The following is a 72,089-nucleotide window of genomic DNA, read 5'->3' on the forward strand; positions in this document are numbered from 1 at the left end:
GGTATTTTTAATTAGATTTACATTTAAATTTATATAACTCATTAATTAACACTGAGAACTTATACACCACAGACAAATTCCTTGTTGTCCAATCACACTTGATCAATAAAGACTATCCTATTTTAGATTTTAATGATATTACTCGCCGGTGTCTTCATCCCCGGCGTGTTTTGCAGGAGGGCCAGGGGACACGGCCCACGGTGTAGCCGCCATCTTGGAAAGGCCGAGATTTCGCGAGATCTCGGCCAACTTCGGGTGGCTTTGGCCACCTGATGACGAGTCCAAAGCGGAGCCTGCCAGCCCTATAAAAGGGCTGGACAGGCTCTAAAACTTCCTTTTTGCCCGGACCCATCAAAGCAAACACCCAACCGCCCTCCCTATCTTTCAGTGTGCCACTGAGGGTTGCCCTTAGGGGGCCGAATAGGAATTTTTGGCGGTCTTGGCATTTGCTATGACCGTTTTTTCGCCTATTCCACACTGCGGAAACAGATAAGCGGTTAGGGGGTGCTTCGCCCCTGTTCAGGCTAATTGGCTTACCTTTGGTCATTTGGGTAGGCAGGTTAGGGGCGGAAAACTGGGTGGTGGTTTAGCAACTGCGTGTTCTCCGTTGGGCATCTTTGGGGATGATTGACAGGTTCTCTCCAAAGGCTTGTGGTTTGAGCGACCTGAGCAATTGGGGGGAACCTGTCTTTGGGTCCCGCCCATTTACTTCCCCTTGTAGGGGTTAGCAGGCGGGACCTCCCACATGCAAGTGCATGGCAGTGACTCAGGTGACGGCGTGGTCCCTCATCTGGATCAGCATGGAGCTACGCCCATAAGTTGCCTCGGAAGTTTTTCTGACGTCATTTTCCGCCCCGAAAGCAATTGTTTGACCCTGCAGGTCCTTGTTAGGGTTATAGTTAGTTATGCTAATTTATTTGAATAAATTATGCAAATTCACTTAATAAAAATGACCCAGTTTTAAATCCAGCTCTTGTGTCCGTGTCGTTACTCCGCCTCTTCTGCAATGCCTTTTTATGTACTTATTGTGGTTACCCATAGTATACTTAAAATGGTCTGGAGACTTCTTCAATAAACTATTTACTTATTCAATATAGGGTATCAGGTTGGGCAAGCTGAAACAGAACGTCAAACATTACAGGTAATTTAATTCCCAAGCAATTATAATTACCTAAGCAGTTGTGACCACAACTATTTCCAAGCCTAAATACTTAAATGCAGCATCCATAAAAACTAAACAGATATTCTCCTTGGCTTCCGGAAATGGCCTTGACCGCTGGCTACAATATACAATTCTAATTTTAAATGGTGCAATATTTATTCTTTCTTACAGAAGAGATAAGGTTATGTTTTTAACCACACACATTATACTGTACAATTACATTACAGATTTTGCTTCTCCTGCTTTAATAAATCAATAAAATAAATCAGTCTATGAAATTAGGGAAGATTTCTGGTCAGGATAACTTTCGAGTTAGCTTCTATAAAAATTATACAATTTTTCTTCTATTTTCATTAATAAAACTGTTCCAAATAAATCTCTCTCTGTTACTTTTAATGAGGCAAATGTCATGATACTTTCAGGCAAGGAATCTGCTGTGTCTAATTATGGACCAATTTCCTTGATAAATAAAGAGGTGGTGATATGGGCATTTAACCAGATCATAGCCAGTTCAGTCTGGTTTTAGATATGCTCTATAGGTTCCTGACAGCATTAGATTTATAACTGTTTCACTTGCTTCAACTCAAAATAGACAATACCCAGCAGCTATAATTTTTTTGGTTGCCTGTGTTGAACTTCCATGTATCTTTTGAAAGAAGATTTTGATTTCTTATGTGTTATATTCAGTTTCAAAAATCATCAGTGAATACAGGTAGTCCTTGACTTACAACCACAATTGAACACAAACTTTCTGTTGCTGAGCAAGGTATTTGTTGAGTGAATTTGCAACATTTTACAACAATATGGTTGTAAAGTGAATCTCTATGATTGTTAAGTGAATCACTAAGGTTGCTAAGCAAATTTGGCTTCCCCAATTGACATTTTGGGAAACCCAATGTGGAAAGGTTACAAATTGTGATAATGTGAAAGCAGGGTCCTGCAACCAATTGCGAAAACAAGCTCATTCCAAGTGCCCAAATTGCGATCATGAGTCCATAGAGGTGGTTGTAAGTGGAAGGACAGGTTATTAATCCCTTGAGTTTAGGCTGTTGTAATCTTGAGATGTCATTAAATGAATGGCTGTAAATTGAAGACAAACCTATAATGTATTCTAAGGAACTCTGTGTGACGCTAATGAAATGGAAGTAATGCTCCATATAATCTGGAAATATATGTGAGATTAGGTGGGCTGGAAAAGCTAGGTGGTCTTGAAAATTTTGTTCAGCTTTAGGATTTAAATATGAGAATTGAAACACTCTTGCAGAGAAAGCCCAAGCATAAGCTCTTCTGTTTTTGATTTTTCCACACTTCCATGTAGACTTCTAGTATAGTCCATCTGTGAGAATGAGCTGATTAAGAAGGGTATGTAGATTTAATAGATGTAAACTGATGAGACATTGTAAGCGAAGGCAACCAGAAGCTGATGCAATGGAAATGAGGCAGCAGGATTATTGCCACTTTAAGAAGCTGAGTAAAAAGCTGCCTATATAAGAGAAGCCATTAGAAGGGGGGAGGAGAGAAAGGGAGGAAAGGGCGTAATGCGGAGCAGAGGCAGCACGCAAGGGCCCCCTTGGCATAGCTGCCTGGTCATTGCGTGAGGCTCAGGCTGTTCCCAAGCTGTTCCTCTGGTGACTCTTCACCGGTCAAGCAGTGGCAGCGGTGGCATTTGGTGGGCTACTCGGCAATTTTACCCACCCTTGGCTCACTTCCTCTCCAGCCTTTGGCGATAGACCCAAGCACCCATGGCAGTCACCGTCTTTAGCCACATGCGGGGTGCCGTGGGCAGGCAGCAGCTCTGGAGGCATAGCTACCTAAGGACTCCATGGGCACTGTTATCTTTTGGCCGCCACAGCAGAAATGACCATGGGGGTGGGGGCGAGGTAAATCACACGCTCTCTCCCTGAAGGGAAACTACTGGCAGTTATGCGAGTGAGCAGCCCAGGATCCAGGCCTGTTCTGGGGGGGGGGGCACTGACATGGGAGACACTGTAATGGGATGCTCCGCACCACACCAACTGCAAGAGACTCCCCTCCCCCCCTAAGAAATTCTCCTGTGACTGTCCTGGGGGAACTTTCAGCCACTCTTGGGTTTTTTTTGACAGTAGCTGGGTATTTGAGGAGGGGGCTTTGGCACTAAATGGGAAGGCAAACCCTCATTCATTCTGTCTCATCCTCCTTCTTCTCCCTACCAGCTCATGCACGTCCTTATCCCTGGCAGCTGAGTTCCCTGATCAAGAATCCTTTTCATTTTTTTTGGCCTCTTGTTTATTGCATGTGGAATGGGATCAATAGGAGAAATTGGAGGAGGGCATGCATCTCTCGCTTCTGCTTCTCCTTCCACCGCTCCTTCCAATTAAGACAGTTCTTGAGCCTGCAGGGGGAGTGGGGTGTTAAAGCCTACTGCTTTGGATGCCTTAAAAGGTCTCCCCTGGAGGAAGTGGGTGCCAGGCACGGAGTGTGAGCCAGGGAGCCTTTTCTGAGGCCAAAGCTCTGGTCCTTGCCATGGCCAGGATTCCCCTCTGCCTACTGCCACCACCAAAAACACTTTCAAGGAGAGTGGAAGCCCCACCAGCTGACAAGGCGCCAGACAGCTTTCCATGCATGTTAATCCACCTATGAGGCTTGTTCTGGCAGCCTTCACTGTCTCTCCCCCTCCCTGCCTTCTCCACCCGCCCCCGAACAAGGATACGAATGCCGACAATAATAAGGCAAAAGGGGTGAGTTTTGGGATGCGTTTGCACACATTATTCGCTTTTACATTGATTCCTATGGGAAACATTGTTTCATCTTACGAACTTTTCTACTTATGAACCTCATCATGGAATGAATTAAGTTCGTAAGACGAGGTACCACTGTATATAGAAAACAAATCAACCTTCTCAAAGACAACAGAATCAGGACCTTCTTTATTTATTCAGATTGTCATTGTTTTCTATATTTTGCAGGTACCTTTCAAGTCTGGAGTAGTCGAAGCCCATCACCACTGCACCGTACTTCCATCAGCAAACCCTGCATGAAAATGATGAATTTGTTACTTTTCATCTGTGTGAGGTTTAAGATAAAAGCAACACAATCCTCCACAAATAGTTGATAGCACCATTTGAGAAAGGTGTGTCATGCAAAACCTCTCTTTCCATCTACTCCTTGACCTGTATTCCTCAAAACCTATCTTATCTGTCCCCATGCACAGAGTGAAGAACTGGGAAAGAGCTTTTGTTTATATTCTCACTGTGGTTTACACTCAGTAAAGAAAAGATGCCTGCAGCTAAGTACTCACCCTTCTTTTTGTTTTCATTGACTTCCTTCCTTCAACAACTTGGATCCTTTGCTTAATTTATTTGAACTTAATAAAGCCTTTTGTAAGGCTGTCAGAATCCTACAATTCCATATGAAAGGGAAATTGGCAACATGGGAACATGGCTCCTTCTTAATGCAATTAATGGCTTCTCTTCTCTTCTCTTCCTTCTGCCCTTACCTTGTCCATAACAAAGTAAACTGGGGGATGATGGATGAGGGTGGTGGCATTTGTGGTATAAGCCTCAAACAGCTATGGTTCCTGCAAATTATTGAAAATATGTTGGATTCAGGCCTTGAAGAATTACTGCATGTATATGTTTGGATATCCTATCAAAACAGAAAAGCAGCAACTCACAAAAGCTTGTATTTGCTATTATTCTCATGTTAATGAGTATGGTATTCTTGCATTAGATCTCATAAGCAATTTTGCAAGGTTTCAATGATTTAGGATGTTATTTTACCGGCAAAGAGACATCTCTTGGAGATGTGTCAAGCACTGCAGAAGGTTTTGCCAGCTCCTGGCCTTCACTGTTAGCTTCCTGAAAGCAGGCTGTGTTGAAGAATTAGTACAGTCAAGCAAATTATAACTTGCCAGATTATCGGACACAATGGATCTGGTTTAATCCATTGACCTTTCATTTTACAATGGTATCTTCAGATGGAATCCCTAATTATTCTGGAAAACAGGATGTGATTGCTGCAAGAGAAACAATATGATACGACATTTGCATATTATAGGAAATAAGTTGCTCTTACAAAGAATTTTACATATCTCTGACCCAATGCTAGAGGAGTGGGGGAGAAGAGAGAGAGAGAGAGAGAGTTAGAAAGAGGGAGGGAGATTAATGTAAATTCCTACTGCAATATTTATTTATTTTATTTATTTATTAGATTTGTATGCTGCCCTTTCCGTAGACTTATAGGTCTCATTGTCTTTGCTGTGTAAGGCTTAAAGAAATTTCGAGTGACTTTAAAAGTTCATTTTCAGAATGTTCCAAAAAAGTTTCTGGTTTACAAATAAGAATTGTTAAATCTATCTGTTTGTCTGTCTACCTGCCACAGAGTCAGGTAGTACATTCCAGACATTGATTACTCTGTTGATGAAGCTGTATTTTCTGCAGTCGAGTTTGGATTGGTTTACATTTAGTTTGAATGGATTGTGTGCTTGTGTATTGTTGCGATTGAAGCTGAAGAAATCATTGACAGATAGGGCATTGTGGTAAATGATTTCCTGAACTACATTTAGGTCAGACCGAAGGCGACGAAGTTCTAGGCTATCTAAGCCCAAAATTTCAAGTCTGGTAAATAAGGTAATCTGTTGTGAGCAGAGGAGTGGAAAACTCTTATTGTGAAATATTTTTGGACTATCTCGATTGTATTAATATCTGATATGCAATGATCCTGCTCTCCAAATGGGTAGAAGTTTACAAGATATCACAGAAGAATACTGAAATCCCTCTTAAGATCTGTAGTCAAAGGGATTTAGATCTTGAAAGAACTCAGCTGAGAAGGCTGACATTTTCTCAGATTTGAGGAAAAGGGGATAGGCAGCCAGAGTCTAAAAGAATTCAGGATTTATATCTAAGTAAAAATACTTAAACAAGGGTTGTTGACTCTTATATAAAAACATTTTCTCTTAGATGTAAATCCCCATGCATTCAATGATATTTAACTCAATAGAACAATCTGCGTGAGGATTGCCTTTTTCTTTAAATGATGAAAGGCACATTAAAACAGATTATTCCTATTTCAAATGCAAAGTAGAGTCCTTGCAGGCTTATCTTTCTGCTTCTCAAGTGAAAATCGAATATTCAGAAAATTGTTCCTCTTGATGTAAATGGAAACTTTTCCCATAAAGCTCCAAATGTGTTGGAAAAGTTGAAAAAAAACACATCCAATCATGATTATCTGCATGTTGAAGTCACAGTACCATTCCACTCCTATTTGTTGTACATTGGTACATAAGGTCAAACTTGCATTGTGACATCATAGCACATTTCATCATGTTGATTAAATCTTTTTTTGTTAGAGACATCACATCTGGGAATTAAAGAGAACAACCTTTCTTCACTGGTTGAATACTGCAACCAGATTGTTGCTTTCCCATAATTCTGTGACACATTGATAAAAAAAGAAAATAAAGACAAACCATGCAAATCAAGGTCCATACCAATGCTCTTTTCAATGATCCGTGTTCTTTAGATTCTTAGCTTTTAAAACAAAAACAAAAACATTAGTCCCAGTCCTTTCTACATGTGAAGTAATTCCTCCATGATCATAACCTCAATTTAAATTGTGCTATTCTAGTATATGAAACAGGATTATCAACTCTGAAATGAATATTTATAACCTACATTTACTTTTCCACATTATGATCATTTATTTATTTATTTTTATTTATTTATTTTGTCCAATACACAATGAGGGTTTTAGTGGGTATTTATCTATATACACATAGTAAAATACATGATGAAGGTTATAGAGGAGATACTCATAGTAAAATATATCTAAGAAATAATAGAAAAGAAGGTATAGTAATAGAACATATCAATGAAAGAATAGAAGAAGAGATATAGGAGATATAGGAGAGCAATAGGACAGGGGACGGAAGGCACTCTAGTGCACTTGTACTCGCCCCTTACTGACCTCTTAGGAATCTGGATAGGTCAACCGTAGATAATCTAAGGGTAAAGTGTTAGGGGTTTGGGGATGACACTATGGAGTCCGGTAATGAGTTCCACGCTTCGACAACTCGGTTACTGAAGACATATTTTTTACAGTCAAGTTTGGAGCGGTTAATATTAAGTTTAAATCTGTTGTGTGCTCTTGTGTTGTTGTGGTTGAAGCTGAAGTAGTTGCCAACAGGCAGGACGTTGCAGCATATGATCTTGTGGGCAATACTTAGATCTTGCTTAAGGCGTCTTAGTTCTAAACTTTCTAGGCCCAGGATTGAAAGTCTAGTCTCATAGGGTATTCTATTTCGAGTGGAGGAGTGAAGAGCTCTTCTGGTGAAGTATCTTTGGACATTTTCAAGGGTGTTAATGTCTGAGATGCGATATGGGTTCCAAACAGATGAGCTGTATTCGAGGATGGGTCTGGCAAAAGCTTTGTAAGCTCTGGTAAGTAGTGTGAGATTGCCATAACAGAAGCTATGTAGGATTAGGTTTACAACTCTTGAAGCCTTCTTGGCTATACAGTGATCCCCCGATTATCGCGAGGGTTCCGTTCCAAGACCCCTCGCGATAATCGATTTTTCACGATGTAGTGGTGCGGAAGTAAAAACACCATCTGCGCATGCGCGCCCCTTTTTCCATGGCCGTGCATGCGCAGATGGTGTTTTTACTTCCGCACCTGGGAAGACCCAGCAGCTGAGGAGCCACCTGCCTGCCCGCTTGTCCACCGCTTTTCAGCTTGTCCGCCGCTTGTCCGCTTGTCCGGCCGCCACTTTTCCGCCCGCCGCTTGTCCGCCGCTTTTCCGCTTGTCCGGCCGCTTGTCCGCTTGTCCGGCCGCCGCTTGTCCGGCCGCCGCTTCAACTCTGGGAGTTGAAGACCCAGGGAAGGTTCCTTCGGCCGCCCACCAGCTGATCTGCTCGGCAGCACAGTAGCAGCGAGGAACCGAAGATGGGGTTTCCCCGTTGCCCACGCAAAGGGGAAACCCCATCTTCGGCTCCTCGCTGCTACTGCGCTGCCGAGCAGATCAGCTGGTGGGCGACCGAAGGAACCTTCCCTGGGTGCCGCCCGCCGCTCGAGAGCAAGAGGGGGAGAGATAGAGAAAGAGAGAGAAGGAAAGAAAGAGATGAGAGAGGGAGGAAGAGAGTGTGAGAGAGGAAGAAGCAAGATAGAGAAAGAGAGAGAGAAAGAAAGATGAGAAAGGAAGGGAGTGACGTCATCGGGTGGAAAAATCGCGATATAGCGTTTCGCAAAGATCGAGATCACGAAACTCGGGGGATCACTGTATTGTTGCAGTGGGCTTTGGCCTCTTAAATCTTTTGTTATTAGTATACCAAGGTCTTTAACCGAGTGGGGATTATCTGTGATTATTTGATTATTCAGTTTGTATTTGGAGTTCAGATTCTTCTTCCCAATGTCATCACTACACACATTTCTGCCAATTATGCAGAAGCTTCTTAAGGCATCACAAAAAACCTCAATACTGTACTTTCTCTTTTGTCTCCTCTTTTGAATCAAAGACATTTTCATGAAAATATTCTTTCAATTTTGGGAAAATATGAAAATTATGGGGCCCCAAATCTTACCCCATGACAGATGGGTTAAGATAATATGGTCTAACTTTGCAAATAACAATAATGAAAATAATTTATTATATGTATAAGTTCCCAGTGACTTTGGCTGGTTTGTCTTTTTGATTGGTGGCGAAACTTAGCACTGCCGTTTTATAATACAATTTTCTCCTTGTGCTTCTGAATTCTGCTTTTTAATAGTTCTTTGAGAGTTCTGACTATTGCAATGGAGTTCACAGTGGTGCCAGGTTAAAGGAAATCCATGTGAATAATAATAATAACAACTGCATCCCCCCAAAAACAATGATTTTTTTTCCTGATTTTCTTTTTCCCTAGGTAAAGCTTAGTCATGCAATTTTATGAACTTATGGTTTGTTTCTGGGTCATAAAGGATCCGATGTTTCATCAGTTGTTATGGTGCTGTAAAGGAATTACCTTCATTCTTGAAGTGTGACACGGATTGTTGGCAAATTTGAACACTTAAGGCTTTGATCTTTGCCATCAGTATACATGAAACCCATCTTGCACAACCTTCTCATATTGAAGAAACATCAATAATGTGACCCACACATTCCTGTGAAATGCCAAGCATGAGAGCAATTTTTCTTTGAGAGATCTTCCAATTGTCTTTACAGTTCATCAAATCTTCTCATGTGAAACTCATTGGCTGCTATCACAGATTATCCATTTCATTCTTGGTCACACAAATCAATTCTTTACAGTTCACTGTGTGGCTATATATAACAACATGCAGTACTCACAGAAACATAGTCATCACCATAAACAACTTCTACTTGGTAGTGAATTTCAATTGGAAGGACTCCTTCAGCAGTAAAAGGAAAAAAATCATGATGCATTGCTTAAAGTGCACTGATTAAACCTTTTTTCACCGCATTTTACTACCGACTACAGGGAAAGAACAGCTCTTAAGAACACGTAAGAGTTTCTAGGACATCAGTGCTGCCATCTGCAGGCAATTTATAACATTGGTGGCATTAATTAAAATTTTAATTTAATCATAATTTAATTCTCATTTTTTTTAAAAAAATCCTTGGATTTTTGGAGTTATTTAGCTTGTTATTATTCCTTTATTTAGAGTATGATGATAACATAACACAAGAGATGGAAACATGTATACATAGGCCACACAATTATAAATAAAATTTCTATGGCGGTAGGGAAGTAGGTTCATAACTGGATGTCCAATTCAGCTATCCAAGTGATCGCCTCTGGCGTTACTTCATGCAAATTGTCTAGGGCAGTGTTTTTCAACCAGTGTGCTGCGGCACACTAGTGTGCCGTGAGACATGGTCAGGTGTGCCGTGGGGAAATTAAACATGGGTCCCCAAACTACGGCCTGGGATACGGCCCACAGAGGTCATTTATCCAGCCCACCACCAGCCGCCTCCATCCAAACATAAACATTCCCCTCACATTCCCCCCAGCTATCAACGACAGAAAGAGTGGAAGCACAGGGAACGCTCACTGACCAATCACCTTCTGGGATTTCCCAACCACTAGCAATGAACCAATAGCAGGCCGCCTCTCATCCACAACCAGGAAGGTTCCCGTTCGGGCTGCCACACACTTTTCATTGTGTGGCCGCAACAAGTAGTTGAAGCTGCTACTCCTCCCCATGGTCCCGATTTCTAATCCTGGTCAGGACTGGAAGCAAATGTTGCCACCACTAGTGTTAGAGTGTCATTTTGGTTGGTGGTGTGCCCCAGGATTTTGTAAATTTAAAAAATGTGCCGGAGCTCAAGAAAGGTTGAAAATCACTGGTCTAGGGAACCAGAGACCACATATCATTAAGCTTGTATGGAGCAAAGAGAAAAAGATAGAGGAACAGTAAATTTAAAAATAATCTAAAAAATAAAACAAAAACAAAAATTTAAAAACCATGCACGTGTAGTATTTATTGCTGAATGTCATTTTATCTATCTTTTCAAAGATTACTCCTTCTTGAAACAATTTTCCACTCTTTGAATTATTCCTGAATTCCTTTTGCCTCCCATTTCTTGAGCTGAGTCAGTTAATTCTGAGCCTGGTGGAGAGGAATGAGATTCTCTTCTATCTTCTGTCCTGTTTTTTTAAAAAAAATAAACAAGAATTTTTTTCTACCCAACAGAAAGATCAGCATTTGGGTATAACTTTGCAACCTTCATGATCCCAAAAGAGATTGGCAATTCTGGGTGCACTAGTCTTCCCATTGGGATAGTCTAATCCACCAATGCCAAACTCATAGCATCACGTTGCTGTCACATGACATTTCACGACTTTTTCCTCATTCGAGGAGCTGGAGTGGGCGTGGCCTGTGCACAACACATCCAATTCATGGGCCACCAGCTTGACACCCCTAATCGAGTAGTGGGTTCTGAATTAGTTTGCTACTGGTTTGCACGCATCACTTCTGTGCATGTGCAGAAGCATCCCAGGTGGGTCATTGGACCCTCCTGCTGCCACCACTACTGGTTCTAAGAACCGGTCCAAACTGGTAGCAACTCACTGCTTCCCTAGTCTGAGCAAATAGAATCAATAGAGTTTCCTTCACCTCTATGTGTGTGTCAATTCTCAAAAAAAAATCCTCTTAAAAGTTTGTTACACAGGGTTTACCTTAATAAAATTTGGCTTTAGCAAAGCCTTCATATGCTTAATATGTTTATTTACTGTCATTTCTACTAATTTGCCTGAAAAAGATAGCAAAGGCCACCTATCGTAGTCCTTAAGGAGCCTAGAGTTTACAACCACTATCTTCTCGTGATACTTCAGTTTGTCCCAGTTGTTCCATTTTTATCCCTGGGAAATCCAACTAAGTCATAAAGTGATAGATTTGGTTTGACATTGCTGTTGTTTTTTTAAACAAATACAGACAATTGTAGTGTATTGAATAAACCATAATGAAACAAACCATAATGTAGTATGCTTTATCCATTTAATCTGTCGGTCTGCTTAGGAGTTAAAAAAAATACTACTGTTGAGGATCCCTTGTTTTGTCAAATCCTAGAAATAATGGGGCCCTGATAGAGTTTCTCATAGGTACTTCAACTCTGCTAATTTGAATTCTGCTTCTGGCAATTTCAAAACATCTATTTTTAAAAGAAATATAAAAACATAGGGAAGTATTTATCCCATATTAAAAGAGCCAGCTGCCTGCAAAATGTTTGCATTATAAACACTCTTGGCTCATTCTCCTGGGTTTGGGAAGGGAGGTAGCAGGAGTCATTGGAATACTATGTTTTATTCTGAATTATTTTCAAGTTGCAAATGAGAAATGTCTGAGGAGTTTTATATATTTGTTTAAAACATGTATTACAAGACTCTTGTAATGATTTCCTCCCACAGAGCTGTCTTTCGATTTGGGCTTGTTTTTGAGTGGTAAAAATGGTGTGTGTGTGTGTTTGTGTGAAGGCTGAGGTTAATTTTAACTAAGGAAAGTATCTACTTCTAGAGACATGGGAGAATCCTGATAATATTGTAACTACTTTATGGAAATCAATGATTCAGCCAGAGTTAGAGTTAGGACTTGAGATATACATGGGTTCTAGGTTTGTCATCCCATTGCCTTGTGTTTGTCACCATAACCCTAATATATTTCACTCCAAGCATTGATGGGAAGTCGCAGTAGCTTTCTCCTGTCTTCCTCGTTCCCCCCCCCCCCATTCCTCTGCTGTTGGTGTGATGGACAGATGTGAAATCATCATGTGAAAATGGTATGCAGACTTGAAATAGAATTATCTGGTTTTTGCCTGCATGCAGGTGGTAGAAGACAGAATTGATAGCAAAGGCAGTGCTCTTTTCAAAGCCAGTGGATAAGTAGTGAATTTAACATTAAAGACAGAGATATTATTATTCCCCAATTGCATATTACTTTCTCTTTGTAATGCTGCATATTGATAGCAGGAACCTCTGACATTTTCAGACCCTGCTGGAGTCATTTGCATCTCTTTCTCCCTTTTTGGCTGTAAAAATATCAATTTCCTAAGTCAAGTCTAAATTTTCCTCTAAAATGGGACATTGTGGAACATTTGGGGTTATTTGAATCCTCCTCCTCCTCCTCTTCTTCTTCTTCCTCTTCCTCTTCCTCTTCTTCTGCTATACAATAACTCTGATTCTTCACCTTTTGCCTTCTTTTAATATCAGAGCTCCAGTGGTGGGTTCCATTTACCTTCGACACCTATTCGTATTGTGACGTTTCATGCATGCACACGCCCTCTGCTCACACATACATGTTCCCTTATGTGTTTCACTTCTGGGCATCTCAGTTGCAAGTTTCAGCCCGAAAGACAGCCGAGGAGCTCATCAGCTGTGCTTTGGGTGAAGAAATAATGGTCAGCATTAATCCGGGGTCAGGCAGGAGGGATTTTTTTAAAAAAGGAAAAGAGTAGCCATTAGAATAAGTAAAAATTAGTGAAACATTTCCCCCAAAAGATGTCAGTGCCCACAGACCAGCACCAACAATATCAGATCCCTGATACCATCATTGCATCACCAGCGGGTCATTAGCAGTTTGGGCGATCTGGTCAGAACCGAGAGGAATCTACCCCTGCAGATCTCCCATATTAGAGCGATAAAAGAGAAGAGATAATTCTACCATGCCCGAAATGAGAGATTTCCTTTTGGATTTGGCTTTCCAGAAGTCAGAGTTATCCTTCCAAATTTTTTGGAAGAAATGCAACCCATTTATGGGCCTCAGAGAATATACTCCAACTTAATTTTACTTCAAAATATTTGAGACCTCTGAAAATTTGTAGCACCTTGGAGAGAAAAATATGCAGTTTCTTGAATGCTCTCTAAAACAGGATCAACTGGAATTCCCCCTGGGTTTTAGACATGTGGTGATCAGTTTAGGTTGCTCCAAGTCTCACTATGTGGCATCACATGCAAAGTCATGGAATCACTCATAAACCAATCAATTACCTTCCACCTCGAAACTAACAACCTACTCTCTAACAAACAATTTGGTTTCAGAAAAAAATTATCTTGCAACCTGCAACTCCTTCACTGCAAAAACATATGGACTACACATCTCGATCAGGGCAAATCAATAGATGCAATTTACATTGACTTCTGTAAAGCCTTTGACTCAGTGGTTCATGACAAATTACTTCTAAAACTCAAATCCTATGGCATCTTAGGATCCCTCCATAATTGGATATCTAATCCTGTTGTGGTTAAGAGCGGCGTGCCCCAAGGCAGCGTACTTGGACCAACACTCTTCATACTCTACATAAATGACCTTTGCCATCACATTATAAGCAACTGCATACTCTTCTCCAACGGTAACACAGCTACTCTCCAGAAAGACCTTGACTTTGTGTCTGAATGGTCAAACATTTGGCAACTCCAAATGTCAACCAAAAAATGCTCTGTCCTACACATTGGCAAAAAGAATCAGAACACCAAATATAAGCTGAATAAACAAGACCTTGCAGACAACCCTCACTCTGTAAAAGACCTTGGAATACTCATATCAAATGACCTAAGTGCCAAAGCCCACTGCAACAACATCACCAAAAAGGCTTCAAGAGTTGTTAACCTAATCCTACATAGCTTTTGCTCCAGTAATCTCACACTACTAACCAGAACATACAAAACCTTCACCAGACCAATCCTTGAATACAGCTCATGTGTCTGGAACCCACATTGCATTTCAGACATAAACACTTTAGAAAATGTCAAGAGATTCTTTACTAGAAGAGTCCTCCACTCCTCCACTTGCAACAGAGTACCCTACACAAGTAGACTTACAATCCTAGGTTTAGAAAGCTTAGAAATACGTCACCTTAAATACAATCTAAGCATAGCCCATAAAATCATCTGCTACAACATCCTTCCTGTCAACAACTCCTTCAGCTTCAACCACAATGACACAAGAGCACACAATAGATACAAACTTAAAGTAAACCGCTCTAAATTTGACTGCAGGAAATATGACTTCAGTAACCCCCAAAACTTTACCCTTAGACTATCCACTGTTGACCACTCCCAATTCCTAAAAGGTCAGTAAGGGGCATGCATTAATGCACCAGTGTGCCTTCTGGCCTCTGTCCTAATGTTTCTCTTTTACTAGTATCATGTATATAAATATTATTATATCTTTGTATACTACCAATACGTACTTGACAAAACAAATAAATGCTAAATTAAAATTAAAAGTTGAGCTCCTACTTTCTTGTATGATGACTTGTTTGGAACACAATTCCAAAAGCTTAATTGTTAATTGTTTCTTTCTACCCTTTCAGCTGTTTTTCTGCAACAATCAGATCAGGCATTTTGAGTCTCTTTTGTTTTAATTTATCTTCCTACATCCTCCCTGTGCTTTCCTACCTATTTCTGCCTCACCCAAGCTCATGGAACAAAATGAATGAGGGTGGAGGAAGAATGGTAAAACAGGTAGCTTTTTACTGCCAATATATGTCATTTTTATTGACTTCAATATATTGCTCCTTTCTAAACGAGAGAAAGAAGAATGATGATGATAATCAGCTTCCTGCAACCAGGAGCCATGGACTTCAAATCTCTCAATCCCCAGCCATGATCATCAATAGATCTGAAGGGCTTCATATTTAGAAAGGCTGTTGACATGTTGCAATGCACTGTAGTGGGTTACAAGAATATAATGATATGAAAATAAGATTCTATTAAAAGAGAAACAGAGGTGGACAACATGGCAGTAAAGATGCTCAATCATCCAGATAGGGTTGTCTGAAGTTGTATGAAGGTTGAATCATGGCAACTGGACTAATTCTTTTGTTGTTAGTTTGAAAGATGTTTCTCTGTCCTTCCAGGCTGTTTCCTCAGTCAGCAAGACATAAAGTCATTGGAATGTACCAATTCCTGCCTAACCAACCTCAGGGATTTATCTCCAAAATGCATTGAAATATGCTGGTGATGATTCTCAATCATCTATGTAGAGTTGTCAGAAGGTTGTCTGAAGTCTTCTGACAATTTGTGTCAAAGTTTTGGGGGCAACAGAATTTATATCAATGACTTCCGCCTATCAGTGAGACATCCTCCCCAAACATAAATTCATGTTTTCAATTCAAAGACATTGAAACTCTGGAAAAAGTTCAGAAGAGGGCAACCAGAATGATAAAGGGACTTGAAACCAAAACATATGAAGAAAGGTTGCAGGAACTGGGCATGGATAGTCTAGCGAAGAGGAGGTCCAGGGGGGACATGATACCAGTAGCAATCTTCAAATACTTGAGGGGCTGCCACAGTGAGGAGGGGGTCACACTGTTTTCCAAAGCACCAAAGGGGCAATGGATGGAAGCTGACCAAGGAGAGATTCAACCTAGAAACAAGAAAGAACTTTCTGATGGTGAGAGCAATCAACTGGTGGAATGGCCTACCTATGGAGGCTGGGAATGCCCCAACACTGGAGACCTTAAAGAAGAGACTGGACTGTCATATGTCTGGGATGGTATAGGGTCCCCTGCACCAACAGGAGGGTAGACTAGAAGACCCACAGGGTCCCTTCCAAAATATAAATAAAATAAAATAAATAAAATGTATTACTCCTGCAAAATGAGATTTGTTCATAGTTTATACGGTGACTTTTTTCTTTAAGAACTTTTTAAACTTTGAATAAGAATGATAATTGAGAAAATGTTTTATTGAATGTATGCATTGCCTCTCAAGGAGGACACATCTTAGAGCACATTGGGCATTTAAATTATCCATATCTACTCCTCTTAGAATACAATGGATGAACATCATCATCCTAAAAGCATAGAGTTGAGAGATCTCGGAAGTCATCAAGTCCAACCTCTTGCAAATTACAAAACTGCACCATCCCTGCACCATGACTATCCAGCCTATGTTTGAAAACCTCCAGTAAAGTGGAAGAAAGCACTCCATGAAATAAACTACTCCACTGATTGAGAGCCCTTACTTTCAAAAAGTTCTTCCTTGTATGTAATCTGTATCTACAATCCTTGAAGTTTCATCCCATTAGTTCTAGTCTTTTTTCTCTAGAGCAGTCTTTATCTTTCTTGATTTTCAGTCTGCTTTCCATATTGGTAGCCCATCTCTGGACTTGCTTTCAGCCTTGCAAAGTTTCTGCAAGAATAAAATTAGAGGAAGGGTAAAATAATGATGGAAAAAATAATATATGCAGAAAAAAAGCATGTATTTGTTGTTTTTAAAAGTATACTTCAATGATTCGTTATATTGTGCTTAGGATTGAATCCATATTACAAATGCATTTGTTGAAAATTTTACCTTTAGAGCTGTCCAAAAATTGAGATATTAAGCAACAGAGGGGGGAAAAAACCTCTTTGAAAATGCACATTATTTTGAGATAGTCAGGATTCTAAATTATTAGTAACCGCATCAATGGATCTTTGCATCCATTAGAACTCTTTGTGTGATAAAAGGTAACACATTAACATTTAACCAGAAGAAGGAAAAAAAAGTTCTTCAGAATTTACATTAAATTATGGAGTAAACTCCAAACAGGTCGTCTTAGAAATATATTATTATGCTCAGCAGTCCTGTCAGCTTACATGGAAACAATTTTACTTCTAATCATCTTCTGCTTTTATTAACTCTAGAATATATCATTAAAATTTCCACAGAACAATGAAGCTTAATAGGTGCTAATGCAATTGTGAATTGTGGTAATTGTTACATAAACTAATCTCTCTTCTTTCCATTTCTGGGTGTTTATGCAAAATGAGTGTGAAAAAGACAATGTACAAATTGAAAATTGTTTAAATTGCTGAAATCTTTTACCACTCTCCTGCTCTTTGGTAGAATATGAGACAATATCTATTGATATATTGAGCTTTTAAAATAGATTCTACATGAGCTCAGTTTAAAATGTTTTTTTGTAATATGTATATTTAAGAAATTCATTTACCTATTGCTATAAATGTTTTTTTTTAAAGGATCAAAATTTGATTTTATAGTACTCAAACAAGTCTTGCAATCTACATGATTTAATACACCATCCCTTATAGGACTGTTGTCTATTAGGATTATAATATATGCACTGCAAAAATCATTTAAAAAAAAATATTATAAAAAATAAGCTTTATTTGTAACACACAAAACACAAATGACAAAACACAAAAAACATTAAAATAAAAGTTGGACAATTTGTGACGTGCCTGTAATACAATTCTAACAGTGCCTATTTTCTATTACACGGATTATATTTATATAATGTACACCAAATCTTAGCAACGATTTTATTCCGATACATCTTTTTCTTTTTTTCCTTTTATGACCGATCCTCTGACATTTACTTTCCAAATTTTCTAACATTAACTCTCTAACCCTGTCATATTAGAAGTTGCACAGTGCATAGATCTCTGTATAAGTTCATTTTTTTAATTTACTGATTCAGTAGTGTACAGAATTGAGCAAGAATTTATTTTAGTCATTAAGGATCATACTTGAGTTCTACTTTATTTTCCCTTGTCCTTGGTGAGACACCTGGGTTGCCTAGGAAGATTTTTTCTTCTTCTCATCTTCACTCCAATTAACCTTGAGAAACAAATATTCCTTAATTCTGAGATAGTTTCATCATCACCTGGTAAATGCAAAGACTCTTTAAAGACTCTCGTTCCTGGCAGAAATCCTTAGACCTGAACATTTATGGTCTCATTCTTGGAAGGAGAGCAAATCCGGTAGCCTTATCATTCCTGACTTTCATAAAAATCTAGTGATATGGGATCATTGAAAAATAGATGACCTTAATCCAGGGGAGACATTATAGCAGTGTTCCAATATTTGAGGGGCTGTCCCAGAGAGGAAGAGATCACTCCTCCACTCGAAATAGAATACCCTATGAGACTAAACTTTCAATCCTGGGCCTAGAAAGTTTAGAACTAAGACACCTTAAACAAGATCTAAGTATTGCCCACAAGATCATATGCTGCAACGTCCTGCCTGTCGGCGACTACTTCAGTTTCAACCACAACAACACAAGAGCACACAAAAGATTTAAACTTAATATTAACCGCTCCAAACTTGACTGTAAAAATATGACTTCAGTAACCGAGTTGTCGAAGCGTGGAACTCATTTATTTATTTATTTATTTATTTATTTATTTATTTATTACTTGGATTTGTATGCCGCCCCTCTCCGAAGACTCGGGGCGGCTCACAACATGTAAAAGACAAATCATAAGTAATCAACAATTTAAAATTTTAAAGATTTAAAAAACCCCACAAACTAACAGACTCACACACAAGCATACCATATATAAATTCAACGTGCCCAGGGGGGGGGGGATGTTTCAATTCCCCCATGCCTGACGGCAAAGGTGGGTTTTAAGAAGTTTGCGGAAGGCAGGAAGAGTAGGGGCAGTTCTAATCTCCGGGGGGAGTTGGTTCCAGAGGGCCGGTGCCGCCACAGAGAAGGCTCTTCCCCTGGGGCCCGCCAACCGACATTGCTTAGTTGACGGGACCCGGAGAAGGCCCACTCTGTGGGACCTAATTGGTCGCTGGGATTCGTGCAGCAGGAGTCCATAGTGTCATCCCCAAACCCCCAACACTTTATCCTTAGATTATCTACAGTTGACCTATCCAGATTCCTAAGAGGTCAGTAAGGGGCGAGTACAAGTGCACTAGAGTGCCTTCCGTCCCCTGTCCTATATCTCCTATACCTTTCTTCTATTCCTATATCTCTTCTTCTATTCTTTCATTGATATGTTCTTTTACTATAACTTCTTTTCTATTATTTCTTAGATATATTTTACTATGAGTATCTCCTCTATAACCTTCATCATGTATTTTACTATGTGTATATAGATATATACCCACTAAAACCCTCATTGTGTATTGGACTAAATAAATAAGTAAGTGAGTGAGTGAGTGAGTGAGTGAGTGAGTGAGTGAGTAAGTAAGTAAGTAAGTAAGTAAGTAAGTAAGTAAGTAAGTAAGTAAGTAAATAAATAAATAAATAAATAAATAAATAAGTTATTTTCCAAGGCACCTGAAGACCAGATAAGGAGTAATGAATGGAAACTGATCAAGGAGAGATACATTGGTTGCCAATTGGTTTCTGGACTCAATTCAAAGTGTTGGTGATGACCTATAAAGCCCTACATGGCATTGGGCCAGAATATATGCGGGACCGCCTTCTGCCACATGAATCCCAGTGACTGGTTAGGTCCCATCAATTACACAATGTCGTTTGGCAGGACCTAGGGGAAGAGCCTTCTCTATGGGGCTCCCAGCCCTCTGGAATCAGCTCCCCCCAGAGATTTGTACTGCCCCCACCCTCCTTGCCTTCTGTAAAAGTTTAAAGACTTATCTGTGCCACCAGGCTTGGGGCCATTAGACCCTAGCCCCCTGGCCAACAAATGTAGAATGCTTTGCGATGGGAATGAATGATTTTAAAATGTTAGTAGAGTTTTAAAGTTTTTCTAGTAAAATTAATTGGATTTTTAGATCTGTACATTGTATATTGTTTGCTATGTTGTGAACCACCCCGTGTCCTCGGGGAAGGGCGGCATACAAATCCAATAGATAGATAGATAGATAGATAGATAGATAGATAGATAGATAGATAGATAGATAGATAGATAGAAAGATAGATAGATAGATAGAAAGATAGATAGATAGATAGATAGAAAGAAAGAAAGATAGATAGATAGATAGATAGATAGATAGATAGATAGATAGATAGATAGAGAGAGAGAGAGAGGTAGGTAGGTAGGTAGATAGATAGAAAGAAAGATAGAGAGAGAGAGAGAGAGAGAGAGAGAGAGAGGTAGGTAGGTAGATAGATAGATAGATAGATAGATAGATAGATAGATAGATAGATAGATAGATAGATAGATAGATAAAACCTAGAAATAAAGAGAAATGTTCTAACACTGAGAACAATCAGCCAATGGAACAGCTCAGGGTTGGGCTTCAAAGATTTTATCAAGGAGCTATCTGCCCAGTTGCTGGGTGGACATGGCCATGGTGGGTCAGCCTCCTGTACCATGATGGGGGCGGGGCCCTCCAAAGGCTTTTCTTGAGCCTCCAAGAGGGTTTAAACAGTCTCCACAGGGCTGTTTTTCACCCTTCTGAGCCTCCGCACGTGCCCTGTACTTACCAAAATGGGCCACGTGTGGACTCCTGGGAGGGGAGAGGTGAGGTGGATGGGACCAGCCAAGAGTGGGATTTGGGGGTTCTCTGAAACACACAGAATCTTACCTAGAAGTTCTCCCAAAGCGTGTTCCCTATAATTTGTTTTGGGGGTGGGCGGAAAAGTTAGTGTCTGAGCGGCAGTCCCTTTGGGACTGGGCGGCACAGAAATAATAAATAAATAAATAAATAAATAAATAAATAAATAAATAAATAAATAAATAAATAAATAAATAAATAAATAAATAAATAAATAAATAAATAAATAAATAAATAAATAAATAAATAAATAAATAAATAAATAAATAAATAAATAAATAAATGGATGGATGGATGGATGGATGAATACATGAATAAATAAATAAATAAATTAACAAATAAACAAATAAACAAATAAACAAATAAACAAATACATAAAAAACCCACCCTGTTTTGCCTCAGAGAATTTTAAAATAAAATACTGTACTGTGTGTCTATAACAGTGAGCTCATAATAGGGCAACTCTATCAATATCAAAATGCCACTTAAATAGTTGAACTAGTTTTAAACTAGATTTTGATTTTCTTTCTCTCTTCCTTACTCCCATTCTTTTTCTTTCTCTTTTCCTTCCTCTCTTTTTTCTATCTGTTTCTCTCTCTTCCTCTCTTCCCATCTCTCCCCTTCCCTCTCACTCTTTCCCTCTCGGCTTCTGGGCAGGTTTGGAAAACTCTGAGTTGATGATGATTTTTAAGTGAGCGATTGCTCACTGCTCAGCTTAGAGGGAACTATGCTCCCAAATCCCTGTGAACCCTCAGCACCCCACCAGTGAAACAGCTTACCTTTGGAAGTTGTAGGAGCTTCATTGGAGGCTTTCAAGAAGAGATTGGTCTGCCATTTGTCAGTATTGGTGTAGGGTCTCCTGCTTGAGAGAGGAGTTGGACTAGATGATTTATTAGGTTCCTTCCAACTCTGTTAATCTAATGTAATCTCTTTATGGTTCCAACCCTATATTGCTTAATCAAAGTGTCCAGTTCCAGCGTGCATACTGGGATCCTTGTCAGGCACATCCCCTAAAGTGTGCGACTCTTGTGGAGGGGGTGGTGGGAATAGTTATTTTGCTGCTATCTAATGGTTATGTGGAGATCTTCAGATCCTGGTATCCTCTGACGATGAAAATGACACCAATTGACATCAGGTGATTGCATCATCAACCTGACATTTACATATTTATATTTATGCATTTCAAGTTTGTAATAATGCTCTATATTACAGCCAAAGGATTTGCACGATGTCATAATCTACTGTGGCTTGTGTCGTCGTAATTTATTACAGACTCTTAAACTAGAGTAAATATTTAAATGGATAGTTTTTCCTTGGCTTCATGTTCAGCCAAACAACCAATATTCTTAGATGAATAAAATTATACTTATTCAATAGATACCTTTCAGAGCTACTTGGTTGAGTAGTAGCTTAGAACTCAGCTTGATGTTTTCTTGGCCTGGTTCATGCTCCATGTTTATCTTGTACGCTTGTTTGTTTTTGGCTTAGAGTGCTATCTGATCTAGTGACTGTGATTTGTCAACTATCCAGGGGTAACTAAAAACCGTATGTAATACTGTCAGAAAGCAAAGAAGTACAAAATAGGTGAGGCAAGGATTTGGAGGACATTATGGGGAGGATATTTGTAAAAAATGGTTCCTCATATCAAAATGGAAAGAAACTATGCTACACATTTGCAGCTGCCTGGTCATAAGATAGTTTAAGCATGATCAAAGTGGGGTGAGAACTATATAGGAAGTCTAACTCTCTGTTGCGCTGCCACTATATGTTGTGCAAATCCACTCAAGTGTAGTTGATTTGAAAAAGTCATAGTTACACAAATGAGGATCTCCCAATATCTATGAATCAGATCCTTGCATTAGCAGAATTCTGGAAGAAATTAATTTTAATCTAAATAGTTAAAGGAGGTACATAGATCTTTTTAAATTAATTAATGGAGTGGAAACTTTAATAGATTAGCTGTTACTCCCCTACACTCATTGGAATAATTCTCCTATATAACAGCTTCCCAAGCCTGTGGCTTAACTGCTATTATTCCCTCCTAAAAAGGATTATTGAGTTGAAGGTATCAGTAGAATAGCCAATGAAGCGTACAAGGGGCAACTAAATGTGAATTAAGAAAGAAACTGTTGGGAAAAAGAATGGCTAAATTCCTCAGTTGCAGTATTCCACCATGTATTTTGGAGCAGATCTGACTTGCATATTCTAATCTCTAATTCATACCATTGCATTTGGGGCAGCGGTGAAATCTATTTACTTTCCTTGATGGTTTGGAAGCGCACACTTAGAATGCACGCTACCATTGTGCATGCTTTTTCACCCTCTGCGCATATGCAGAAGGCCTTGCACATGAGTAGAGGGTTAAAAACAAGGAAATGGCAACATCTGGGCAGGTGGGCGGAGCCTTTCGTTGCTGCCATTACTGGTTCTCTGAATCACCGAAAGCCGCCACTACCGGTACGCACAAACTGGGCTGAACTGGTATCATTTCACCCCTGATTTAGGGGTCTGAATGAAAAAAGTCAATATGGCGACTGCAACACTGTGATTGGTCAGGCGTAGTTTTGATTGCAATATCACCAACAACTTGATTTTTTAAACCAGACCCTCGAGGTGCCATTGATTGAACATTCCCCCTCACAATTAAAAAACCCCCACTAAAATGAAGGCAGCAAGCTCAGCTGAGTAATTCAATGAAAGCACTGACTATATCTTGGTAATTTTTCAAAAATGCGTTGGCGAATCTTAATTTCCATCTTTAGGCTAAATTTGAGACGCTTCTTGACCTTTCAGCAGCCGCACACTAACACAGCCCTTCTTTCTCCTCTTTCCTCATTTATTTGCTTTCAGATTGCAGTACGTTGCCTGAAGAACCAGTGTGAGATATTTAAATTCCGTCACTATGTTTGGATGACAGTGACTGTAATGAGAATCGGGCACAACATGAATATATTGTGATGACAAGCGCTGCGAATGCAAGGCTGTGAAACTTTGCTATTTTTTTTTAAAGTGTTAAATCTTAGAAGCCGATTCCTTGAGATTTTCCTGCTACCTCCCCTGGTGCCAGATTTACAAAAAAAAAAAAAAAAAAGTATTTATACATTCCATCTCAGATTTAAAAAAAAATCAGTGAAAGCTCTCTGGCAGCTTTAAAAAAAACCTTTAAAGGTTAGCCTTTATGCTACTTAGCATATCTATTCATGTCTCTATCATTTCATTGAATTACTCAGCTGAGCTTGCACACACCAAAGCCAAGGAAGGAGGCAAGGAAGGAAGGATGGATGGCTGGCAGCATTAATATTTCATTAATCCAACAATCAGCTTTTTTTATTAAAAAAAACTACTGTGTTAAAACTCTCTTGAAAAGTGAATTCTGATCTAAGTTCCACTGCTGTTCATTGGCCTCATCCAAAAGCAAGAGTGCCCCCACAAATGGTTAGCCAGAAAAAGGAACTGTAATGTTCATCTACTTTTACATTTGCTCCATGTTTCCGTGGGGGTTACCTTAAGGTAGGACTTGCCGTGGAAATGTTTCCCTTGACAATTTTTATATTTGAATTTCGCAAGCTCCTGCAGGCCATAAAGAACCTTCAATGTAAGTTTAATCCTCTGCTACAAAATAAATCGGATTTGGGGAGGGAAGGGGGGAGGGTTGGAACAGATTCTAGATGCCAATTATGGAATTAACAGGGATATACAATCTTCTTGCCTTCTTCAGCTGGATCAAAAGTGATGCTTTTGTCAGGCTAGCCTATCTTAAGTGGAGATGTACTCATGTGTGGAGACACACACACACACACACACACACACATGCGATTAAACCTCCCGGCTGAAAAACTGAGGCTATTAACATATTTTAGAATTAACTTTTTTTTTCTCCCCAGGAAACAAGTTGTGATGAATGCTGCAGCTGTTGCCTGACAACAAATTGATTTGAGGCAGTATTTATAAAGGATCAAAATGCAAGCCTGAGTAATTAAGAAGGTTTAGAGAAGTACTCCAACAGAGCACGCATTACTTGAGGAAATGATACTCTGGGTCTCACCCATTCATCCCCTAACTCCTTCACCAACCTTCTCCACTGGCATCATTGAAAGAGGGAAGTCCAATCCCATCTCTCTCCTTGACTTTCATGCTCCATTCCAGGCTAGGAATTCCAATTAATAAAGAGCAATTCAGATTATTTATGAAAGTGCTGATAAAAGAGAGCCGGGGTGGCTCAGCAGGTAGAGTGCTGTACTGCAGGCCACTGAAGCTGACTGTAGATATGAAGGTCAGCGGTTCAAATCTCATCACCGGCTCAAGGTTGACTCAGCCTTCCATCCTTCCGAGGTGGGTAAAATGAGGATCCGGATTGTGGGGGCAATATGCTGGCTCTGTTAAAAAGTGCTACTGCTAACATGTTGTAAGCCGCCCTGAGTCTAAGGAGAAGGGTGGCATAAAAATCGAATGAATGAATGAATGAATGAATGAATGAATGAATGAATGAATGAATGAATGAATAAATAAATAAATAAATAAATAAATAAATAAATAAATAAATAAATAAAAAAGGTTTTGGGGTTGTACCAAAGGATACAGTATTGGATAATGTTTTCCTTGGATGCATATGCATATTGTTATATGTGATAATAATACTTGGCAACTCCATGGATGGCTACATCTGATCAATTTTATCTACCCAAAGACAATTACTTTCCCTACTGGTTCACAAATGTGAGCATGCATGCATTCTGTACATGCGTATGTGCTTTTACACATGTATATTGCTTGCAAACACTGCTTGCATGCATGCGGCTTCAAAACGTGCCTAAATAGGATGGCATAGTGCCAGGGTGGGAAGCCCACTCAGGCCCACTTGCAGGTCGCTACTACTGGTTTTCCCAAACCAGTTTAAGCCAACTAAATACCACCTCTGAATGCAATTGAAATGAAGAGAGCATGTCCTGAGAAAATGTCTCAAGATTCAATCTGGGTTGGTCACTGGGACAAAGAGGTTTAATCTTAGAAGCTTTCAGTCTCATGCTGGAGCCCATCCTCAGGGAACCTTCCTATTGGGTCGGACACTTGGTCAGCGTAGAACACAACTTTATTGGAATCAATATGAGTTCAGTTTACACAGCCTTAGGCACGACAACATGACAGGATATATATATGCCCTCTCTCCCGACAACCAACCAATTAACTTGAAGTAAACCTCCCGCCAAAACAACCTAACTTCCCTAGTAACACATACTTCCAATAGAACAACAATCCCCAGTATCCGGGCAGGACATAACACTTGCTCTTCTAGAATATATATGTTGGGATATTCTATGAGTTGCATTTATGTCCTGCCTCTCTATTGGTTGATTGGTGTGCTGATGTCCTGTGATTGGCTATTGTTTCCTTATGCTTATCAGGTACTTACTACTTAAGGCTTGGCAGAACAAGGAAACAACAGCTAATCACTGACTATCAACACACCAATCAACCAATAGGAGGGCACCACATAAATATGACTCATAAAATAGCCCAACACACATATTCCAGTAGAGAGAAATTTCCTGAGGATGGGTTCCAGCATAAGACTGAAAGCTTGGAAGAGTAAAACTCTGATCTTGATAACCAACCCAGACTGGATCTTGCAACATTATCCTGGGACACACATATTTGCATTCATGAGAAAGTGACTCACTTATTAAGAAGTATGGCAGGCTCATAAACAGCTATCCCCTTTGGAACTCACCACCTAAACATCCAAGGATAGGATAGGTTCAAGAGAGGGTAGGTCCTATACTTATATTTCATTCGGAAGTCTTTTAGGATCTCCTTATCAAAGATTTATCAATGCCAGAGATGGGAAATGTGAACAATATATTGCATTTCTGTTCATTTACAGCTCTTGCGTTATTGCACTTTTCAAAGTGTCTATACTTTGCCTACCTCTGGCCTAGTATGACCAGGGTTACTTCTGGGGTAAGGGTCAAAAAGAAGGTCCCTATGGCAATGCAATAGAAACCCCACCCATTTCTTTATGTGAGTGTGTGAGAATTGTATATAAAATTAGGCAGTTGTAGCTGCCCTCTTGACTTTTTGACTTATCCATGCAAACACCTCTGAGTGTGACAAACAAGAGTAGGTTAAGGTGACCAGATGTCCTGCTTTCCACGGGACAGTCATGATTTTTCATAATCTGTCCTGCATCCGGCGCCGTTTCAAAAATGTCCTGATTTTCTTTCTTCCTTTTTATCTCTCTCTCTCTCTTTCCTCTATGGAGACAGTGGAAGGAAACGGCAAAGCATCTTGGGGTTATCCTGGGCGGGTTGTACTTCCTGTGTCTCCCAGCTCAGGCTAGGCCTCGCGCTCGCGATGAGCTTCCTGAAGAATTTTTCTTGGGAACTGAGTGAGGAGATCCGGCTGTGGCAACCCATTACTGAGGCCATGCTTGCAGGACATGGTCTGGGCACCGGCAGTCAGTACATCGCCGAGAGGTGAGGGTGTGAGAGAAATAAAAAAATAAAGAGATCCCCCCCCATCAATTGTGTCCTGCTTTAGCAATCCTAAAATCTGGTCACTTTAGGGTAGGTGGAAGTACATAATATGTGGAAAATATATTGTTTCATGCAGGAATGGGTTCTATTTCCCCACTGCTTTTCATCTCAATGGAAGTGCATGTTTGCATGCACAAGCTCTCTCCATTTGCGTGCATGTGCACAACCACCCCATGCAATTTTGTTTATGCACATGCTCAGTAGCTGAAACTCAGCCCAAAACACAGCTGAGGAGCTGATCATCTTGTCTTCAGAAGGAATAAAGGTCAATATAAACCTGGGGGCAGGAGAGAGGACCCTCTTTCAGTGGCAGAACAGTGACATCACCAGCAGGTCACTACCAGTTCGGGCGAACATCTCTGAACCGGAAGGAAACCCTCCCAGGTTTGATGAATTTGTAATTCTGACTCCATAGAAAGCAACTTCCTACATTTTAAAAAAGAAAAGCATATTTATAAATGCTAAAGATAAGACGCTGACAATTCTGTGTACTTATGGCCAATCTTTTAAAAAGTGATATAGTGTAAGAGATTGGGGGCTCTAAGTAAAGTGTCACTTGGCCAAACAGGAATTTATTTTACAGTTTTTCCTCACCATTTCATTTTTTTTTCTTTTTGCAAAAGCCTGTCTGTATCTCTATGGGAGTGAAAGCATCACCCAAGCCAATCATATCTTAACTGCCGCCACCCACTGATCTTTAATTATATCTGGAAGACGGGCAATCTTGGATACAGCATCTTCAGAACAGGCCATTCTAACAGCCTGGAACACCCAGTGATCAGGGCAATCTGGTTTCCTGCTCTAATTTTAGGCCCCATATTCTTTTTAAGAAACTAAGCCATCTATAGGGCGTCACTTGCAAAGACTGTGGAATTGATGCCTCTCAGGCAGAACTTCTAGCCAACCAAATTCGGAGAGCATAAACCCCTTTTTTAAAAATTAAAGGAAGCACCACAAAGGAGAAACAATTATTATATGCAGATGGCCAAATGTATTAATGAGAAAGAGCTGCACCCTTCTTGATGCCATTTGACTGGGGTGGCATAGGGTCTTCTGCTTGTGTAGGCGGTTGGACTAGATGACCTGCAAGGTCCCATTCAATTCTAAAAAGAAAGAAATAAATAAAAGAAGAATAAGTATAAAATCATAGTTGGAATAGTGGATTAGGATCAATTAGATAAGTATCAGATCTTTTTAAAGTCAAGTTTGACTTCTCTGACTCTAAAGACATAAGTCTCTTGGCAATAATTAAAATAGAAATGGTTTGGTATTGTTGCCTCTTGGCATATATTTCTGATTTCTCAATCCAGCCTATAACATTACCTATTGATATTCCACCTGTTCTGTCAGGCTCTCTGGTAGAATCCTCCCAAAAATTCACAGGTACAAATTTCAGACATACACACGTTTGAAAATTCAAAACAATGTTCTTTATAATGAAAATTTACTTAAACTAAGCCCTCTTTTGTTATAGCAAAGAGCACTCGTCTCCAAACAAACTGGTAATTTATACAAGTCCTTTATCAGTCCTGTAATACTTAGCTTGCAGCTGTGAGGCAATTCAAAGTCCTTCTTTCACAAAGTGAAACACACTTTGCTCTGGTTTAGTTTCAAAGCAGGGAAAAAGCAGCACACAAAAAGTCAAAGTCAGTAAAGCAGTCATGAAACACATCGATCAGATAATCCTCCACAATGGCCAAACCCACAGGCTGCTATTTATAGCAGCCTCACTAATTACCACAGCCCCACCGAACCACAGGTGGCCTCATTTTCTTTGATAATAATCTCTCAGTTGTTGTTGCCTATGCATCGCTCTCCACATGCATGGCTGTATCATTAACTCTTGTTCTGAATCCAAGGAGGAGCTAGATAATTGATCTCCTTCTGAGCTGTCTGCCACACTCTCCTCCTCCCTGTCACTCATGTCTTCTTGGTCAGAGGAGCCTTCATCCTCAGATTCCACCGGGGGGAAAACACGCCTGCAGCATGTGGATGTCTCCCCCACACCCACAGTCCTTGGGGCAGGAGCTGGGCCAGAGCTAACCACAACACCACCCAAGTAATAACCAGATTTAACCCTTTTAACTTTTTAAAATTAGCCAAGTTGACCAGGTTGTTCCCATTTAGTTAGGTGGGACCAAGGAGACCTAAATTTAGATCCCACCTCAGGGCAAAAAGCCCATTAAATGAAATTCTGCCAGGATCACCTTTTGACCATAACAATGCTTTTGTGAATTTTAAAGGGAGAAATAGGACATGCATTTTATAAAATGATTATCGCCTTCCTATAAGTAGGAATAAGAAAGAATATTACTATGGGGGTCATTATATAAAGACTTAATAGAGCTGTAGTGGCACTGTGGTTAGAGTGCAGTATTGCAGGCTAATTCTGCCAATTGCCAGCAGTTCAATTCTGACTGGCTCAAGCTTGACTCATCCTTCCATCCTTCCGAGGTCAGTAAAATGAGGACCCAGATTGTTGGGGGCAGTATGCCAACTTTGTAAATCTCTTAGAGGGGGATGTAAATCACTGCAAAATGGTACTAAGTCTAAATGTTATTGCTACTTCTAATAGTACATATTCAGATTGGGGCGGATTCCTCTTACCTGCTGCTACCAGTGCTCTTAACACACAGCATGAGGATTCTTGCATGCGTGCATGCGTCCCCAGTGTGATCTTGCTTCTGCTCATGCACAGGAAGCAAAAATGCATCAAAATCTCAGGAGGGGATGAATGTGTGCGTGGGCATCCCCTTGTGAGATTTTGCTTCTGCACATGTGCAGGAAGCAAAAAGGACCAAAAATTCAAGAAAAAAGATGGTGGCACCTGAAGGACCAGCACCAGAGCAGCCACACACAAATTGCGCAATCTGGCAGGTGCTACCAGTGCCAAATCGCCTACCGCACCAGTAGCAACCCACCACTGATGCAGACCCCTTTCGATTTATGGCAGACTTCGCCAACTTGTCAAAATGTAAAAAAGAACTAGATTCCATATTTGTTTCTCTTTGTACCTTGGAGAAACTCTATACTCAACTTCATTGCCACAAGCTCATGTTTTCATAGTAGATACTTACTGTTCTGCCGACGTGTTTCAACCGCCCATAATTACAGGGTAATTAGTCCAGGAAGACACACACCACACAATAAAAGGAAAACCCAAAAGTTTTTATAAACAGAAAAACAGAAACAGCTCCCTTTTTAAATGTCAAAGGGATTTTCTGGTACACACAAGGCACAGGTGAAATGCAATCCAATTGCTCACCCAATAACTGAGAAATTGAGTCCAATTCTAAAGTCCAGAGAGTCCACACACACAATCCTGAACAGCAAAAAACCACGATCTTGACAAAGCAATGAATCAGATAAACTGCCATGAGGCTAACACACCAGGCTGCACTTTTATCTGTAGCACTAATTACAGCAGCCCCACCCAACCACAGGTGGCCTCATTTTCTCTTGTAATAATTCTTCAGTTGTTGTCTCCTATGCATCACTCTATGCATGCGTGGATGTGCCATTAATTCTTGTTCAGAATCCAGGGATGATTCAGATGATTGATCTCCTCCTGGGCTGTCTGCCAAACTCCCCTCTTCCCTGTCACTCACGCTTCCTTGGTCAGAGGAGACAGATTCTACTGGAAGCAAAACAGGCCTGCGGCATGTGGATGTCTCCCCCTCATCCACCTCCACATTGCTTGGGGCAGGAGTTGGGCCAGAGCTAACCACAAAACTTGCACTAACTTGTTTCTTGCAATTGTCACAAGCCAATGAGGACAAGCAACTACAAAAGCCTATCTTGTGAATTTTGGAGACCCAGCTTTGATACTCTGTCTGATATTAGTAGGCTTGCTGCGCCACACCAGATGTATATGTGTGAGCTCCTTTAGCCAGATGAGTTAGAAGAAATTACAAGAATGGGGACGTCTGATCCTTTTTTGGGGGGGGGGAGGGGGGAATATGTATGTTGAAATGAAATCGAGACCACACAAGGGTGCTTGGGGTTTGAGATTCAGTCCTTTTAATGCAGTTTCAGTCTTCCTGAAAAAGAAGTCCATAATCTGAAAGTTCTCCTTTATCTTTAGTAGTCATTGGATTGAGAATAGCAGTTATCGAAAGAAACAAACTTGCAATTATTATGGTCAGATTTGATAACAATTATCCATGCCTTGTTTCCATTCTCACCTTCATTGTTTTGATATCAACTTCAATGCCTGTGCACTAGTCAGTGTCCTTATGCATGCAGTGTGGAGCATGCATGCACTCTTATGATGTTTGTTAAAAAGGGATGGGATTTGTGCTGCAATTCTACAACTCCCTTAGATCACTCACCTCCCTTTGTACCCACTCACATGGATGCCATGCTATAACAAGCTCATTGTGGACTACCACTGAGAAATCTCTGGAGGCTGTTCCAGTATAAAATGTGGCACTTAGTCTGCTAACTCATGTAAGTTATAGATATCACACGATGTATTTACAAAATCTATAGAGATAATGCCACCTTTCATTAAATGCTCAAGTACACAAGTGAGTATTCTCGAGTGGATTTTATGTCTGTAAAAATACAGGTTAATACATCAATGAGTGAAATTCAATTATCTAAAATTATGTAAAAATTGCATGAATTGTATATATACCAATTACATTTTTCTATGACAGCTTTGTTCTAGTCTCACTGCTAACTGAATTATGAAACATTCTCTCTCTTAACTGAATGATTTCACCCAATGACTGATCTGTGAAATTCATAGATCCAAACTTTGTATATACTGTAGGTCAGAGATGACAACTGTGGCAACTTTATGACCTTGGATTTCAACTCCCAGAATTCCTGAACCACCTATGCTCACTCCTGCTGTAGGTATTGTGTGTATGCACAGTTCTCCAGATATTTCTGAACCCTATGTACATATGTAGCTACATAGCACAGTGCACAGTGTTATATTCAAAACAATAGTGTTGGAAGCAGTGATGGGCTCCTATGGGTACAGTCAGGTACACAGAACCGCTAGAAAAAAATTTGGTCAGGTATGTAAAACCAGTAGAAAATCCCCCCCCCCTTTTTTTTTTCCCTTCTGGGCTCTGGGTATGTTTTTCCTGTTGTAGAAAATGAGGTTGAATGTGTATAATTTTAGAAGAGCTGTGTGGCCGTGTGTGTACATACACATAGAGTTTATATAGTAGATAATGTATATTTTTGTGTGCCTGTGTATAATATGTATGTACACATATGGCATATATACATAGCATTAAATAGTATATTTTGGATGTTCAGTAATAGTAAATAGAAAGGAAAATTGTATCTCTTTGAGGAGAGGCCAGGCATCCTAACCCTAACATTTGATGTGAGTGATGTCAAGTTGTCCACCTTTAAGCCAGTCACATGACCTTTAAGCCACCCCCTGGTCACACGATCACCAAGCCACTCCTACCATGGCTGGTGAGCTACACCCATAAAATAAAATAATGCCCACAGTGTGGTAGTAAAATTTTTGCAGCCCTTCACTGGTTGGAAGGTACGTTGGACATCTTCTAATCCAACGCCTGGCCTAAGCAGGAAATTCTATCCCTTTCTGGACAAATAGCATTACTTCCTTTTCTTCATTCCAGTGACATAGATTGTATACACATATCCATCTTCTTGACTTTTTTGACCCCTCTTCTAGACAGACTTGAAAGTTACAGCTTGATTGTAAAACCCTTAACACATATTCTTGGAAATATACCATTGTGTTGCATAAGACAGGGTCCCTAGTAAGCAAGCATAGACTCTCTATCCTCAATAAATTCATTATAATTTGTTTCTGTGTAAACATGAATAGGATGGTGCTGTTAACTTTAGAAACAGTAGCAAATCAAACAATTCCAAGATATGGAAAAACAGAAGCAAAATAAATAATAATAAAGTTGAATTTGTTCACACTATGACAACAACTAATCCTGTGATTCTTGTTTTGTTTTATAGCCACACCCTTTTTCCCCCCTCTGTGGCATCCAGATCAGTGTTTATGTTGGAGTTGAATAGATTTATTTTTATTTTATTTTACTTTTTATTTATTCATTTTGTCCAATACACAAATGCATAGGAAGAAAAATAGACAAGTAGTAATATATATAAGGGTAAATCCCAGCGACCGATTAGGTCCCACAGAGTCGGCCTTCTCCGGGTCCCGTCAACTAAACAATGCCATTTGGTGGACCCCAGGGGAAGAACCTTCTCTGTGGCAGCCCCGACTCTCTGGAACCAGCTCCCCCCAGAGATTAGAACTGCCCCTACCCTCCTTGCCTTTTGTAGACTCCTTAAAACCCACCTTTGTTGTCAGGCATGGGGGAACTGAGACATCTCCCCCGGACCTATTCAATTCAATTTATGTATGGTATGCTTGTATGTATCTTTGCTTAAATAATGGGTTTTTTAATATTTTTAAATTGTAAATTATTAGATTTGTTATGAACTGTTTTATTGTGTTGTGAGCCACCCTGAGTCTACGGAAAGGGGCAGCATACAAATCTAATAAATAATAATAATAATAATAATAATAATAATATTAATAATAATAATAATAATAAAAATAATAATAATAAAAATAAAAATAAAATAAAACTGAACTTACATTTCTGTGTATAAAACCCTGGCCTGTACTAGGAAATAAGCAGGGATGGCTTTCATTTACTTTTCCTACCAGTTTGCAAATGGGAATGTGCATCACCTTTGCTCATGTGCCTGGCCTCCCGTGCATGTCCTATACTCATATGCCAGCCTTCTGTGCATGCGCCTGGCCTCAGAAGCGTGTACAAATAGGATAGCATAGAGGTGGGGAGGAGGTGGGCAGGAGGTGGGTGCACTACCACCCCACCCATGATTTCCACTACTGGTTCGGATGAACCAGTGTGAACCGATTGAATAACACTTCTGGAAATAAGCCCTATTTCCTCTGTCTTCCTGACAATCCATTCTACCCACGATTTTGAGATTTTTGCCTGATTTACAACAGGAAATACTGCCAATCAATTGATTATACATTTGATTCCACTTTCTCGCTTCCCTTCTCTAAATTAGCAGAATGGCTTTAAAGGGAAAGTGATTTTTACAGCCCTGCTGTGAATAAGAGAGCTTTTCTGAGGGGGTGTTTGTGTTTCAAGAGCATAGCTTTAGCCATCATGCATTTGCTCTAAGCTTATACGCTTTATGTAACACAAACAGCTCAATTGCTGGATACTTGATTAATCCAAAGAGCAAGCTATTAGCAGAGTGGGAAGAAATAAACATGAGCTGAGAAGAAAAAGCCCAAAATATGACTTTCCTTTCGACAATAGGACAGCCATAGCTGATATGCAAAAATACAGACCACCAGTAGATGATAGCCAAGAGTTAGAGTATTCTGTGCTGTGTCCTTCTACTACCACCTGGTGGTTGCCTAGAGGTTTGTGGCTCAGATAACAATCATCAATCTTCATGGATAAACTGAAGAACTCATTACTATAAATGAACAATTAAAGATATTATTATAAAATATCATAGAATCTCAGCATAGTAACAAATATTGTTGCATCCTTTGATTAGGTGTAAAACCTAGCATTTGACCACAAACATTCAGTCACAGATATAAACACCCCTAATGTCAAGCTCAGGAATGGTGATAGAGTTCTAGAGCACTATGTGTTAATTCCATGAAAACTATACATAAGAATCATAGTTCCCTCTAAGCTGAGCAGTGAGCAATCGCTCACTTAAAAATCATCATCAACTCAGAGTTTTTCAAACCTGCCCAGAAGCCGAGAGGGAAAAAGTGAGAGGGAAAGAGTGCCGCCCAGTCCCGAAGGGACTGCCGCTCAGACACTATACTTTTCCGCCCACACCAGAAAAAAATTAGAGGGGACATTGATAAGAATATGATCTACTAAAAGTCAAGGCAAATTAGTACCAGATAAGGCATCAGACTTCAAAGGGAGCTGTATTTAGGTCTCTTATGAGGGTCTTTTGACTCCAAACAGTGAATGCTTTTGACTCCACCCCTGGGCCCAGGAGTCTAAAACTGTAACACATAATTGGGAGATGTTGTCTATTGAGTTTCCCTCAATATAGATAATCTCCTTGTCCGTTAATAAAAATTGAACCCATGCACCATTTTTGCAAGAAACTACCTTATTGGTTAGTCAAATTTTTAAATTCTTATTCATACATTCAGTCCAGTTGTACACATAAAGGTAGTTGTACTTCATATGGGAAATTAAAATAAAAAAGCATACAAAATCTGCTATTTGTTCTCACCCCATCGGGAGAAACAGCAACATAAAACAAAGTTTTGGGAAAGGTGATATTTCACTGTATCAATTATCTATGAAAGAAGAACAGGAGCTGTATAATTTGAATTCAGTTCAAGTCCATCTGTTGACGTTCCTCAATTTAAGATGGTCTAACATTACATCAAAATTGAAATTATATTCTGATAATGCTCCTTGTGATTTTGTAATTGATGGTCCCACACAGAAATAATTGTTTAATTTAAAGCACAAAGATGTGTCTCACAAAATGTTACTGGACAAGGTGGACTGTTGCAATAAACTCAGAAGGCTTATATATGTAAATTAAATTAATACAATATTAACTTCTAACTGTTTGCGGGGATATAGCAAAGTTTCAAAGTTTCTCAACTTCCATTATGTTCATTTAAGGCATCAAAATGCATTTTAATACACTCATAAGTTTTATTCCATCTATGAATTCTAAGCTATAAGAGGATCTTCTTCAGAATCCTTTCCAACAAAAAGATGAAAATATACAGCATAAGCATGCATGTACATATGTACTTAATATCCTACTTTTCCATCAGAGGATTATAGAGGCACTTCACAATACAAAAATTAAAGAATATAAAATGCATTAAAAACAAAGCTTTAAAGTTCTGTTAACTACCCTAACATTTAAGGCTTTGCTGAAAAGATATATCTAAACCACACCACCTAAGCTAACTTTAATTATAACCAAGCAGAACCCTTGATGAGTGTCCCTAATGGAGGAGGCCTCTTTTCGTATTCCAGAAAACATATCTTTAAATTCAATAGCAGAACTTTTAAAAGATGCACTCTTGAAGGTTTTATTATTGGGGCATATTGAAAAAGCAGGAAGATTATTTGGGATTGGACAGGTGACACAAATGATCTACAGAAGAGGTGTACAGATGTCCAAAGGGAATTTTGCTTTGAAGGAAGTTGACTTAGGCACTCAGCTAAAACTGCTTCATAAAAAAAAGTGCTGTCTTCATGTTGGGGAATAAAACAAAATAGCTATATTGCTTCTCTTTATCACTCTTCTGGGGCCTTTTCCAGCATTTCCAATAGCTGGAACAACTTTGCATCTGTCAAGGTGGCATGTAGGCAGATAGGTAGCTGGGTAGCTGGGTAGCTAGCTGGCTGGCTGGCTGGCTGGCTGGCTGGCTGGCTGGCTGGCTGGCGGCTGGCTGGCTGGCTGGCTGGCTGGCTGGCTGGCTGGCTGGCTGGCTGGCTGGCTGGCTGGCTGGCTGGCTGGCTGGCTGGCTGGCTGGATGGATGGATGGATGGATGGATGGATGGATGGATGGATGTATTAGATGGTGGGTGGATGAGGGGGTCTTTGCTGCTCTCTGACTTGGCTGCTTTCTTGCAGGTGTTCCATTACTCAAACTAGGTAACATCATCAATGCTAGTAAGGAGCAAGATTAACTCCTTATTTATATTCTAGTACATTATTTGCTCCTTATTTATATTCAGTTTGCCCTATCAGTGTTGGTATGAGTGGTCTTGGAGGTTCTTTGATTGGGTTATCTACTGTCAGCTTGTCTGGCTTGATTGGGGTATTGTTTATTTCTTGATCATTGGTCTGGAGTATTTTGGCCTTTTTGTTAGCTTTTAAGATTGTGGGTTGTTGTTGTGGTTGGCTCTGGCCCAGCTCCTGCCCCAGGGAATGTGGAGGTGGATGCAGGGGAAACTTGTGCATGTCATAGGCCTGTGTTATTGCCGACAGAGTCAGTTCAGAGTTTAGTTTCCTCGGACGAAGAAGAAGGTGGGAGTGACTTGGAAGAGGGGGGCTTGGCACACAGCCCAGGCAGTCAATCTCCATTATCTTCCATTGATTTGGATGAAGACGTCTTGGACCCATGCAAGCGCAGATTTATGCGTAGAAGAGACCAAGTAAGGACATATTACAGGAGATACGAGAGGCCACCTGTGTTTGGGGCTCCAGTAATTAGGGCTGCTGCTATAAACAGCAGCGTGTGGGTTTGGCCGTTGTGGAAGAGTATCTGATTGCAGTTCTTCAGGAATCCTGTGTTGCTGTTTTCTGGACTTTGTTGATTTTTCACGCCTTTGAAACCAAAGCAGAGCAATGTGTGCATGTGTGTCTCACTTCGTTGGAAGAAAAAGGGGTGTGCAGTTTCTTCACAGCTGCTAGCTAAGTACTTAATGACTTCTTAAGGGAAATTGTACAGACTACCCAGTTGTTTTGGGATGAGTGCTCTTTGCAATACAAAAAGAGTGCTTAGTTTATTTTGAATTTTGTGATAAAGAACATTGTTTTGAATTTTCAAACGTGTGTGTGTCTGAAATTTGTACCCTTGAATTTTCGGGAGGCTCCTACCAGAGAGCCTGGCAGAACAGTTGTCTAATGGTAGAATATAAAGTGAGAGCAAATCCCATTCTTTTCTAGCACTGATGAGGTTACCTAGTTTTGGTAATGAAATGTCTGCAAGAAAACAACCAAGCTCAGAGAACACAAATGGCCCCTTATTTCATTTCTGAGCTACAAATATTCTCCTTTATTGATCGCTTTGATAGATTAGACAGACATTTCTTAGCTTTTGGAACTGGTGATCTACACTATTGTGACTCGGTTTTCCTCATTGTGACTGTCAGCTGCCTGCAATTTGGCATTTTGAATCTCACCAGGCTCAAAGTTGACTCAGCCTTCCATCCTTCTGAGGTTGATAAAATGCGACCCAGATTGTTGGGGACAATATGCTGATTCTGTAAACCACTTAGAGAGGGCTGTAAAGCACTGTGAAGCAGTATAGGTCTAAGTGCTATTCCAATTGCTATCTCCATGTTGTGAAGTGCCACCTCATGTAGAATGAACAATGCATTTAGGCTTTCCCAAATATACGGGATTCAGATTTAATTCTGTTTGAAATTCCCACATCATATTTTCAAGTACAGCTTAATAAATAGCAACAGAATTATTACGTAATGAAACACACCAGTATTTTTTTTAATTGATTGAATTAAGTGCCAGTCCAAGGTTGCTCTAAATAAAATGTGTAAATAAGGCCATGCTCAGAGTCCTTCGGGATTGGGCGGCATTGAAGTCGAATAAATAGATAGAAAGATAGATAGATAGATAGATAGATAGATAGATAAGTAAATGAATGAATGAATGAATGAATGAATGAAAGCAGTGTTATTTCTTTGTATACTACCAATATGTAGTTGCCAAATAAATAAATAAAATGAAATAAAATAAAGTACTGAAAGAAGCTAGAAAGTGAGTTGGCCTTGTGCCTTTCAACTTGCTGTGGAATTTTGTGTTTCACAATGTTTCCCCTTTGTCAAAATGCCCTGTAGACCCTACCCTACCTCTTTGGACTTTTATTGGAGGTTCCACATCACATGACACATAGCAAAAGCATACAGTGGGGATTAGCCCCACTGTAGGAGAAAAAGAGAGTTCTAAGAAATGCCAGAATGTACAATGTGCAGTAATTTTAGTGACTCTTCATAAGCAAGAGAGCTTTGGGTGGGCAGTGAAGTCGGGCGCTTCCTTCAAAAATCTATCATCCTTTTATTTTATTAAATGATAAAAGACTTTTCTTTATAAAATCATTTCATTTTCAAAAGCAGCTTAGAGGAGTGAAGTAAACAGCTTCATTTATCCAAAGTAGATTTATTTCAGCAAGGAAATGAAATTTTCTTTCTTATGCAAAGCAACTTTGTATTGTCTAAAACAGCTTTGATGGTAAAGTTATTGCTCATGCAAACCAGTGCGGTCTTTCCAAACATTTCTGAAGAATCCAAATTCCACACTGGCGAAACAGAAAGTCAGGCAAAGACTTTGTGGAACTATTTTTACTTCTTCCGAATCTGCAGAGGGCATGAAATTCAGAAAGATACATTGAAAAGGAATGAATGAATAATCAGAGTGAATATTTAATATTATGACTTATTATTTTTATTTATTTATTTTGTCAAGTACATATTTGACATTATACATGCATATTTTATTATACATAACATTATTTGAATACATAAAATGGTTACAAGAAAAAGGGAACATTTGGACAGGGATGGTAGGCATGCTGGTGCGCTTATACGCACCCCTTACAAACATCTTAGGAATGGGGTGAGGTCAGGGGCATGTTCCTGTTGAATTTTGCTGCTAGTGCGCATCTGCATATGCGAACATGCCCCACCGCACAATTTCCCTTCCCCACATGCTCAGGATCACATTACAAGCCGAAACACAGCTGAGGGGCTTGTAATGGCATAATCAGTGGATTCCTACCAGTTTGGCGCTCTGGACCACATTGGTAGGGACCCACCACTGGGTGAGGTCAACCGTGGACAGTTTAAGATCAATTTTTTGGGGATTTGGGGGTGTAATCACAGTCAAGTAGTGAGTTCCAGCCATTAACCATTCTGTTGATGAAGTTGTATTTTCTGCAATTGAGTTTGGAACAGTCCACTTTCAGTTTGCAACTGTTGTGTGCTTGTGTATTGTTGCGGTTGAAACTGAATTAGTTGTTGACAGGTATGACATTGTAGCACATATTTTTATGAGCGACACTTAGGTCATGACAAAGTGGATGTAGTTCTAAGTTTTCTAAGGTCAGAATTTCCAGTCTGGTGGCATAAGGTATTTTGCTGTGAGCAAATGAGTAGCTGACTCTTCTCGTAAAATATCTCTGGACATTCTCAATTGTATTAATGTTCAACATGCAGTGTGGTTACAGACAGATGAGCTGTATTCAAGGATTGGTCTAGCAAATGTTTTGTATGGTCTGGATATTAGTGTAATATTACCAAAGAAGAAGCTATACAAGATTGGGTTTAGAACTATTAATGCCTTTTTGACAATGTTGTTGCAGTAGGCTTTGGCACATAGAGTAGAGTAGAGTAGAGTAGAGCAGAGCAGAGCAGAACAGAACAGAACAGAACAGAACAGAACAGAACAGAAAATAGCAGAAGAGAACAGAATAAAATTCTTTATGGCCAAATGTGATTGGACGCACAAGGGATTTGTCTTTGGTGTATATGCTTTCAGTGTACATACAAGAAAAGATACATTTCTCAAAAATCGTGAGGTACAATACAATGATTGTCATAGGGTACAAAGAAGCAATCAGGAAACAATCAATGTTAATATAAATCATTAGGTCATTTAACAATCAATTAGATCATTAGATATGAGTACTCTAAGGTCTTTGACAGAATAAGAGTTGTCTGCAAGGTCGTGTCTATTCAGCTTCTATTCAGTGTTCTGATTCTTATTGCCAATGTGTAAAACAGAGCATTTGTTGGTTGAGATTTGGAGTTGCCAATTGCTCAACCATTCTGACACAAATATTTCTCAATATATCATAAAATTCATAATGTCAAGGGGCACATACTGTAGGTGTTGTCCAGCATAGTGTAGATCTGCATAACACAGTATCCTTGAGAAATAATAAATGCAGAATTATTATTTTTTTCCAGATACTTTTTGTTCAGTACAATTTGTGATTCACTGTAAATGACAGTTTCAGTAAACTGGAAAGAAAATGTTTCCAAAGAGTGAAACAACAAAGAACTATCTGCGTGAATCTGCCAAAGCCAGTCACCTTATCCAGTGTGTTAGAAAAGAGAATATTAGATGTTATCTAAAAGCAATTATCACAAGGTTCTAGTGATTAAACACATACATACCTATACACACACATGCACACATTTCACTGAATATAAATGGCAGTTCTGATAAAGCGCACAACTTCTCCCTGGTATTATCTTTGTGGAGTTTCTCTTTCTGGGTATGCTCGTTGCAAACAACATTAAAAATATAGCATTCATGAAAGGCTTAATATAGGAAATTGTGTGGCAACGTTACTGCCATAACTGGAATTCGGGTACATTTACAGAGAACTTTGAATAGTGGTTAAATTAGTGTATTTAATTTTGAATCGGTATGCACACACATGCAATGCTTAATAGTGAAGTATGTCTCATACTTTAACTCCAAGCTCATATTGTTGCATGATGGGGATGACAATGAGACTCTTCAACCAAGCAGGAGAAACATATAGAGCGGCAAAGATAGTGAAGTGTTCCATGAATAGTTTTACTAGTAGCTGGAAACCCATGCTTCATTATGAAACTATGTGATTGGGCTTGATAAATTGACAATTAAAGTTTGAAAATTAATTAGTAATTATTACTATATTAGATACATTGATACTTAAAGCTTGAAAATTTATGTAGAATGTGTAACTCCTTAGCATCAGAGTATGTTAATATAAGGCAACTGGTAGTTGGAATAGAGTTCTTTTCAGGTGGGGAGGGTGAGTATAATACTGTATAAGAAATACTAATGATCTGATGATCATTTCAAAAAAATCCTTTCTTAATTAGCGCCTAGACGCCAAGGGAACATACATGCCAAGTTTCACATTTGCATGCTTTACAGTTCTGGAAATTTTGTGATGAGTGAATGGTATTTGACTTATATATATATAGATTTCAGCAGGCAGTAGTATCTCAGTTTGAGGTCTTTAATGTACAGTATTGTTGTAGTGAAAGGAATCTATATGTACCAAACGTGTCCTGTTAGGAGAAAAGTAGATGTGGACTTATGAAGATGCTTTGTTAAATCATCAGTTATACTGGGAAAAGGATGATATAATCTCCAGGAAGATTTCTATGGTGAGTCCGTGGTTAGTTCACATATTTCTTTTTCTAAATCCAAAGCTGGATCTCAGTGCAAGTTAGAATTTGATAAAAGTTGGATTGTGATAAATCAAGTGAAATAAAGTTTTATCCTGGTCTATTAGAGGAAAAAAAATTATCATCCAGAAATCCCTTACCAAAAGCTGCAGTTGTGCTTGAAACCGTTGGAAGATTATATTTAATCTACACATTGGTAACAAGTTTTCTGGAATAAATTCTTGATGTATTACAACAGAGCAGATTAAATAAAGGTACTATGGCATTTTTATGATATTCAGGTCTCAAGATCTCTTCACTTGAGGAGTAAAAATTTATTAGCTTTGTATTAGCCAGCTAAGTTGCAAGTAACCATAATGGTCAGCTATTTCTTATTTTGAAAAAATGTCTCAAAGGTGCTTTTTCAAAAGGCCACTGGACTATGACCTGGATGGCTGAGAATTTCCTAGATGTTTGAGAAATGTGTTTTACCTGTCCCATACATTAATGTTTTAATGATACCTTATAGTATGGTTAAAAATGCAGTCAAAGATAGAGTTCCCTTAGGAAGTGAAAATCATAATATATACATATTTGTGTGGTATACTAGAACTATTTTCTGAGGTGGGGATGGGATTCATTATCAATATTTCAAAAATACAGCTATACTTAATAACCATTAAGTATAGCTGTATTTTTGAAATATTGAATATTGAAACTAACCCACTATGAAACTAACCCACAATAACCCACAAGGAAATAAGTATACACAGAGTTATAAATGTGACAAAATCAGAGTGACAAAATTAGTGGAGCAGAGGAATCCTGTCAATATAATTTATTTGGGTTTCAGTAAGGCATTTGATAAAGTAGACCATAACCTACTACTAGATAGAGTAGAAAAATGTGGGTTAGACAGTAACACCACCAGATGAATTTGAAATTCACTGACCAACCACACTCAACATGTAGTACTCAATGGAACTGGATTTATATGGGGGAAAGTATGCAGTGGAGTACCTCTGGGGTCTGTTTGAGGCTCGACACTTTTCAATATCTTCATCAATGATGAATGATGAATAATCAAATTTCCAGATGACACCAAACTGGCAGAAATAGCTAACACTCCAGAAGATAGGCACAAGATACAGAAGGATCTTGACAGACTTGAACATTGGGCGCTATCTAACAAAATGATATTCAATAATGAAAAAGGCAAGGTTTTACATTTAATCAAGAAAAACAAAATGCACAGATATAGTATATATGGTACCTTGCTTAACAGTAGTAACTGTGAGAGGGACTTTGGAGTCCTACTGGACAACCATTTAAAAATGAGTCAGCAGTGTGCAGCAGCTGCCAAAAAAGCCAACAGAGTTTTAGGCTACATTAACAGAGGGATAGAATCAAGATCACGTGAAATGCTAATACCATTTTACAATGCCTTGGTAAGGCCACATTTGAAATATTGCATTCAGCTTTGGTCACCACAATGCAAAAGGGATGTTGAGACTCTAGAAAAAGTGCAGAAAAGAGCAATAAAAATGATTAGGCTGACTGGAGGCTGAAACATATGAAGAATGATTGCAGGGCCTGGATGTGTCTAGTTTAATGAAAAGAAGGACAAGGGGAGACATGAGAGCAGTGTTCCAATATCTCAGGGGTTGCCACCAGAAGAGGAGTCAAACTATTCTCCAAAGCACCTGTGGGTAGAACAAGAAGAAATGTGTGGAAGCTGAACAAGGAGAGAAGCAACTTAGAACTAAGGAGAAATTTCCTGACAGTTAGAACAATTAATCAGTGGAACAGCTTGCCTCCAGAAGTTGTGAATGTTCCAACTCTGGAATAAGATGTTGGATAACCATTTGTCTGAAGTGGTATAGGGTTTTCTATCTACCTCTAAGGTCTCTTCCAACTATTCTATTCTATTCTATTCTATTTTATTCTATTCAGTTGATTCACAGGGTTGATAAGCTTTGGAAGGATGGACACACTGAAGTTGAAGCTCAAACTAAATGAAAAGAGATGTTGGGAATGATTGAAAGGAAAAGGATGGCAGAGGATGAAATAGTTGCATAGTGTCATCTACACCGCAGGCATGAGTTTGAGCAAGCTCTAGTAGACTGTGGAGGACAGAGGAGCTTGGCATGCTGTGGTCTATGGAGTCACAAAGACTAGGCACAATTGAACTACAAAAGTGTTGAAAACAGCCTCATTGCCAGCCTCACAGCTTTTGTCCATAATTGACCAAAATATGATAGTGTATAATTCCTGTCACCTGTCATAAAAAAACCTCTATGGGTGATCTTAGTGATCAAGCAGATGTGTAACTTGAAACAGGAAAAGCAAAGCTAGTAATAGGTTTATTTAATGAGAGAAGTTACTTGGCTTCTAGGAATAATAATGCTTCTAGATTCACCTCCAAATTACATCATTTTTTTTTTCTGACAGGATGCAATTTTATTTCTAACTAAAAAAAAAGTCTCCAGCTTCTATGCCTCAAAATTAGCAATTCACAAATTCTTTTTTTTAATTGCCTTGGCTTTCTTCCAGCCAAATATTGCATTCTGATGGCATTTGAATTAATGCTGGGTACCATCAGAATACCGATCGTATCACTCCCCCAAATTCCTGAAAACTTCAACAGTCAACAAATATAGACATATTTTTGGTTTAGCCTTAGGACAGATTGTTCCTACAATGCCAAGCACTACTTCAAGCTTGATCAGCTGCCTGTCATGATTTAGATAAAATTCTTAGGCTTAATGAAGATTATTTCCATTGTGTTACAATAATAATGCTGGACTCCCAGATGCCAATGTTTTGGGTGGTTATTGTTATGATCTTTCCCTTTAAAGCACAAAAATGCGTGCAGGGAATGAAACACATTGCCTTTTCTGTTCCTTGTTAATCCTAAAAGCCATGGTCCTACTTCTCTTCTGATTCTCAAATGTTGGCCCTCGTAGCAAAAAAACAAACCCCCCAAAAAGCCCCATATATAGTAATATTGTCATTTTCTTCATTGTGATACTCCATTTGTGGGATCATGCAAGCGTATAGTTCCCTGTGAGATGAGGTTTTTATCTAAAAATAGTTGAATGGTAGTGGAGTATCCTTGAAAGCAATTCCTGATTTTAAAAGCCTCACAAGAATCTGATATTAAACAGTCACTTTTTAAGAAGATCATTTAACCATCTATGTCGCTCGGTATCTGGATTGTGTAATACAGATAGTCCTTGCTTAACAATTGGTAGCTTAACAATCATTTGAAGTTACAACAGCCTCAAAAAGGGAGCTGTGTGGCCAGTAATGAGCTGCTGCCCCAATGGGGGTGGATGCAGAAGGGGTAGTAAATTTATGCACTACTTATTGAATACTTAATAATTTTTATTGCCCTTCCTTCTTTAGTACCTTAGTATCATCCTTAATTACTTTTAAAATAGGAAACAATTAAATAGTGTGTTTTTACCTATAAATGTGTTAATCATTTTAATCATTATCGAGAACTGAACTTTTATAGCAATCAAAGAAAATTGAGCTACTTGCCTAACCTGTTGTCATACCTTAAAACCTTACTGTGCTCCTCAACAAATAATGCTGTCTATCATTAGTCCTTTTTGTGGCTATTCAAATAATGTGACTTAATCAACTGAAAAAGAGCACCTACAGTGGCACCTCGTGATATGAACCCCTTGTCATACGAACTTTCCGAGATACGAACCCGGGATTAGGAAATTTTTTGCCTATTCTTCCGAACTTTTTCTGTCTTATGAACCCGCCGCCTGAACACCGAACCTGGAAGTTCGGCAAAAGTTTGGGTTCGGGTAGTCGTCGAGAAGCCCCGCCGCCCAGCTGTCACCTTTTGAAACAGCTGGGGGATTCTCGGCGTCCTCCTGAACCCGAAAGCCAAACCCGAACTTTTGCCAAACTTCTGGGTTCGGCGTTCGGGAGGCCACCGAGAAGCCCCACTGCCCAGCTGTCATCTTTTGAAATAGCCGAGGGGCTTCTCGGTGTTCTCCTGAACGCTGAACCCGGAAGTTCGGCAAAAGTTCGGTTTCAGGTTCAAGAGGATGCTAAGAAGCCCTGCCGCCCGGCTGTCAGCTTTGCAAAAGAGCCGCGGAGCTATCGGGCCAGTCGGGAGGCTCAAACCGAGGTGGGGAATCCCAATAGGGAATTCCATGGGTGGAGCTTTGACGTCACGAAGACCTCCTTCCTGGCCGGCCGAAACATGGACTCCAGGAAGAACGTCTTCATGACGTCAAAGCTCCATCCATGGAATTCCCTATTGGGATTCCCCACCTCCGTTTGAGCCTCCCGACTGGCCCGACAGCTCCGCGGCTCTTTTGCAAAGCTGACAGCCGGGCAGCGGGGCTTCTCAGCGTTCTCTTGAACCCGAACGCCGAACCCGAACTTTTGCCGAACTTCTGGGTTCGGCGTTCAGGAGAATGCCGAGAAGCCCCCCGGCTGTTTCAAAAGGCGACCCAGAAGTTCGGCAAAAGTTCGGGTTTGGCATTCGGGTTCGGTAGGATGGCGAGAAGCCCAGTGACAGGTGCGCCATTTTTGCGGGGGGGGTGTTTCTTGCACGCATTAATTGATTTTACATTGTTTCCTACAAACAACCTCCGGGAACCAATTAAGTTCGTAAGACGAGGTATTACTGTATTTGAAAACTTACCTTGGTCGGTAAGCCACTCCACCCAGTCACATGACCTTTAAGCCACTCCTGGTCACATGATTGTCAAGCCACTCCCAACTTGTCACATGGATGGCAAGCCACTCCTACCTGGTCACATGACCATCAAACCACACCCACACAATAAGCTACGCCCACAGTGTAACATTAAAATTTTGGCAGCTTATCACTGTGTGTGGCCTATAAATCCTTTCAGCCATTGTAAAATGTTATGCCATCTCCATCATGGTCACATGGCCATGTTTAGGGCACTGATATATCAATATTATATATCATATTTAGAAATCAAGATCACATTTATGACTGATTGCAGCATCCCGTAATCATATGACTTTGCAGAAAAAAAATGCCATTTTCTGTCAGAAATCGGCAAAAAACACTAAACAGTTATGCTTTATTCATTTAATAATGACATAGTGTACTTAACAAACACATGATTTGCTTAATGACCACATGGTTTGCTTAATAACTACAGTTGAAGAATAGTAATAAATGGAGTCAGGTCATGTGGTGACCACCCAATTCACAACCAAAATGTCATAAATCAAAGCCTTTTTATATATTCTGTTCAGGCTATCCTTCCCTCCAAAATTAATCTAAAATATTAACAATATTTAACAATAATAATAATTTAACTTTCTCCTTCCTACTTAAACAATATGCAGACCTGTATAAATCCTGCTTTTGCAGAATTTTGAAAGGGGAAGATTTTGAAAAGAAGGGAATGTTTGTAACTTAGTATTAAAATGTGGACCCGTTGGTACTCTCTGAGTTGGCGGTTTGCTTGTAGATGGTTCATAGTCTAAGTAATAACCTAAGTAACAGTGTTAGTTTGCATGCTATTGGTAAAACTGCATTTTTTGAATGCTATTGGTTTCTGTTTAATACTGTCATGTCTGCTATGGATGAAATTTTCTCCTAAACAAAGCTTGGATAATTTGTAAGCATCCATAGCATCCATATACAGTATATGTATATTTATGTGTATGTGTATGTGTATGCGTATGCGTATGTGTATGTTTATGTGTATGTGTATGTGTATATGCATATGCATACCTATATCTGTCCCTTTACCTGTACTTACTGCCTATGCCTATCTTTCTATCTTTCTATCTTTCTATCTTTCTATCTTTCTATCTTTCTATCTTTCTATCTTTCTATCTTTCTATCTTTCTATCTTTCTATCTTTCTATCTTTCTATCTTTCTATCTTTCTATCTTTCTATCTATCTATCTATCTATCTATCTATCTATCTATCTATCTATCTATCTATCTATCTATCTCTGTCTCTCTCTCTATCCATCCATCCATCCATCCATCCATCACCTCTCTCTCTCTCTCTCTCTCTCTCTCTCTATCCATCTATCTCCTTTTTCTTCTTTTTTTGGAAGACAATTTAATTTGGTTGACCCTACCAAACAAAGGAAATATGTCATACTTTCCTCCTGTTTAAAAGTAAAATTGATTGAGGGATTAAGATTGTGGTGTAATTAATTGAAAGATAATTTGATTTAGAATAGGGTCTGGGAAGGAAATTAATGAGGGTAAATTAATTGAAGAGGAGCTACTAATTTGGGGTGAGCTGAGGAAGAGGTTCAAATTAATTGAACCTATTTGGGAAGATTTGGGGTGGGAATTGATTAGCTTCTCTTCTGTGAAATATATTCCCAATTTACCATACCCACCCAGATGACTTTCATTTTGGCCTCTTTCATTGCATATTGATGAAATTGGCAGGCTGGGTTGCAAATTAGCTCCTGATGTGATTTTAAGATCATGCAATTTGCTGCAAAGGGATAATTCTTGTTACTGTTTGGAAATCAAATAAATCAGGCATTTCTGATAGTATCACATAAAGTATTATGGTTTCTTGAAAGTACATCTTTACATTGACATTATTAAATCCATGTACACATCGTTCCAGTGAGGCCATAGTGAATTTGTTAAAACTAATGTAATAATAATATCTGTTAATTTTCACGAATCTTTAAGACACTGAAAATTTTACTATAAGGAACAAAACTTACTCTGGATGTTTCCCCCCCCCCATGTAATAATTTCTCCCCCCGAAGTTTCTATCCCAATGACCAGACTTGCACAATGTGCTACATCATCTCTACCTTAGTGGTAGACCAAAACACCTGCTAGATTGCACAACAGGAAACATATGATTTAACTTTTTATATAAAACATGAAATTAACATACAACAGATCCACATTTGATAATATGATTAGAATCCAGTTAAAGGATCATGTTGTGTATTTGTTTTGCATGCCAGGGAGCATAGAAACATAGAAACATAGAAGATTGACTGCAGAAAAAGACCACATGGTCCATCTAGTCTGCCCTTATACTATTTCCTGTATTTTATCTTAGGATGGATAGATGTTCAGTTTAGGCACATTTGTGCTCGTATATGTTTTTTCCTCCTTTGAGCTGCCTTTCCCCTAAAACCCGTCATTCTCTAATATGATCACTTTTAGTGCAACTTTCATGCTGTGAGCTGCATCCTCAGATATATTATTTTAGAAATGTAGATTTTATTACCGAAAAGCTTTCAAGTTTGCAGACAGGGCTGTAAAAGTGTGATTCCACTAAATTTGCATAGCACATGAGCCAAATGAGTGTTCATAGTTTTCTGCAAACTTTTGGCTGGCACAAGTCGAGAATTATTCCTAAGTGTAATAATCCTGCTATCCAGACAATATCACTTTCAATTCAAATAGCTATGAATATGCTTTTAGTAAATCATTGCTATGTTAGGTTTTACTAATTACAGTGAGAATTTAAGTGCAACTTTGTGTAAGCACAGAACCATCACTTACTACTAAAGTGCCATGTTGTTTCCTTTAAGGAATTTGGTTTTGTTAGATTCACTGACAACAGTTCATTTCTCCCACTACTAGATAAACCAATCAATGACAGCCATGCAACTCCGTACTTCCTATGGCAGTATGTAACAGGTTTTTATAGTTCCTAGTTTAGCCTATAGCTCTGAAAATTGCTCAAAGTCTAAGTTCAGATCTAACCAAGCCCAAACCTGCTTAGGTTTTGAGATTTTCCAAATCCGTCTGCCTTATCATCTAATTCCATAGGTCTTCAGAGTTTGCTAAGCCATAATGAGCTTTGCTGGTTTTGATTTAACTGTTGTGTGATCCTATCCTTTCTGATTTGCATGCTATGATTTATGGTTTAGTCGCATCCTGGGCATATTATTTCAACTCCTACGATGCCATAGAGCACTGCACACCAATACAACTAGACCCAAGAACATTTTCCCCTGAACGCCATCACTCTGCTAACCAAACAATTTCCTCAGCATTGTCAAACTATTCACCAAGGCTTCACTACTACTATTATTAGTCTATTCATCATTCCTATCACCCATCTCCTCCCATTTATGACTATATGATTGTAACTTGTTTATTTGTTTGTTTGTTTGTTTATTTATTTATTTATCCAATACACAAATACATAGGAAGAAAAAAAACATGTGGTAATATATATAAGGGTAAAAGTGAACTTAGAGGAGAGGATATATGAAAGAAAGAAAATATACATGATAAGTGAGAGAAAGGAAAGACAATTGGACAGGGGACGAAAGGCACTCCAGTGCACTTATGTACGCCCCTTACTGGCCTCTTAGGAACCTGCAGAGGTCAATCGTGGAGAGTCTAAGGGAGAAATGTTGGGGGTTAGGGTTGACACAATTGAGTCCGTTAATGAGTTCCACGCTTCGATAACTTGATTATTGAAATTATATTTTTTACAATCAAGTTTGGAGCGGTTCGTATTAAGTTTGAATCTGTTGCGTGCTCTTGTGTTGTTGCGGTTGAAGCTGAAGTAGTCATTGACCAGTAGGACGTTGCAGCATATGATCTTTTGGGCAATACTCAAATTGTGTTTTAGGCGCCGTAGTTCTAGGTTTTCTAGGCCCAGGATTGTTAGTCTATTTTTGTAGGATACAGTGGTACCTCAAGATACGAACCCCTCGTCTTACGAACAACTCGTGATACGAAACCGGGGTTCAGCAAAATTTTGCCTCTTCTTACGAACTTTTTTCGAGTTATGAACCTGCGTTCGGAGACAGCTGGGAAGCCGTGCGGCTGTTTTAAAAGGTAACAGCCGGGCGGCGGGGCTTCCCAGAAGCCTCCCGAATGCCGGTTCGTAACTCGAACAAAGTTCGTAAGAAGAGGCAAAATTTTGCTGAACCCCGGGTTCGGTTCGGGAGGTTCCTGGGAAGCCCCCCAGGCCGGCTGCGACCTTTTAAAACACCCGCGCCGCTTCGCAGCTGTCTCCCGAAGCCGAACGCGGAAGTTCGGCTTTAGCGTTCGGCTTCGGGAGACAGCTACGAAGTGGCGCGGGTGTTTTAAAAGGTCGCAGCCGGCCTGGGGGGCTTGCCAGCACCCCCCGAACCCCGAACCCGGAAGTTCGGCAAAAGTTCGGGGTTCGGGGGGTGCTGGCAAGCCCCCCAGGCCGGCTGCGACCTTTTAAAACACCCGCACCACTTCGCAGCGGTCTCCCGAAGCCGAACGCGGAAGTTCGGTTTTAGCGTTCTGCTTCAGGAGACAGCTACGAAGTGGCGCGGGTGTTTTAAAAGGTCGCAGCCGGCCTGGGGGGCTTGCCAGCACCCCCCCGAACCCAGGTTTGGGGTTCGGGGGGGTGCTGGCAAGCCCCCCAGGCCGGCTGTCACCTTTTAAAACAGCCGGAAAGCTGTTTTTTTGCGGGGGTTGTTTTGGTTGCACGGATTAATTGACTTTACATTGTTTCCTATGGGAAACAATGTTTCATCTTACGAACTTTTCATCTTACGAACCTCCTCCTTGCACCAATTAAGTTCGTATCACGAGGTATTACTGTATTCTGGTTGCTTGTATCCTTTTGGGTTATATTAATACTGATTGTTTCTTGATTGCTTATTTGTACCCAATGACAATCTTTAAGTGTTGTACCTCATCACTCTTGTCAAACATATCTTTTCTTTTATGTACACTGAGAGTATATGAACCAAAGACAAATTCCTTATACGTCCAATCACACTCGGCCAATAAAGCTATTCTATTCTATTCTGTTCTGTTCTGTTTCAGTCCAGTGCATTCTAGTGTGATGCTATGTGAACCATTGGTGCTTATTCGACAAGCCCTCATTAAGCAAAGTTTGGCGTAGTACAAGTTAAGAACCTTGAATATGGATTGCTTCTTTAGCATAGTATCTCCTTAAAATGGACTTTATGTGTAATGAATAACTGAATCCCTTCCTCCCCGCCCCACCCCGACAAAAGATCCGAGGCAGCTTTTCCATGAATGCCTCTGTGTGGTGCCTTCCTAGAGTGAGCTTTGCACTGATGCTGCAAGGATCATTCTCATTTTTTAAAATGGTGCATTATTTTGTCAGAGGGAAATGACAAAATTAACACAGCATGTCCAAATGAAATGAACGCTTTCCTCTTAAGCCATCAGGCTAACGGTTAGTATCACACTCACAGGAACGAACTATAGGCTGCAAAATATCTGTCAAGAAAAAAGAAACACAAAAAGAACTGTTTGCCTGTTGTGGAGCCTGTTTGTCCCCCTCCTCTCCCCCCCATCTGAGCCTGACTCTCTCTCTCTGTCTGTCTCTCTCCCCTTCATGTGGTGTGTGTAGGTGTGTGTGCATGCACACGAGGGGGTGGGATGCAAAGAGGAGGGTGGAGATTCTCTCTTCCCCTGTGTCTCTCTCTCTCTGTGTATGTGTGTCTGTTTTTATTAATTAATTTATTTATTTATTCATTTGTCCAATACACAAATACATAAGAAGACAAATAGACATGTCATAATATAAAAGAGGGTGAAAGTGAACTTAGAGGAGAGGATATATGAAAGGAAGAGAATATATAAGATAGGTGAAAGAAAGGAAAGACAATTGGACAGGGGACAAAAGGCACACCAGTGTACTTATGTACGCCCCTTACTGGCCTCTTAGGAACCTGGAGAGGTCAATCGTGGAGAGTCTAAGGGAGAAGTGTTGGGGGTTAGGGGTTGATACAATTGAGTCCGGTAATGAGTTCCACACTTCGATGACTCGATTGTTGAAATCATATTTTTTACAGTCAAGTTTGGAGCGGTTCGTATTAAGTTTGAATCTGTTGCGAGCTCTTGTGTTATTGCGGTTGAAGCTGAAGTAGTCATTGACCGGTAGGACATTGCAGCATATGATCTTGTGGGCAATACTCAAATCGTGTTTTAGGCGCCATAGTTCTAGGCTTTCTAGGCCCAGGATTGTTAGTCTGTTTTCGTAGGATATTCTGTTTCAAGTGGAGGAGTGAAGGGCTCTTCTGGTGAAATATCTTTGGACATTTTCAAGGGTGTTGATGTCTGAGATGTGGTATGGGTTCCAGACAGATGAGCAGTAGTCTAGGATGGGTCTGGCAAAAGTTTTGTAGGCTCTTGTGAGTAGTGTGAGATTGCCTGAGCAGAAGCTGCGTAGGATCAGGTTAACAACTCTAGAGGCTTTTTTGGCGATATTGTTGCAGTGGGCTTTAGCACTTAGGTCATTTGATATTAGTATTCCAAGGTCTTTTACAGAATGTGGGTTAGCAGTGAGAGATTGTTTATTCAGTTCGTATGTGCAGTTTGGATTCTTTTTTTGCCGATGTGGAGGGTAGAACATTTGTTGGTTGATATTTGAAGTTGCCAGATGTTAGACCAGTCTGAGACAAAGTCCAGGTCTTTTTGGAGAGTGAGTGTGTTGTCAGTGGTGTTGAAAAGTTTCACATCGTCGGCAAAAAGAACACAGTTGCTTTCGATGTGGTCACAGAGTTCATTGATGTAGAGAATGAAGAGAGTAGGACCTAGTACGCTTCCCTGGGGAACGCCGCTTATGACAGGGGTGGGGGTGGAGATAGCACTACCAATTTTGACAATTTGTTGCCTGTTTGACAGGAATGCAGTGATCCAGTTGTGGAGGAGTCCTGAGATGCCATAGGATTTGAGTTTTAGGAGTAGTTTGTCATGGACCACTGAGTCGAAGGCTTTGCAAAAGTCTATATAAATTGCATCAATGGATTTTCCTTGGTCGAGGAGGGTATTCCAAATGTTTTTGCAGTGAAGTAGTTGTAGGTTGCAGGATAGTTTCTTTCTCTCTCTCTGTGTGTGTATGTGTATATTAGGAGAATAATAAGAAAGAGGTAGCCTCCCTCCCTCCCTCCCTTGCTCTCTCTCTCTTTCCCTCCGGTGTGTGTGTGTGTGAACAGAATGGGAAGAGGAGGGTGGAGTAGCGTCCTTCCCTTTCTCTCCCTCTCTCTCTTCCTTGTGTGTGCAGTGTATGTGTGTGTGTGTGGGTGGTGGTGTTTTGTGTGTTTGTGTTTGTGGTAGCTGGCTGGGGCAGGACGCAGACATCATCTGCAGGTGCCAAGTGGGCACTCTCAAGGGCCGAAGGTAGGTGCGTGTGTGTGAGAGCGAGAGAGAGAGAAAGAGAGGGAGGGAGATAGGGACAGAAGGAGGGAGAGAGAGACCTTGAGTCTTATGGAGTTGAAGCCCGCACAAGACAAAAGCGGCAGTGGCGGGATCCAGAGGCACCTTTGCAGCCTTTCCCACCTTAAATTGCGAGAGAGGCTGCCCAAACGCTGGGTCAATTCATTGCTCTCCTCCATCTCTGCACGCCTTTCGGGCTCACTTATTTGTTTGTTTGTTTGTTTTGTCATTCTTTTAAAAGATATAACAATATTTATCTACGAGACCGCCTTCTGCCACAGGGATCCCAGCGACCGGTGAGTTCCCACAGAGTTGGCCTCCTTAGTGTCCCGTCAACCAAACAATATTGGCTGGCGGGACCTAGGGGAAGAGCCTTCTCTGTGGGAGCCCCAACCCTCTGGAATCAGCTGCCCCCAGAAATTCACACTGCCCCCACCCTCCTTGCCTTCCGAAAGAGCTTAAAAACTCATCTTTGCCGCCAGGCTTGGGACTCTTAGATCTTCCCCCTGATCAATGAATGTTTCAAGTATGAGTGTTGAATGATTGGTTTGATAGGTTTTTACCTTATTTTAATAGAATTTAATGGTTGTTTTTAATGTAGTATTAATTGGATTTATATTATTGTTCTGTTTTTTGTTTATGCTGTGAGCTGCCCCGAGTCCTCGGAGAGGGGCGACATACAAATCCAATTAAATAAATAAATTTATATACATGATACTAATAAAAGAGAAACATTAGGACAGGGGACAGAAGGCATTCTGGTGCACTTATGCATGCCCGACTTGTCACTCCAGCTATGTTTAGCCCATTGTGCTGGGTCACCACAATCTTCTGCTACCCGGAGAGGTTTCTGTGAAGAAAATGCTGCGTGCAAGTTCTCTCTCTCTCACACACATATGCATACAGTAACACTGTTTTATGATGGAACCGGGATCAAAGCAACCTCTTCCTCTTTCAGCTTCTCCCTCAGCGAGCCCATTTACAGCCATTTCCCTTCTGGGGAGGGTAGGGGGAATGGCTTTATTGCCTGCAAGAGTCTAGGAAGAAGAAGGAGTAAGAGGAACAATGATGACAGCTGAGGCCTTTACTCGCCCATTACCAGGGATCTGCCCTTGTCTTGCTTCCATCCTAAACTCGCCAATATGCAAAGAATGAATATTTGGGTTCGCTTCTTGTTGTGCGTCAAATGCATAGAGAGCAGCAGGTTTCATTCTCATCTGAACAGGCAACCAGGGATCCGATGTGTCCTTTTTTTTCAGCTGTGAAAATATATCAGGATCCCACACCTCCCTATTTGTGATCTTTCTGATGTTATTCTGATATCAGTTGGGCACATTGAAGTGCTGTGGAAGAGATATCAGAGCAGACAGTGCAATCCATCAGGATTAATCTTAAAAGAGTTGTCTGTAGTTGGATATTTTGCAGGAATTGAATGAGATCATCCAAAGAAATTACAATTTGCATTAAAATTTACTTCTAGACTAAACTCTAGGCTAATATTCAAAGCTAAATCCATCCCTGCCCAAGAAATTTATAAATTTATTTTCACTGGGTTCTCCAGTCTTCAAAAATGATAAATATGAGAGGTGAATTATAAATATCTGAAAACCTATGGCAAGTGCTGTGAATGTTACGTGTCTAAGCTGTCATATGTTTATTTAAAACAGGCTGAAACTAGGAAAAGGTTGTTCCGTCATAAGCATTGCCATGAAATAGCCATGAAATAGTAGTTTCATGGTTTTGTTGTGTGTGTGCTTGCACTTGTGCTTGTGTATGCCTTTGAGTCAGAGTTGATATCTAGTGATGCTTGGACTAGTAGTCCCTGTAGTTTTCTTGGCAAGGTTTCCATCCCAACACACACACACCGCACACATGGGGAGAGGAAGAGAGAGACTCCACCCTCCTCTTCCCATCCCAACACAAACACACACACCACGTGGGGGAGGAGAGGGACCCCCTCCGTTCATTCTTCTAAAAAGTCTGGTTGCAAACATACGCGCAGGCAGAGGGGAGGGAATGGAAAGGAAGCAATGAAAAAAGGGGTAGGATTATTGCTCCTCTGATTGGCTGGCAGCAAAGTGTCCCCTGCATCCAAAAGGCCAGGATAAAAGAGCTTTCGAGCCTGTTTAGCAAACAGGCCAAGGAGAAAATGCAGCACCCAAATGGTTGGGGGGCGGAAGACTGGGCACAAAACAGGCGTGTCCAAGTCGAGGAGGCGAACAGTCATCAACCCTGGTCTCTGGGCTTAATTCAAGGTGTTGGTTATTAACTTTAAAACCCTACATGGTTCAGGGCCAGGTTATCTCTGAGACCGCCTTCTTCCTCATAGTTCCCAGTGACCGGTAAGATCCCACAGAGCTGATCTCCTCCAGGTCCCGTCAGCTAAACAGTATCAGCTGGTGGGCCCGCAGGGAAGGGCCTTCTTTGTAGCTGCCCCGGCTCTCTGGAACCAATTATCCTGAGAGATCCGGACTGCCACCACTCTATTGACCTTCCAGAAAGCATTGAAGACCTTTTCTGGCAGGCTTGCAATTTTACGAGATCCGCTTTGAAAGATATGAATGTATGTAATTTTTAAACTGTTTTTTTCTTAATCTTTTATGATGTTTTAAAATTTATTTTATATCCTGTTGTAAGCCACCCAGAGTCTTTCAGGAGTTGGGCGGCATAGAAATACAATCAATAAATCAATCCATGCATCAGTTATCAGTTTGTATTTGGGTTGCAAAAATAATATTTTGCGATGAACATCCCTCCACCTTCATTTGGAGTTTCCCTCCCCTCCACTTTTGCAAAGTGTTTATTCCTCCCCCCTCCACAGCTTTATAAAGCAGCCAACAGATTTGAAGAACAGCACAGTTGTTGAGCTAGGCAGCTCTTCCTCCACCCCTAGTTTGCCTAACTACAGCAAAGGTAGTTTGATGGCAAAATAGCCTCTTTTAGGTAATTGCGTTTCCCTCCCCGCTTCCCCTTCTTCGTTCCTGTAAAAGAAGTGCAACATAATTATTTTACTGTGGAGGAATTAGCTCATTTGCAAATGCCACCTTGGAACACAAAACGAATGGCATTTATTGAAGCAGTAATAAAGGCACCATGTTAGAATAATTTTATGCTGACGGGCCCACAATCACTCAATATTTTAAGAGCTGTCATCACACCAGCATGAGCTGCATGCACAAGTACAAATTTATGCCGTGACATCATGGCACTAAGAGTATAATTGGAATAAAATTATAGTGCTCCACTCTGGCATTCAGCGGTGAAGCAGAGCACTTTCGGTGCCCACCCTAGGCGGATTCTTGGCTGGGCTTCTATGTGCCCACAAGCTTCTTTTAACACATGAAGCATCAAGGCAGGGTGGCAGAAGAGCTCCAAGTGTCCCTGAAGTCTTCCCAGCCTGGAGCTTCCAGTAGGTAGTTGGTGGCCCATGCTGTTAATACATGCGGACCAGTAACCAATGCACAACTACAACTCTATAAAGGCTCTGTTTCAACACTTCAGGCATGGCTAATGAAGCCTGCATTCACATACAATGGCAGGAAACCTACTGGGAGAGCTTTTCATTGTCACCCCTCCCTCTATCATGACCGTTTGTGATGGTGGTGCTGTCATTAATATGTTCTAAAACAAATTGGCAGCCCACGGGCAAGTTGATCACACACTGGTTATGCTCATCCCAGCTCCATGAAGGGGGAAAACATCACAAAACATCACATGGCAGCAACGTGACATCGTGAATTTGACACCCGTATTCTAAAAGATTTAGAAATAGATGCCTTCCTTCCTTCCTTCCTTCCTCCCTTCCTCCCTCCCTCCCTTCCCCTTTCCTCTCTCCCTCCTTCCTTCCTTTCCTCCCTCTCTCCCTCTCCCTCCTTCCTTCCTCCCCTCCCTCTCCCCTTTCTTCCCTCCCTCTCCCTCCTTCCCATTCCCTCCCTGCCTCCTTCCCTTCTTCCCCTCCTCCCCCTCCCTCCCTCTTCCTCCTTCCTTCCCTCCCTTCCTTCCCCTCCCCTCTCTCCTTCCTTCCCTCCCTCCCCTTTCCCCTCTCCCTCCTTCCTTCCTTCCTTCCTTTCATCCTTCTCTCCTTCTCCCTCCTTCCTTCCTTCCTCCCTCCCTCTCCCCTTTCTTCCCTCCCTCTCCCTCCTTCCCCTCCTCCCTCCCTCTTCCTCCTTCCTTCCTTCCCTCTCCCTCCCTCCCTCCTTCCTTCCTTCCTTGCTTTCCCAGCTCCAGTGAATTTCCCCCACTTTCTCCTTCATTATCTTCATTAGATATGAGAATGTAGCTGACAACAGATGTAGGAGCAGTGAAACAAAGAAAGAAAGATGGAAAGAAAATTGCTTGTCAGGTTTAGACATAATATTCTTGCAACCAAGCACGGCTGCTGGCTTACAAGCCCTCTGTGTGTAGTCAGCTATGCTTCGTGAAGCAGGGTGGTGGTAGCAGAGAAGCTGCCACTGATCTCGCTTATTGCCAATACATGGGTATTGTGCTATCGGTTGCAGCCCGTTATCATATTAGTGTAGCATCCCCAATCCCTTGCTCCCAGTTTATAAACATCACACTTTCCTCTGGCGAATTTGTCCTGAAATAGACGAGTTTGGAGTATATCCAGGGGGTGTAGGGATGGGAATCTCTCCCAGGGTTTGAAGGTTGGCAAACATAATGAGGTAAATCTTTCGCTGTAATTGCCATTTTATATACTCTCGCTTTATCCTCCCACTCCCATTTCATTCCGAACACATATGTTCATTATTTTAAAATACATATGTTTGCCTATTTACTGTGGAAACAAACAAGCCAAATTAATTCCTGGCTTATGTCTAAAATAGAAGAAGAAATCTCAGTAGTCCACAGATGAAGCGTTATTAACCGCTAAGTGTGGCTGGTATCCTGTTCCCTATGCCAAGCCTGATTAAATCGTCAATTTGTTCACTGAGATTTTGAAGAGAGATTTTTTTAAAAAGAAAACACAGTTTAAATTCCAGTGTGGTCTAGTGATTAAGGCACTGCATTAGGCTGGAGACACCTGGGTTCAGGACTATCTCTTGCACCCACCCAAATCATCTTTGTGTGTGTTGCTGTGGGGTGTTTTTTTTTTTGTCTCTGCATATGTTGAATGAATCTAAGATGTTCTCTGCCACTAACTTCCAAAAATAAGTGAGGGAGAATGAACACTTTTTCCTGTGACCTTCTGACCATCATTTCTCTTACAATATGTCTTTCATTTTGTGGGAAATTAATAATCTGGCTTATTTCCATAAAAAGAAATATCACTTGTGCCTACCACCGTTGGCCTCCTTTAAAATATTAATGCCAAACACTTCTCCTAACCAGTAAGCATCTCTGGGTCACATTTATTGGAATAACTGCTGAAAATTCCCAAACTTACAAAAGCTTTGTTGGACAACTATTTGAGGATGTGGCATTGGCAAGAATAAACATTCTTTCATTGGCTTCTTAATGTCACATAATCAGATATGAAAGGAAGCTCAATTTATTACGAAGGAGCAAAGTAATATGACTCGTGCAGAGCTACACAGGTTTATTCATAGCAAGAATGTATAAATATTATGTATTTGACTGGGCATGCTTCTTGAAAGCTGCTATTTATGTGGTTTTTCTGAATTGGTAGCCTTCCATAGATCCAGTGGAGAAAGTGAGACAGAGGCAAACTGAAATAAAGAATGACTATTTATTTTTAAATCTTCACTGCCATTTGATACGTAGTGTGTGAATTTAAGTTGTATTTAGTGCACTGCTTTATGAAACAGATTCCACACATTTATACCCTGGCTCACAATTTGTTGAAAAACGTTGTAAATTGCTGAATGTAAACCTATCCATGGGAATCAGTGCTTTGTATCATTCTAGGCTTTGCATAACTTTTAATCAAAATTCTTCATATGTAAGCATGTTGTCATTATTTTCAGGGCTGAGGGTCAGAGCTAGCCAAATAAAGTCAAATAAAGATGCCATGGGGTAAAGCAGATACATTTTTGAGCAGATCAACTCTTTCAATTAAATATATTAATTCCTGAATGTGATTCAACCTCCACAGCTATCTTAATCATCAGCCTCCTTGAATGTCTATTCATCCTATAGGGCATCTCTGTATCCCTGGAACCCCTTTGTAACCTTTGGTTGGAGTGGTTAAAATAGGGCACGAAGGTGGCCATGTGATGAAAATTCTCTTTCCTTATATGTGATGTGGGGAGAAGTGTATCATGGCTCAGTGGTTAAAGACACTGAAAGTATTAGCTGGTAAGCTAACAGCCTGGGCTTGAGACCCAAATGTCACACAATGGAGTGAGTTCCCATTCATCTGCACTAGCTCCTGCCCAATCAGCATTTTAAAAGCCTGCAAATGTGAGTAGATAAATAGGTACCACTTTGGTGGGAAGGCAACAGTGTTCTGTGCACCTCGACGTATAGGCATGCTAGCCACATGAGCATGGAAGTCTCTTCTGACAATACTGGTTCTTTCAGCTAAGAAATGGAGATGAGCACCACCCCCTAGAGTCAGACACAACTGGACAGGGAAAACCTTTACCTTTAATGTGTGTTGTGTTTGTATTAAAGAGAGAGAGAGAGTCCATTTAAGCTCATGCCGACTGCTTCAATGATTCCATCCAGTCACCTCATTCTCTATCATCCCCTTCTTCTTTAGTCCTAAATCATTCCCTGCATTAGGACTCCAGTGAGTCCTTCCTTCTCATTGGGTAGCCAAAGTGTGTTTCATCTTCAGGATATAGCATTCTAAAGAACAGTCATGGTAGAGTTCCTCTAGGTCTGCTTGGTTGGATCACCTTGTAGTCCAAGCGACTTGCAGGAGTCTCCTCCAGCACCATAGTTCAAAGGCCTCAATTCTTTGATGCTCAGCTTAATGGTCTAACTTTCTTTTTTTTGAATATTTTCTTTATTAAGTTTTCACATATAATTCAAATCACACATTATTCTGTTTTACAGATTATAAACCATCTCTATTAACATTCTTATAGTAGATTTTTACCTGTTACATTCCATTATATACATTATATTTCATACTTTTATATTCTAATATTTATTACATTCACTAACTGGTAAATAAAACTTTTTACAAGGTAGCTGTAGATTATTTCAATTGTACTGTTGCTTCATATTATATTGTTTCTATATTCTCTTTTGAACCCATTCATGCCATTTTTGCCATGTTCGTTTTAATTCCATGATTTTGTTTCCCTTGATTGAGTTAGTGAGTTTGTCCAACTCCACGCATGTATATATCTTATCTATAATTAAGTCTTCCGTTGGGGTCTGGTCATTTTTCCAGAATTGTGCTATCGCAATTCTTGTTGCAGTGTTTATATGTAATGGTCTAATTTTCACAGTCATACATTGCCACTTGGAAAACCATAGCCTTGACTATATGCACTTTTTTTTTAGCAGCGTGATATCTCTGCTTTTTTGTATACTGTCTAGATTTTCCATAGCTTTCCTCCCCAGGAGCAAATGTCTTTTAATTTCATGGCTGCAGTCCCCATCTGTGATGATTTTTGAACCCAGGAAAATAAAATCTGTCACTACTTCCATTTCTTCCCCATCTATTTGCCAGGAATTGATCAGGCTTATCTTAGTTTTCTTAATGTTGAGTTTCAAGTCAACTTTTGCACTTTCCTCCTTCACCCACATCACGATGCTCTTTAATTCCTCTTCATTTTCTGCCATTAGAGTGGTATCATCTGCATGTTGTTGATATTTCTCCTGGCAATCTTAATTCCGACTTGTGATTCATCTCGCCCCACCTTTCTCATGATGTGCTCTACACATACATTAAATAGGCAGAGTGACAGTATACAGCCTTGCTGAAGTCCTTTCTCAATTATGAACCAATCAATGGTTCCGTGTCCAGTTCTCACTGTTGCTCCAGTTCTCACTGTTGCTTTTTGACCCGCATATAGGTTTTTCAAGAGAGAAATAAGATGCTCTGGTACTCCCATATGTTTATGAACTTGCCACAATTTGTTGTGATCCACACGATCAAAGGCTTCATTTAGTCAATGAAGCAGAAGTAGATATTTTTCTGGAACTCCCTAGCTTTCTCCATGATATGTTGACAATTTGATCTCCAGTTCCTCTGCCTTTTCAAAATCCTGCCTGTACTTTTAGTGATTCTTGGTCCACATTCTGCTGGAGCCTAGCTTGTAGGATTTTGAGCATAACTTTGCTAGCATGTGAAATAAGTGCAATGGTGCAGTAGTTTGAACATTCTTTGGCATTGTCCTTCTTTGGAATTGGAATGTAAGCTGATCTTTTCCAATCCTGTGGCCACTGTTGAATTTTCCAAATTTACTGGGAAATTGAGTGTAACACTTTTATTTGGTGCCATTAACCAATTTTTTTAAAAAGGCTGGCAACAATGTGCAATTTGCTTTCATTCAGGGATAAAGACAATATAGTAATAATGTTTAGAGATTAAATAATTCTTTAGGTGAGATCTAATCTCATGCATTTATCAGACCCAGATCTATCTATTTCCTTTTATTTTTTAATATAGTGTGCTTTCAAGTCAGAATTGATATCTGGGAAATGTGTGGACAAATCTCTCAGTTCTCTTAGCAAGATTTCAGAAGAAGTTTGTCATTGCTTCCTTCCTAGGGCTATGAAAAGGAGACAAATCCAAGACCACCTTGCAGGCTTCATGCCTAAGGCAGGACTAGAACTCAGAGTCCCCTAGTTTCTAATCTGTGGCTTTACCACTAACCAGATTGGCTCAATTTATTTCTACACTTGAACCTTACATACACCTTAGACATTGTGTGGCTATCCTGTATGCTTTCCAATGGAAGTCTATAGGGAATAAAAAAACCTTTGATATGAATACAGCTGCATTTTTACTGTCTAGAACAACTTGATTTTAAAATAGAAAACTTGATGGGTACAAGGTCTGTCTGTGATTAGCAGAAATAAGTGAATACCTCTTAAGTGTTTGAAAAGCAATGCCTCATCATGCCTAGTTATTTTTTTATTACAAATTATTTCTCTGCTTATTGATTCATTGTTCTATCTCCATAAGAAATCCAGATCCTTCTCAATATACATTAATTGTTTGTTAAAGAGCTTTTTTTTCATGCCGGTTTGAAATGAAAGGCTGGTTAAAGAGCCATCATGGATTACCAACTGAATAATGCACTTTTGAAAAATTAAAATAGAATCCAAATATCATTAGTTTTCTATTTAGTGTGAATGCCTATCCGAATGTGAGTTCATTGGGAGGACTTTTTCAATGAGCAATAAGATTGTTCTGTCTGGGTTCCCCCAGACCTCAACACCAACTGGAAAAAACAGCCAGACACGGTGGTAAAAGCAAAAGTACTTTATAGCTTGAAAAATAAACACAGAGAAAAACCTGTTCTTCCCAACAGGCAGGCTAGGAGACTTTACAGCAGAGTCCTGATGTCCAGACAATACAGCAAACTTCTTGCTGGCACACCCACCACTGTAGAGCATAAGACCCCCACCTTTTCCCCCCAAGGTTTCAGTATTCAAAGTCACAAACCAGAATTCCAAGACGCCAAAGATCACAGCCAGGTCCCAGGACTCCCAAAGATAATACTCCACAAGCCAGGAAGGGTGGGTCTGCCTTTTAGCCTTTCCAGAGAGCACCACACCCAAACCCAGCTGTTGCCTCTTTAGTGCTGAAAGTACCTAGCCAATTGGTCCCTTCTTTGTTTTGCTCTTCTCTGTCGCAGATCGATTATCGCTTGTGCATTTTCCTCTAAGGAATCCAGGCTGCTTGCTGGGGAGAGCTCCCTCTCGGGGGCCTCTGGCTGTTCCCCCTCTTCCTCAGCCTGGGATTCCTCCTCCTCGTCTGCCTGCACCTCCTGTTCCTCATCCTCCCCCTCTGAGCAGGAAACCGACAGAAGATCAGCCGTTCCCTGAGGGGCCTCGGACGGAATCACAACAAAGATGTTCTGAACTCAATCTACATTCAAGAAGGTTAGACCGACCTCTTTCAAACTTAGGACAGACCATTTTGAGTTAGAAATATTTCAAATGTGAAGCATTATTTCTTCAAATTGATTTACCTTTATTAAGGTGAGCGAGGTTCCTCTATCTCCACATTCTGAATTTAAGGTAATCCTATCAAAGAAAAGCAAGAATCAAATGTCTCTTGGGATCATGTCATACAGTTAGGAGTAATCAATTGCCACTTTTAATGGAACAAAAAAGGACAGTCATATTGATTCAAGAAGTTTAATAGCCCATCAACCATAGTATAAAATTATTACCTAGCTACAAATGCTATATTTTTTTTTAGTCTGTGAAAAAAATAAACCCCAGTGATTCCTCATTGATAAAATAATAATCATTGGAGAATTGTGATATGCCATGTTCTACTTTGATTGCCTTATGATTGCTAATTCTAAGCATATAGTATACATTAGAAGCACATTGTAGGTTTAGCCTTAGGAGCACAAGAGATTTCAGAATGAGATGGAGCTACTAGAGCTTGGAATCAGAGTATTACTTGTATCTACATACTCCTGTTTTAGGGTAGATTTTAGTTCATTTCTGAAATGTTGGAGACTACAAAAGCAGGGATGCCCACAGAAGATGGATTCAAAAAAGTCAAGGTGACAATTGTGACAATACAATTGATGTCTTGCCCTTTTTACATGTGTCGACAAAACAGATATGCAGATTGTGGCAGGATTTCAGTTATGAAATCAAGTCTGCCATCTTCACATATTTTTGACCCAGCTCAAAACCCATTGAATTTAAGCTAATTAGTCTCAGTGATTGACTTTTGTGTTCTTCCTCATAATATATCTGATTTGATGCCTTGTTCTAGGAGATGGTATAAATGACAGACTTTGAAAAAGTGGCTCAATTAGCACACCAAGCTAAGGTTTATTTAATTTCACTAAGCCATGTGTTATGTTTGCCTGCTGTAAAACACTGCACTAAAACATAACAAACAGGTCACAAAAGGAACAAGTATATGCTATAATGATTTTACGTAGCTGGGGGTGACATTGCATTGCAGGTATAAAATGACTGAGCTATTTTTTTTCTCTTTAGATTCTTATCCCACCTTTTGTTTTTCATATACAACTCAAGGTGGTGAACATACTAATGCTTCTACCTTCTCCTGTTTACCCCACAACAATCTCTGTGAGGTGAGTTGGGATGAGCAAGATTGTCTGATACCTTGCATTGTGATCTCACTATGTTGGGTCCTTTATAGCTATGAATGGATGCATTTACAAACGAACAACATCATAACTTAGCATGATCTGTGAAATTAGACATGTTTTTTCTTGAAGTGGAATTAGAAGACCTAGTTTTAAAGTTTTTCTCCACTTGACAGTTTTTCTTATTTGATACTTTTGAAGAGATGGGATTTTTTAAATGGCTCAGCTTTTATTTATTTATTTACTTACTTACTTACTTACTTACTTACTTACTTACTTACTTACTTACTTACTTACTTACTTACTTATTGTTAGAGTTGAAAGGGACCATGCAGGTCATCAAGTCCAACCCCCTGCTTGAGCAGGAACCCTATAGCACCCCAGCCAAATGGCAGTCCAATCTCCTCTTAAAAATGTCCAGCGTATTGGAGTTCACAACGTCCGCTGGTAAGTTGTTTCACTGCTTGATCCCTCTGACCGTCAGGAAGTTCTTCCTTATTTCCAGGTTGAATCTCTCCTTGGTCAGCTTCCAGCCATTGTTCCTTGTCCGGCCCTCTGGTGCCCTGGAGAATAAAGTGATCCCCTCCTCTCTGTGGCAACCCCTCGTATACCTGTAGACTGCTATCATGTCCACTCTGGCCCTCTTTTTCTCTAGGCTATCCATGCCCAATTCCCGCAGTCTCTCTTCGTAAGTCTTGGTTTCTAGTCCCCTAATCATTTTGGTTGCTCTTTTCTGCACCTTCTCCAGAGTTTCAATGTCTTTTTTGAAGTGTGGTGACCAGAACTGAATACAGTACTCCAGGTGTGGTCTGACCAGGGTGTAGTAGAGTGGTATTAAGACTTCCCTGGTCTTGGAGTGTATTCCCCTGTTGATGCAGCTTAGGATTGCATTGGCTTTTTTGGCCACTGCTGCACATTGTTGGCTCATGTTTAGTTGATTATCCACCAAGACTCTGAGATGTCTTTCGCAGTCGCTACTGCTAAGAGGGGTTTCTCCCAGTTTTTTTTAACCTAGGTGAAGGACTTTGCTCTTGTTGATGTTGAACATCATTTTGTTAGTATGGGTCCACTGTGTTAGTTTGTCCAGGTCTTTCTGTATTTTGAGCCTGTCTTCAAGGGTATTGGCTACCCCTGCCAGCTTGGTGTTGTCTGCGAATTTGATTAGTTGCCCTTCTATTTCCTCATCCAGGTCATTGATGAAAATGTTGAAGAGCACAGGGCCCAGGACAGAACCCTGTGGTACCCCACTTCCTACCTTCTTCCATGTGGATTTGGAACCATTGAGGATAACTCGTTGGGTGCGGTTGGTCAGCCAACTGTTAATTCATCTGCATGTGTTGTAATTTGTTGATTAGGAGATTGTGATCATCTTTATCGAAAACTTTGCTGAAGTTTAAGTATATGAGGTCCACTATGTTGCGCTGGTCTACTGATTTGGTTATGGTGTTGAAAAAGGGTATGAGATTGGTTTGGCATGATTTGTTTCTGACAAACCCATGTTGGCTGTTGGATATTATCTTGTTTGTTTCCAGGCAGTGGCAAAGCTGTTTTTTTATTATTTTCTCCAGTATTTTTCCAGGTATGGAAGTCAGACTAATAGGTGTGTAGTTGCCTGGATCCATCTTTTTACCTTTTTTGTAGGTGGGAACTACATCAGCTCATTTCCAGTCTTCTGGTAGGTCTCCAGTGGCCCAAGATTTTTGGTAGATGAAGAGAAGAGGTTCCACTATGATGTCTGCTAGTTCTTTTAGGACTCTGGGGTGAAGTCCATCAGGTCCCGGTGATTTGTACTCATTGAGCTCCCACAAGTAGTCCCTAATAGTAGCTTTATCTGCATTGAGTTCGGTTCCAGGGCTATTTATTGCAGTTAAGTTGTAGGTTGGTTGGTTGGTAGTTCCTTTTTGTGTGAAGACTGATGTAAAGTAGGCATTGAGCAGCTGTGCTTTATCTCTGTTGTCTGTGATTTCATTACCATCTTTATTTTTTAGTATAGTGACTGTTTCCTTGGAAAAAACATTTTTTGTTGTCATTGACTTTCATTGTAAGGTATTGTTCATGTTGAGCTTTTGCTGTTCTTATTTTTTGTTTGCAGGTTCTGGCTGTTTGCTGATATTCCACCTTGGTTATGAGTCCTTCTTTCCATTTTTTGTATTTGGCTTTTTTTTCTTTTACGTTGTCTGTGAGGTCCTTGGTTTCATTTTAGTTTTTCTGCTTTTCTTTTTCATGGGGATTGAATTGTTTTGGGCCTCAATGATAGTATTTTTTAGGGCCTCCCAGGCATCCTGTGTGGATTTGCTCTTTAGAAGTTCCTTCCAGGTTTTTTTTTTCAGGTTTGCTCTGAGCTTGTTAAAGTCCACTTTTCTGAAGTCTGGGACTGTAATGGAGTTAGGTATATCAGTTAGTGATTGCACAATGTTGAATTTTAGGATGATATGGTCACTCTCACCTAGTGTCCTTTCTTCTTTTATTCCCTCTATCATTTCTTCCCTGTTTGTTAGAATTAGGTCTAGTATTGCAGTCCCTCTGGTTCCTGCTTCCACTTTTTGAGTTAGAAAGTTATCAGCGAGGCTGGTGAGAAATCTGTCAGACTTTCCACTTGGTTCTGAGTTTGTTTTCCAGTTAATGTCGGGGGAGTTAAATTCCCCCATTATTGCTGTGCTGTGCTTGTTGCATATTGCTGATAGTTGGGTTGTAAAGAGGTTATTCATTGTATCTGTTTGGTTTGGTGGCCTGTATTATACTCCAATTGTAATATTGCCCTTTTTTCCTTTTATGCTAACCTATATGATTTCTAGGGGGTTATCTTCTTTGGATTGGTATAGCTCAGTGGCGGTGTAGTGGTCTTTTATGTATAGTGCAACTCCACCTCCTTTCTTGTTTGACCTGTTTTTCTTAAAGAGATTGTAGCCCTTTATCTGTGTGTTCCAGTCATGTGATTCATCCCACCATGTTTCTGTAATACCAATTAGATCGTATTGCCCCTCATGCATTAGTAATTTCAGTTCATCTTGTTTGTTCCCCAGGCTTTGTGCATTAGTGTACAGGCATTTTAGGTGTTTGTGTCTGATTCTGGGTAGACATTTTTTATCCTCTGGTTTATTTGTGGGCTTGACTTGTACCCCTTTCTTATTTTGTTCATTATTCAGTCTCTTACTTTGGTCACCCGCCCCTCTCAGTTCTAGTTTAAAGCCCTCCTGATAAGTTGGGCTAGTCGATTTCCTAAGAGGTTCTTTCCAGCTCTGGTAAGGTGTAGCCCGTCTCTTGCTAGGAGCCCTTCTTGAGGGTATTGTAGACCGTGGTCAAGGAATCCAAAGTTATTTTGGTGACACCATCTCTTTAGCCAGTGGTTTATTTGTGGGATTTTGCGTTCTCTGACAGGATGTTGTCCTCTTGTGGGTAGAATAGAGGAGAAAACAACCTGTGCCCCTGTCTTTTTGACTGTGTTGCCAAAGTGGTCGTAGTCTTTCATAATTTGATTCATGTCTTTCCTTGTGTCATTTGTTCCTGCATGGATCACCAGTAGGGGGTAGTAGTCATTGGGCTTTAGGATGTTTGTGAGGTTTAGCGCTATGTCAGAGATTCTGGCTCCAGGGAGGCAGCTCACCTCTCTGGATTGATTGCCCAGTCTACAGATGGCAGGTTCAATTCCCCTGAGAATTGAGTCACCAATTACCACCACTCTCCTTTTCTTTTTGGTTGGGTTGAGGAGAGGGGGGCTAACCTTCGTTATGACAGTGTTTGATGGTGTTGTGTTGTTGTGCTTGGTTCTTGGTGGTTCCTTGTCAGGTGAACTTCTTAGGCAAGATGGGGGGGGGATAACATGGATTTTTGTCCCACTGTAAATAAGAAGACACGGTTTAACATTTTTATTGAGTTATAAAATATAATAAAATAGAAAACAGAAAATTAAATAGAAAAGCAGTGGGGATGAAAAGGGGGAAGAGATGAGGAAGGATAAGGAAAAAAAAGAAAAAGAAGCATTAACATCAAATCACAACTTTTTGCTTTTCCATAATAATATGAACCAGCTATTCCTGTAAAGATCAATCTACTTGGTAGAACCCAAAATCAAAGTTCATTCTTTTCCACTTTAAGCACAAAGTTGAGAAGTGGTCACAAAGTGGAAACAAAAGTACTTATATTCTTTTCTTTAATCAAAGTAGTCAGTTTTGTCATTTCCACCAACTCCATCAGATTTTGCAACCATTTGTCCATAGTAGGAATCGAAGTGTCCTTCCATTTTTGTGCATACAATAGTTTTGCTTCTGTCAACATATACAGTATAATAGAAACATAGAAACATAGATTGACGGCAGAAAAAGACCTCAGGGTCCATCTAGTCTGCCCTTATACTATTTCCTGTATTTTATCTTAGGATGGATATATGTTTATCCCAGGCATGTTTAAATTCAGTTACTGTGGACTTACCAACCACGTCTGCTGGAAGTTTGTTCCAAGCATCTACTACTATTTCAGTAAAATAATATTTCCTCACGTCACTTCTAATCTTTCCTCCAACTAACCTCAGTTTGTGCCCCCTTGTTCTTGTGTTCACTTTCCTATTAAAAACATTTCTCTAAGATCCTTTCCCCCCCCCCCTCTAGTTCTTTTTCCATTAGGCCCAAAAGGAAAAGTACTGGTTTCATTTTTACCTCCATTTTCAAACTTTTCTGTATTAAAATGGGAATCGCACTCCATTTTTTTTTGTTTTATCACATGTCCATCATAGATGGTTAAAAAGTCCCTTCTTTACTTTTGAAAATAGGAAGAATAGAATATTTGCTCTGCTGGTGACAAGCCCAACCAATGTGCCTCAAAATTTTCCTGATTAGAGCAGACATAATTGGAGAAAGCTTGAGACATTCATCTGATTCATTAAAATTAATTAATGGACTTGTGTTAAGAGAGTTTATTCACAAATAATTCAATAAGCAATTAGAGAATTTTTTTGGCAAGTGATACTCTTTGAAAAAGGAGGGGAAATAATTACTGAACATTTGCAATTTGTCGCGGTGAGGGCTGTGGCATCTTCTCCTCCTCCTTCTCAGCCTTTCTGGGTGACATGAAACCAAAAAGGGTCGGCATCATTTTCTCAGTTCCTTTTAACAAAAGGGTTATTTGGCCCAACCTTAATAGATTAAGCTGGTGTTTATTTTTAAATCAATTCTTATTGATCCAAAAGACATGGCATTTTAATTGTGCATTTGCTCTTTCCCTTCTCCTCTCTCTTCCTCCCTCAGATGAAAGTCATGGTTCCTCATACTTAGCATAGCTCAGTCTAAAGGGCTGGGCTTTCAAAGCAGGGTGCATAAATCCCATTAGCAACAATTGAGGTTGGTGGTTAATATGTAACTCTCGAGGAAGGCCTTCATCTTGGTTTCTATGCTGAATGATGTAATCAGGTTTTGGTAGGTCTTTCGGAAGTAGCTCCTGAAAGTTCCCACTTACCGCATTTTATAAGACACCCTTTCCCCCCCCTTTAAAGGAGCTGAAAATTTGAGTGTGTCCTATACCCAGAATGTAGCATTTTTGAAGCTTTTTATCTCAGCCCTAATGAGGTGCTAATGATCTTCTCAACTCTTCTCGGCTTGCAGACTTGTTTTCATTGCTATTCCCTCCTCCGAAGTTTTTTTTCCAGCCCTAAGTATTTGCAGGCTTGTTTTCATTGGCACTCCATCCGAAAAAGTTTTCTTCAGCCCTGACCAGGAGATAAAATAATGTGCTGAAGCTGACCAGACTAAGGACATTAGCCAGATGAATACCTGGTCAGAAGATCCCCCCCCCCCCTATTTTCCTCCCTCAAAACTAAGGTGATTTTTATACTCAGAAAAAATATGGTACAGTGGTACCTCTACTTACGAACACCTCTACTTATGAACTTTTCTAGATAAGAATTGGGTGTTCAATATTTTTTTGCCTCTTCTCAAGAACCATTTTCCACTTACAAACCCAAGCCTCCAAAACTGTAACTGGAAAAGGCAGGGAGAAGCCTCCATGGGGCCTCTCTAGGAATCTCCTGGGAGGAAACAGGGCCTCCACCCTTCCCCAATCACACACATTATTTGCTTTTACATGGATTCCTATGGGAAAAATTGCTTCTTCTTACAAACTTTTCTACTTAAGAACCTGGTCACAGAACGAATTAAGTTTGTAAGTTGAGGTACCACCGTAGCTTGAATCCATCATTGTAGAATGAAGGCCTAACATTTATAGAACATCAACTATGACATTCACACTCAAATTTGTTTGCTTTCTAGTCTAGGTTTAAGAGAATCACCCAGCCAACCTCCATCTCTAAGGAAGGTCTCCCAACTCTTTTTTCCCAGATCTGTATTCCGCAATGCAGGCGTGTCCAATCTTGGCAACTTTAAAATTTGGGGACTTCAGTTTATAGAATTTCCCAGCCAACCATGCTGCCTGGAGAATTTTGGAAGTTGAAGTTCACAAGTCTTCAAGTCATAATGTCATAATGGCTCAATTATAA

The sequence above is a fragment of the Erythrolamprus reginae genome, chromosome 2 (assembly GCF_031021105.1).
Source record: "Erythrolamprus reginae isolate rEryReg1 chromosome 2, rEryReg1.hap1, whole genome shotgun sequence".
NCBI classification, from domain to species: domain Eukaryota; kingdom Metazoa; phylum Chordata; class Lepidosauria; order Squamata; family Dipsadidae; genus Erythrolamprus; species Erythrolamprus reginae.